The following is a 72,089-nucleotide window of genomic DNA, read 5'->3' on the forward strand; positions in this document are numbered from 1 at the left end:
GAGTTAAAATGATGGAGGCCACTGTGTTCTTGGGGACCTTCAATGCTGCAGAAATAGAGCTGTGCCTCGACACAGTCCAGTCATGGAGCTCTACGGACAAATCCTTTGACGTCATGGCTTGGTTTTTGCTCTGACATGCACTGTCAACTGTGGGACCTTACATAGACAGGCCTTTCCAAATCATGTCCAATCAATTGAATTTACCACAAGTGGACTCCAATCAAGTTGTAGAAACATCTCAAGGGTGATCAATGGAAACAAGATGCATCCGAGCTCAATTTCGAGTCTCATTGCAAAGGGTCTGAATACATACGTAAATCAGGCATTTCTGATTTGTTTTTACTTCTAAATCCTAAAAACCAGCCCTAGCCACCACGAGACAGAATAGTTTTAATGTACCTTGGCATAGATTCTACAAGAGTCTGGAACTCTATTGAAGGGATGTGACAACTTAATAACTCAGTCAATGTCTCTATACCAGTCAATATAACTCAGTCAATGTCTCTGTACAAAGCTGAGAGTCTCATCTTTAAGATGCACTTGGAACTGAGTTGATTTCCCATAGCGTTCCAAATGTATAAGTGTGACGGCACCAGCTCCCATGTTGCCTTTAACGCCCTTATCGGTGGCTATCTTAGGTTGTACCAGTACGCCAGATTAGCTCAATTGCCAATTTCTCAACCTCTGAGTATTACAGAAACACAACACTTTGATTGAATAACAGAAACATTTTCATGACAAATTTCTATGGATGAAATGTATCTAAATAACTGTTAAAAACAGCCCAAAACGTATATTTCTAATAATAACATGTAACTATGAATGTGTGAAAATGTTCTAATATATGTTATTTTGGGGGAAATAAAACCAATAACTTGTGTTACAAAATTAAAGGAAAAGTCTTACTGCTCGACAGACAGCCTCTCTTTGCAATCATTACCGATTTAGAGTAAAAAAAATAACCCCTGTGGCGCTTTTAAGACAAAGTACAGTAGGTTGGCACTTTTAGGGTTAAAATACAGGCTCCCAATCCTACACTCTCACACACAAACACGCACGCTCCCTTGCACACACACACACACACACACACACACACACACACACACACACACACACAGTCGTTTTGGTCCGATAGCTTACAGCCAGCTCTTTGCCCAGCATGGCGAGGGGATAGAGGTACATAGCTTGGTTCTGTCCTTGGATAATAGGAGACATTGCTTAGGTGTTTCAGGGCACTGGGGAGCTGTATAATGAGGTATGGAATATGGATGAGATGATGGCTGTGTTTCTGTGTGAATGTTTTGCTGTTGGCGAGGTTGTGGTAGTCTGGTAATCAAAGCCAGATGCTGAGTAGACTATCGTCCCCCCGGAGAGAGAAGTGTCTCTGTGTGGAAGTGGGTGTGTGTGTCTAAAATATAATCTAATCTCATATTTTTCCAAACCACAATGGAAGACCAGGGATGTCATGCAAGCTGGAATGAGCTCATGCCTTGTATGGTTTGATCCTATGGAATATGAGGGAATAACTCTCCCGACAAGTACCGCTTCGTATGGTTTGATTCATAAATCATATGGATTACATAGAATAACTCTCCCGACAAGTACAGCTTTTCATGCTTCGCAAAAAAACATACATCTATTGATCAATTACTTATTATTCGGACCTCATATATGCATTAAATCTATTTAGACAAGTTAAATTAATCAAGTGACCTGGATTTATTTAATCTATTGGCCCATTTAGATGTAATTTAGTTTAGAGCATTCCATTTAGATTTTTGGAAAGGGCTTTTATTTTTGTACAAATGGTTTTGTGTATCTTTCTTTGTTCACAATGGCACCAGTGTTGCCACCAGTGTTGCATAGACTGACCTGGAAATCCCCATATCATTTGGTTCAGTTTTTAAACTATACTGTAAACCCCAAGGCATTTTTAACTCAAACATGTCAAGTAAGTTGAACTCAAAGTTAGTGGAACTGAAAATGAAAATAAAACTACGTGAAAAGTCATCAAAAACATTTTTTAAGTAATTTTTTTTTAAATTATTTTTAATATCTGTGTTTTTGCATTTATATTGAGAGATTGATTGATAATTTTATGCTACACAATGATAAATAACAATTTATTTATCATATATACGTATACTAACTCAATCAAGATTTGTTTTTCACCAATTACTTGTCACGACTTCCGCCGAAGTTGGTTCCTCTCCTTGTTCGGGCGACGTTCGGCGGTCGGCGTCGCCGGTCTTCCAGCCATCATCGATCCACTTTTCATTTTCCATTTGTTTTGTCTTGTCTTCCCACACACCTGTTTTCAATACCATCATTACATGTTGTGTATTTAACCCTCTGTTACCCCCATGTCTTTGTCCGGAATGGTTTATTGTAAGTGCTTGTGCACGTTATTCTGGTGTGTGACGGGGTTTGTACCCATTGTATTGATTGTTCCTCTTTACGGTGATTTTTATTCTTAACTTCTCTAGGGTGGGGGCAGCATTTGGAATTTTGGATGAAAAGCGTGCCCAAATTAAACTGCCTTATCCTCAGGCCCAGAAGATAGGATATGCATATAATTGGTAGATTTGGATAGAAAACACTCAAAACTGTTAAAATAGTGTCTGCGAGTATAACAGAACTGATATGGCAGGCGAAAACCTGAGAAAAATCCATTCAGGAATGAGGATTTTTCTTTTTTTGTAGTTTTCTGTTCAATGCCATTACAATATCCATTGACAATATCCATTGATTTAGGATTAGTTAGTTCCTATGCCTTCCACTAAATGTCAACAGTCTTAAGACATTTTTTCAGGCTTGTATTCTGAAAAATGAGGAAGTAAGAGTAGTCTGAATGAGTGGACCCTGACGTGTCACAGAGCTTTTTCATGAGCACGACCAAGAGAGTAACTTTCTTGTTTACCTTTTATACGTTATTGTCCGGTTGAAATATTATCAATAATTTAGGCTAAAATTATTTAGCAATTTAGGCTAAAATTAATATTATTGATTATTTAGGCTAAAAACAACCTGAGGATTGAATATAAACATTGTTTGACATGTTTCTATGAACTTTACGGATACAATTTGGAATTTTTGTGTGCCTGTTGTGACTGCGTTTGAGCCTGTGGATTACTGAAGATAGGTTTTTGGATATAAAGAGAGACTTTATTGAACATTTATTGAATAAATGAATGTCTTCTGAGTGCAACCATATGAAGATCATCAAAGGTAAATTATTAATTGTATCTCTATTTCGAACTTGTGTAACTCTTCTAATTGGCTGGTTACTGTTTGTAATGATTTGTCTGCTGTGCGATGTTCTCATATAATCGTACGGTATGCTTTCGCGGTAAAGCATTTTTTAAATCTGACACTGTGGTTGGATTCACAAGAAGTTAATCTTTAAACCGCACACGTCCCACATACCCTAGAGAGGCTAAACTATGCCTTTGAAATACAGTTTTTGCTCTCCTGCGCCTGACTTCTCTGCCGCCAGTACGCAACCCTTACAGACTTCCGGACCAAACTTATGGAGTCAGCAGGAGCAGGTACCTCGGGTATAGGGGTGGAGGAGCACATCCAGGAGCATGCAGCAATGTTCCACCATCTTGTCACTGCCATGGACCGCGTTGTCCAGACAAAGGTAAACTGGGAACGAGAGGGAGTTCTACCAGCACCTCCACCAGCACAACCGGGGTCTCCACTACGCGCCCCTCCTTCTCCTGGTCCCAGTGGGATTCGTCTCTCTCTTCCCCAGGAATACGATGGGACGACTGCGAACTGCCAGGAGATCCTGTTGCAGCTAGAGATTTACCTGGCAACCGTCCACCCAGTTCCTTCGGTCCGTGAGAGGGTGTCCGCCCTCGTCTCGTGCCTCACAGGGAAAGCCCTGGAGTGGGCCAACGCCATGTGGAGAGAGGGAGATGTGATGTTGTACCAGTTTGAGGAGTACACCCGCCATTTCCGGGCAATCTTCGACCACCCAGCGGCAGGTGAATGCCTCATCCATCTGAGGCAGGGGACAAGGAGCGCCCAGGAGTTCGCCCTGGAATTTCGGACCCTGGCTGCCGGCGCAGGATGAAAACGACAAGGCACTGATCGACCATTATCGCTGCAGTCTGCACGAGAATGTCCGTCGGGAGTTGGCCTGCAGAGACACCACCCTCACATTCGACCAGCTGGTGGACCTGTCAATCCGGCTGGATAACCTGCTCGCTACCCGCGGACGTTCAGATCGGGGTATGTTGGTTCCATCCCCACGCACCCCCCCACAGGAGGAGGTTCTAGCTCGTGCACAATCTGTGGCTGCAGAGGTCACACTGCCGGTCAGTGCCGGGTTGGTTCCTCTGGGTATCAAGACAGCAGGCAGGGCTTTCTGGCGTCAACCCAGGTGAGTCGACACCATTCTCACCCAGAGCCCTCTGTTCCACATATGTTTTTGTATGTCACTTTTCCTGAGTTTTCCCCGCATTCCCAGCATAAGGCGCTTGTCAATTCAGGCACGGATGGGAATTTTATAGATAGATCGTTCACCCATAGTTTAGGGATCGCCACTGTTCCCGTGGTTGTGCCTTTCCCCGTTGACGCCTTAGATAGTCGACCATTGGGGGCACGGTTGATTAGGGAGGCCACCGCTCCTCTGGGCATGGTGACGCAGAGAGGTCACATGGAGAGAATTAGTCTCTTCGTTATTGACTCTCCTGCGTTTCCCATGGTGCTAGACCTACCCTGGTTAGCTTGTCATGACCCCACTGTTTCTTGGAAACAGAGGGCTCTCACGGGGTGGTCGCGAGAGTGCTCAGGTAGGTGTTTAGGGGTTTCCGTTGGTGCTACTAAGGTGGAAAGTCCAGACCGGGTCTCCATCACGAGCATTCCCCCTGAATATGCCGATTTGGCTCTCGCCTTCTCCAAAAAGAAGGCAACTCAATTACCACCCCATCGACGGGGTGATTGTGCGATAGATCTCCTGGTAGACGCTGCACTTCCAAGGAGTCCCCTCTCACAGGCGGAGACGGCGGATATGGAAACATTTGTCTCCAAATCCCTATGTCAGGGGTACATTCGGTCCTCCACTTCAACCGCCTACCTGAGTTTATTTTTGTGAAGAAGAAAGAGGGAGGTGTGTGCCCGTGTTTAGACTATAGAGGTCTGAACCAGATCACTGGGAGGTTGTGTTACCCGCTATCACTCATATCCACAGCGATTGAGTCAATGCACTTCTTCACCAAACTAGATCTCACGAGCGCTTACAACCTGGTGCGTATCCGGGAGGGAGGCGAGTGGGAGACGGCTTTCAGTACCACCTCAGGGCACTATGAGTACCTCATCATGCCGTATGGGTTGATGAATGCGCCATCAGTCTTCCAAGCCTTTGTAGATGAGATTTTCAGGGACCTGCACGGGTAGGGTGTAGTGGTGTATATTGATGACATTCTGACATACTCCGCTACACGCGCCGAGCATGTGTCCCTTGGTCACAATCACTATACTGAAATATGTCGATCAATAGGGAATAAAACAAATAGACTATACTAAGATATTGTATGCCTCAGGCATTATATATACATATATAGAAATTAAAGACAAACATCATAAATGAATATGCAATCATGTAAACAACTGAATTAGCAAGAGAAGCAAAAACATATTTTACTTACTGATCTGGAAAAGTCACGTTATTATCTTCTCCTTCTCTCTTGCGAGCAGGACTCCTCGTGTCACTCTCAATATCTGCATTAATCTCATTCAAATGTTTATACTTGAAGTTCGATTTAGCTTTTATACTCTTAGTAGACATGTTGTACTTCTTACAGTTGCAGAAAACGTTGTATTACTCATCAAGCTGTGCGTAATGCAAACTCTTCTTTTTCATGATTTTCAATCGACAATTAATCTTGTTGTGCGTGGGCTTAGTACAATGGCTTTTACTTATACAAAGGACCATCACATACTCATGCAAAGCCCTTTTGGCTATCTAGCTAGCTATGTTTCAAAATGATAGGTGGTTGGACCAAGTACAGTCAACAAAGTGAACACCGCCCGTCTCATTGGTGCATAATAATCTGTCCTTTGTGGGCTTAAAGAGGTGTTGTGTAGCCAATACATAATGTAGAATGATGCAGGACATTTTGGTTGCCTTCTAGAGTGTCTAAGGATTGCACAGAAACCAAACTTGACTGGGTGGAACAAGGTTTAGTGTTTATATTACATTGATTGTTTTGTTGCAAGTTGAAAGTGATGGAATTCATGAGAAATGCTGTATACAACATGGATCATGTTAGGATATAAACATTTATTTTATTAAACAAAACTATGCTACATTTTATCCGCCTCATTGTCCGCCTCCGTGGCTTCCTAACCATGGCAACCCTTCTCAATGGACAGAGGGGCAGCTCGGGACAGAGGGGCGGCAGCTCGGGACAGAGGGGCAGAGATGGCGTAGCAGTCAGACGTCTTGTCGTGTCGTGTCCCTTGTATATATCATTGTTTTTTTTAAACATATTTTTCTTTGCATATCTTTTAAAACATTTTGCTAAACCTCAACTTCTAAATACTCTCCTGCAACCCGCCTCACCCAATGTAGCGCGGATCTGCAAACCGATCATCAGCTAACCTTTAGCTCGGAAAGCTCTCGCCAGCTCGAACAACGCGACTCTAACCAGAGCATAACGGACCTATTATTTTTATCCCCGGATTCCCACCGCAAACTGAACATTTTCAGCTGGATCTTCACAACTAGCTAACTAGCTAACCGCAACCACGGATGATTACTCCTGGCTAGCGTTTCCATCCACTTAGCTTGAAGCTAGACCGGCCAGAGCTCCTGTGCTACCACCGAAGCATACTCCTGGGCTACAATATCCGGACCCACAACCGCTCTATCGATGTAACCGCATGAAGAGGCATAAACAGACTCACCCATCGCGACGTCCCCCAAAGGCTAACTTTCTAGCCCTTGCTATCTGCTTGCTTACTAATTCGGCCTGCTAACTGCTATCTTGTTTAGCCCCGGCCTACTAACTGTTAGCTTGTTAGCACAGGCCTGCTAACTGTCTGAATCGCCGCGTCCCAACCACTCACTGGACCCATATTTACTTTCAATCTCTTTTCAATTTTTAATTCGATTATACCTTCCGGTAACCTGCCTCACCCAATGTGATACGGAATCGCTATTATTTTTAATTTTTAGAACACATTCAAGAACCTCCAGAAGCTAACCAGCTAACTAGCTACAATCTATTTAGTCATTGTTAGCCACTGCTAGCGGCTTTTACCTTCTGCACAGTCAGCCAGTTTTTTTAACCTGGATAATACTCGCCAGTCTAGCTTCCCTGCCCCATCCACCGCTGCCCCCTGGACACTGATCACTTGGCTACATAGCTGATGCATGCTGGACTGTCCATTAATCACGGTACTCCATTCTGCTTGTTTATGTTTTATCTGTCGGCCCCAGCCGCACTCAGGCTCTGTGTGTAGTTAATCCGACCCTCCCTGCCTAGTCAACGCCATTTTACCTGCTGTTGTTGTGCTAGCTGATTAGCTGTTGTTGTCTCACCTACTGTTTTAGCTAACTCTCCCAATTCAACACCTGTGATTACTGTATGCCTCGCTGTATGTCTCTCTCAAATGTCAATATGCCTTGTATACTGTTGTTCAGGTTAGTTATCATTGTTTTAGTTTACAATGGAGCCCCTAGTTCCACTCTTCATACCCCTGATACCTCCTTTGTCCCACCTCCCACACATGCGGTGACCTCACCCATTACAACCAGCATGTCCAGAGATACAACCTCTCTCATCATAACCCAGTGCCTGGGCTTACCTCCGCTGTACCCGCACCCCACCATACCCCTGTCTGCGCATTATGCCCTGAATATATTCTACCACGCCCAGAAATCTGCTCCTTTTATTCTCTGTCCCCAACGCTCTAGGCGACCAGTTTTGATAGCCTTTAGCCGCAACCTCATACTACTCCTCCTCTGTTCCGCGGGTGATGTGGAGGTAAACCCAGGCCCTGCATGTCCCCAGGCACCCTCATTTGTTGACTTCTGTGATCGAAAAAGCCTCCCTAAGTTTGTTTTACTCACTGCTTTAGCACACTCTGCTAACCCTGATGTCCTTGCCGTGTCTGAATCCTGGCTCAGGAAGGCCACCAAAAATTCAGAGATTTCCATACCCAACTATAACATTTTCCGTCAAGATAGAACTGCCAAAGGGAGAGGAGTTGCAGTCTACTGCAGAGAGAGCCTGCAAAGTAATGTCATACTTTCCAGGTCCATACCCAAACAGTTCGAACTACTAATTTTAAAAGTTACTCTCTCCAGAAATAAGTCTCTCACTGTTGCTGCCTGCTACCGACACCCCTCAGCTCCCAGCTGTGCCCTGGACACCATTTGTGAATTGATCGCCCCCCATCTAGCTTCAGAGTTTGTTCTGTTCGGTGACCTAAACTGGGATATGCTTAACACTCCGGCAGTCCTACAATCTAAACTTGATGCCCTCAATCTCACACAAATCATCAAGGAACCCACCAGGTACAACCCTAAATCTGTAAACAAGGGCACCCTCATAGATGTCATCCTGACCAACTGGCCCTCCAAATACACCTCCGCTGTCTTCAACCAGGATCTCAGCGATCACTGCCTCGTTGCCTGTATCCGCTACGGAGCCGCAGTCAAACGACCACCCCTCATCACTGTCAAACGCTCCCTAAAACACTTCTGTGAGCAGGCCTTTCTAATCGACTGTTCAGGGAAGTCAGGAACCAATACACGCAGTCAGTCAGGAAAGCTAAGGCCAGCTTCTTCAGGCAGAAATTTGCATCCTGTAGCTCCAACGCCAAAAAGTTCTGGGACACTGTGAAGTCCATGGAGAACAAGAGCACCTCCTCCCAGCTGCCCACTGCACTGAGGCTAGGTAACACGGTCACCACCGATAAATCCATGATTATCGAAAACTTCAACAAGCATTTCTCAACTGCTGGCCATGCCTTCCGCCTGGCAACTCCAACCTCGGCCAACAGCTCCGCCCCCCCGCAGCTACTCGCCCAAGCCTAACCAGGTTCTCCTTTACCCAAATCCAGATAGCAGATGTTCTGAAAGAGCTGCAAAACCTGGACCCGTACAAATAAGCTGGGCTTGACAATCTGCACCCTCTATTTCTGAAACTATCCGCCGCCATTGTCGCAACCCCTATTACCAGCCTGTTCAACCTCTCTTTCATATCATCTGAGATCCCCAAGGAATGGAAAGCTGCCGCAGTCATCCCCCTCTTCAAAGGGGGAGACACCCTGGACCCAAACTGTTACACACCTATATCCATCCTGCCCTGCCTATCTAAGGTCCTCGAAAGCCAAGTCAACAAACAGGTCAATGACCATCTCGAATCCCACCGTACCTTCTCCGCTGTGCAATCTGGTTTCCGAGCCGGTCACGGGTGCACCTCAGCCACGCTCAAGGTACTAAACGATATCATAACCGCCATCGATAAAAGACAGTACTGTGCAGCCGTCTTCATCGACCTTGCCAAGGCTTTCGACTCTGTCAATCACCATATTCTTATCGGCAGACTCAGTAGCCTCGGTTTTTCTGATGACTGCCTTGCCTGGTTCACCAACTGCTTTGCAGACAGAATTCAGTGTGTCAAATCGGAGGGCATGCTGTCCGGTCCTCTGGCAGTCTGTATGGGGGTGCCACATGGTTCAATTCTCGGGCCGACTCTTTTCTCTGTATATAACAATGATGTTGCTCTTGCTGCGGGCGATTCCCTGATCCACCTCTACGCAGACGACACCATTCTATATACTTCCGTCCTTGCTATCTAACCTCCAAACGAGCTTCAATGCCATATAACACTCCTTCCGTGGCCTCCAACTGCTCTTAAACGCTAGTAAAGCCAAATGCATGCTTTTGAACCGCTCGCTGCTTGCACCCGCACGCCTGACTATCATCACCACCCTGGATGGTTCCGACCTTGAATATGTGGACATCTATAAGTACCTAGGTGTCTGGCTAGACTGTAAACTCTCCTTCCAGACTCACAGTTCCCAGGCCGTCATTGAAAATAAGAATTTGTTCTTAACTGACTTGCCTGGTTAAATAAAGGTAAAATAAAAAAATAAAAATAAAATATCAAACATATCCAACCGAAAATCAAATCTAGAGTCGGCTTTCTATTCCGCAACAAAGCCTCCTTCACTCACGCCGCCAAACTTACCCTAGTAAAACTGACTATCCTACCGATCCTCGACTTCGGCGATGTCATCTACAAAATTGCTTCCAACACTCTACTCAGCAAACTGGATCCAGTTTATCACAGTGCCATCCGTTTTGTCACTAAAGCACCTTATACCACCCACCAATGCGACCTGTATGCTCTAGTCTGGCTGGCCCTCGCTACATATTCATCGCCAGACCCACTGGCTCCAGGTCATCTACAAGTCCATGCTAGGTAAAGCTCCGCCTTATCTCAGTTCACTGGTCACGATGGCAACACCCACCCGTAGCACGCGATCCAGCAGGTGTATCTCACTGATCATCCCTAAAGCCAACACCTCATTTGGTCGCCTTTCGTTCCAGTTCTCTGCTGCCTGTGACTGGAACGAATTGCAAAAATCGCTGAAGTTGGAGACTTTTATCTCCCTCACCAACTTCAAACATCTGCTATCTGAGCAGCTAACCGATCGCTGCAGCTGTACATAGTCTATCGGTAAATTGCCCACCCATTTTTACCTACCTCATCCCCATACTGTTTTTATTTATTTACTTTTCTGCTCTTTTGCACACCAATATCTCTACCTGTACATTACCATCTGATCATTTATCACTCCAGTGTTAATCTGCAAAATTGTAATTATTCGCCTACCTCCTCATGCCTTTTGCACACAATGTATATAGACTCTTTTTTTTCTACTGTATTATTGACTTGTTAATTGTTTACTCCATGTGTAACTCTGTGTTGTCTGTTCACACTGCTATGCTTTATCTTGGCCAGGTTGCAGTTGTAAATGAGAACATGTTCTCAACTAGCCTACCTGGTTAAATAAAGGTGAAAAAAAAATAAATAAATAAAAGCTCTGGCGCCTCTGGGCTGAGGGGCTCTGGCGCCTCTGGGCTGAGGGGCTCTGGTGCCTCAGACTCCGGAAGGACAGGCGGGAGACTCCGGCAGAGCCGGACAGGCAGGACCACCTGTAGGGAGGAGACAGAGAAACAGCCTGGTGCGTGGGGCGGCCCAAGGACCCACCAGGCTGGGGAGAACTCCAGGAGGCCTGGTGTTAGGAGGAGGCACCTGAAGGACCGGGCTGTGGGGGAGCACTGGAGCTCTGGTGCACAGCCTTGGCACCACTTCCCCAGGCTAGACAACTATTCTAGCTCGGACCCTCCAGAGTGCAGGCACAGGTTGAACCGGGCTGTGGGTAAGCACGGAGATCTAGTGCTTACTACGCGCACCTCTCCCTTAGGCTCCACTCCCACATTTGCCCGGCACGAGCTGAGCGCAGGCAGAGGAAGCACTGCACCCTCCCAGCGCCCCAGAGACACAGCACACAGAGCCGGGCGCAGGATACCCTGGACCAAAACTGCGTACCGGCGACCAGACCCGCTGAGCAGGCACCATACGCCCTGGCTCGATGCCCGCACTTGCATGACACTCTCGGGGGCTGCCCTATAGCTCACCGGGCTATGGACACATACTGGCGACACCGTGCGCTTAACCGCATAACACGGTGCCTGACCAGTAACGCGCAGCTTATAATAAGCACGAGGAGTGAGCTCAGGTCTGCTACCTGGCTTAGCTCCACACCTCGTGTGCCTCCCCCCCAAAAAATTGGGGGGCTGCCTCTCGAACCTGTCGCACTGCCGTGCTGCCTCCTCATATCGCCGCCGCTCAGCTTTCGCTGCCTCCAGCTCTGCTTTGGGGCGGCGATATTCCCCAGCCTGTGCCCAGGGTCCCTCTCCGTTCAGTATCTCCTCCCATGTCCACGAGTCCTGTGATGCTGGCCGCTGTTGTTGCTGCTGCTGCTGCTGTCGTCGCGTCTTTTACCAAGCCGCTTGGTCCTTGGTTGGTGGGTGATTCTGTCACGGTCGTCCTCCTCTTCATCTGAAGAGGAGAGGCGAGATGGATCGGAGGACCAAAATGCGGCGTGACATGTGCTCATCATGAATTTTAATAAAGAAAACACTGAACACTGAAACACTATCCAAAAACAATAAACGAAATAACAACCGTGAAGCTAATGCGAACTGTGCTGAAACAAGCAATCAACATAGACAATCACCCACAAACAAACAGTGCAACCCAGGCTACCTAAGTATGATTCTCAATCAGAGACAACTAATGACACCTGCCTCTGATTGAGAACCATACTAGGCCGAAACATAGAAATCCCCAAATCATAGAAAATCAAACATAGACTGCCCACCCAACTCACGCCCTGATCATACTAAATAAAAACAAAACAAAGGAAATAATGGTCAGAACGTGACATTATGGCTTCATACCCCCTGCTATATTGTGGATAAAGAGTTACCTGTCTAACAGAACACAGAGGGTGTTTAATGGAAGCCTCTCCAACATAATCCAGGTGGATTCAGGAATTCCCCAGGACAGCTGTCTTGGCCACTTACTTTTTTCCATCTTTACTAATGACATGACACTGGCTTTGAGTAAAGCCAATGTGTCAAATCAAATCAATTCAAATTGTATTAGTCACATGCGCCGAATACAACAGGACCTTACAGTGAAATGTTTACTTCGAGCCCCCAACCGATGGTGTAGTTAAAATACAGATAAGAATAAGAGATAAAAGTAAGAAGTAATTAAAGAGCTGCAGTAAAAATAACAATATATACAGGGGGGTGCCGGTACAAAGTCAATGTGCGGGGGCACCGGTTAGTTGAGGTAGTATGTACATGTAGGTAGGTAATTAAAGTGACTGGATAGATGACAACAGAGAGTGGCAGTGGTGTGGAGAAGGGGGGGGGGGGGCAATGCGAATAGTCTGGGTATCCATTTGACTAGATGTTCAGGAGTCTTGTGGCTTGGGGGTAGAAGCTGTTTAGAAGCCTCTTGGACCTAGACTTGGCGCTCCGGTACCACTTGCCATGTGTTATTAGGGAGAACAGTCTGTGACTTGGATGGCTGGAGTCTTTGACAATTTTTAGGGCCTTCCTCTGACACCGCCTGGTATAGAGGTACTGGATGGCAGGAAGCTTAGCCCCAGTGATGTACTGGGCCATTCTCACTACCCTCTGTAGTGCCTTGCGGTCAGAGGCCGAGCAGTTGCCATACCAGATAGTGATGCATCCATGCTCTCAATGGTGCAGCTGTTGAACCTTTTTAGGATCTGAGAACCCATGCAAAATATTTTCAGTCTCTTGAGGGGGAATAGGTTTTGTTATGCCCGCTTCACGACTGTCATGGTGTGCTTGGAGCATGTTAGTTTATTGGTGATGTGAACACCAAGGAACTTGAAGCTCTCAACCTGCTCCACTGCAACCCCCGACGATGAGAATGGGGGCATAATCGGGCATCTTTTTCCTGTAGTCCACAATCATCTCCTTTGTCTTAATCACGTTGAGGGAGAGGTTGTTGTCCTGGCACCACACGGCCAGGTCTCTGACTTCTTCCCTATAGGCTGTCTCGTTGTTGTCAATGATCAGGCCTACCACTGTTACTTCGGAAAATGTAAAATTGGTGTTGGAGTTGTGCCTGGCCGTGCAGTCATGAGTGAACAGGGAGTACAGGAGGGAGCTGAGCACGCACCCCTGAGGGGCCCCTGTGTTGAGGATCAGCGTGGCAGATGTGTTGTTACCTACCCTTATCACCTGGGGGCACCCTGTCAGGAAGTCCAGGAACAAGTTGAAGAGGGAGGGGTTTAGTCCCAGGATCCTTAGCTTATTGATGAGCTTTGAGTGCACTATGTTGTTGAACGCAGAGCTGTAGTCAATGAATAGCATTCTCACATAGGTGTTCCTTTTGTCCAGGTGGGAAAGGGCAGTGTAGAGTGCAATAGAGACTGCATCATCTGTGGATCTGTTGGGGCTGTATGCAAATTGTAGTGGGTTGAGGGTTTCTGGGATGATAGCGTTAATGTGAACCATGACCAGCATTTCAAAGCACTTCATTGCTACAGACATGAGTGCTACAGTTCAGTTGACATTTAGGCAGGTTACCTTAGTGTTCTTGCGCACAGGCACAATGGTGGTCTGCTTAAAACATGTTGGTATTACAGACATGGACAGGGAGAGGTTGAAAATGTCAGTGAAGACACTTGCTAGTTGGTCAGCGCTTGCTCGCAGTACATGTCCTGGTAATGCATCTGGCCTTGAGGCCTTGTGAATGTTGACCTGTCTAAAGGTCTTACTCACATCAGCTGCGGAGAGCGTGATCACACAGTCTCATGGTACAGCTGGTGCTCTCATGCCTGTTTCAGTGTTATTTGCCTCAAAGCGAGCATAGAAGTAGTTTAAATCGTCCAGTAGGCTCGTGTCACTGGGCAGCTCTTGGCTGTGGAATGACATTTATTGGATATTTCAAAAAAATTTAACACATCAAAAACTTGAAAAATTTGGCGTGCTAAATTATTCAGCCCCTTTACTTTCAGTGCAGCAAACTCTCTCCAGAAGTTCAGTGAGGATCTCTGAATGATCCAATGTTGACCTAAATGACTAATGATGATAAATACAATCCACCTGTGTGTAATCAAGTCTCCGTATAAATGCACTGTGACCTCTCAGAGGTCCGTTAAAAGCACAGAGAGCATCATGAAGAACAAGAAACACACCAGGCAGGTCCGAGATACTGTTGTGAAGAAGTTTAAAGCCGGATTTGGATACAAAAAGATTTCCCAAGCTTTAAACATCCCAAGGAGCACTGTGCAAGCGATAATATTGAAATGGAAGGAGTATCAGACCACTGCAAATCTACCAAGACCTGGCCGTCCCTCTAAACTTTCAGCTCATAAGGAGAAGACTGATCAGAGATGCAGCCAAGAGGCCCATGATCACTCTGGATGAACTGCAGAGATCTACAGCTGAGGTGGGAGACTCTGCCCATACGACAACAATCAGTCGTATATTGCACAAATCTGGCCTTTATGGAAGAGTGGCAAGAAGAAAGCCATTTCTTAAAGATATCCATAAAAGGTGTTGTTTAAAGTTTACCACAAGCCACCTGGGAGACACACCAAACATGTGGAAGAAGGTGCTCTGGTCAGATGAAACCAAAATTGAACTTTTTGGCAACAATGCAAAACGTTATGTTTGGCGTAAAAGCAACACAGCTCATCACCCTGAACACACCATCTCCACTGTCAAACATGGTGGTGGCAGCATCATGGTTTGGGCCTGCTTTTCTTCAGCAGGGACAGGGAAGATGTTTAAAATTGATGGGAAGATGGATTAAGCCAAATACAGGACCATTCTGGAAGAAAACCTGATGGAGTCTGCAAAAGACCTGAGACTGGGACGGAGATTTGTCTTCCAACAAGACAATGATCCAAAACATAAAGCAAAATCTACAATGGGAATGGTTCAAAAATAAACATATCCAGGTGTTAGAATGGCCAAGTCAAAGTCCAGACCTGAATCCAATCGAGAATCTGTGGAAAGAACTGAAAACTGCTGTTCACAAATGCTCTCCATCCAACCTCACTGAGTTCGAGCTGTTTTGCAAGGAGGAATGGGAAAAAATGTCAGTCTCTCGATGTGCAAAACTGATAGAGACATACCCCAAGCGACTTACAGCTGTAATCGCAGCAAAAGGTGGCGCTACAAAGTATTAACTTAAGGGGGCTGAATCATTTTGCACGCCCAATTTTTCAGTTTTTGATTTGTAAAAAAAGTTTGAAATATCCAATAAATGTCGTTCCACTTCATGATTGTGTCCCACTTGTTGTTGATTCTTCACAAAAAAAATATGGTTTTATATCTTTATGTTTGAAGCCTGAAATGTGGCGAAAGGTCGCAAAGTTCAAGGGGGCCGAATACTTTCGCAAGGCACTGTATTTGGGACAAATCATTCAATAAACCCTAAACTAAATCTTGTAATGAATAATGTGGAAATTGAGCAAGTTAAGGTGAATAAACAGCTTGGAATAAGCCTGGATTGTAAACGGTCATGGTCAAAACATGTTGATACAACAGTAGCTAAGATGGGGAGAAGTCCATAATAAAGCGCTGCTCTACCTTCTTAACAGCGCTATCAACAAGGCAGGTCCTACAGGCCCTAGTTTTGTCACACCTGGACTACTGTTCAGTCATGTTGTCAGGTGCCACAAAGAGAGACCTCAATTACAATAGGCTCAGAACAGGGCAGCACAGCTGGCCCTTAAAAGTACACGGAGAGATAACATTAACAACATGCACGTAAATATCTCATGGCTCAAAGTGAAGGAGAGATTGGTTTCATCACTACAAGTGTTGACATACTGAATGCACCGAGGTGTCTGTTTAAACTACTAGCAGACAGCTCGGACACCCATGCTACACTATTCCACATCAGGTAACCCATGTATACCATACACCCACACATACCCCACAAGATATGCCACCAGAGGTCTCTTCACAGTCCCCAAGTCCAGAACAGACTATGGGAGGCGCACAGTACTACATAGAGCCATGACTACATGGAACTCTATTCCACATCAGGAAACTGATGCAAGCAGTAGAATCAGATTTTAAAAAACAGCTTATGGAACAGTGGAGACTGTGAAGCAACACAAACATAGGCTCAGACACATTCATGCATACACACATGATAACATACGCACTATACACACACGTACACATGGATTTTGTGTTGTAGATATGTGGTAGTGGAGCAGGGCACACACTTAGTGTGTTGTGAAATCTGTTATAAATGTATTGCAACGATTTTCTAATTGTGTAACTGCCTTAATTTTGACAGACCCCAGGAATAGTAGCTGATGCCAAGGGGATCCATAATAAATACAACATGATTACTTTTCAGGTAAGACCCAGATGTAGACAACATCAAATTAACAACAGTTTATTAAAAGGCTAGGCATCCCGTCAGCGGGACAACTTCCGGTGAAACTGGAGGGTGCGCAATTTAAATAAATAATCATACATTTTTGGGATATTAAACATTTATGAACATACAAGTGTCTTATATCGATTAAAATATTAAATTTTTGTTAATCTAACTGCACTGTCCGATTTACAGTAGGCTTTACAGTGAAAGCATGCCATGCGGTTGTTTGAGGACGGCGCCCCACATCAAAATATTTTTCCTCCAGCACAGGTTTCATAAATTCACAAATAGCGATTAAATATTCACTTACTTTTTCAAAATCATCCTCTGATTTGTCATCCAACGGGTCCCAGCTATAACATGTAGTGTAGTTTTGTTAGATAAAATCCTTCTTTTTATCCCAAAAAGTCTGTTGAGTTGGCGCCATCGATTTGAGTAATCCACTCTTTTAACAAATCTTCCCCTAAACTTTGTTTCAACAAGTCAAAATATGTTTCTATTTAATCCTCAGATACCCTAAAATGTCATTAAACTATAATATTTCATACGGAAAGAAGTATGTTCAATAGAAAAACGATATTAGCAGGTGCGTGTCCTCTTCCTCGCTCTCGCATACACAAATTTCCAAGTCTGTGTCCCTGTGGTAAAAATCATTATTCTTACTCGTTTTGGAATAAACAAGCCTGAAACCTTGAATTTTGAGTGCTGACACCCAGTGGAAGCCATACGGATTGCATGCTGAGAGCTAGATTTCAGAATGCCCATATACTTTCCATTGTAAGAGCATGGGCTCTCAAAAAAAAGAATTCAGGTTGGTTTTTCTTTGGATTTCTTCCTACCATATCTATTGTGTTATAGTCTCCTACATTATTTTAACATCTATACAAACTGCAAAGTGTCGTCTGTCCAATGGTACAAATTACATGCATATTCTGGCTTCAGGGCCTGAGCAACAGGTAGTTTACTTTGGGCACGTCAGTCAGGCGGAAATTGAAAAAAAGGACCCTAGCCTTATTAATAAAATAGGGGCGAGCGAAGGACAGGTCAAGGGCAGGCAGGGATCAGTAATCCAGATAGGAGGGACAAAGGTTCAGGACTGCAGGCGGGCTCAGGATCAGGGTAGGCAAGAGGTCAGTATTATAAGTGGGGCAAAGGTACAGGACGGCAGGCAGGTTCAGGGTCAGGGCAGGCAGAAAAGGTCAAAACCGTGAAAACTAGAAAGCAGGAACAATCAAGAGACAGGAATAGAGGGAAAAATGCTGGTAGGCTTGACGAAACAAAACGGACTGGCAACAGACAACACAGGTATAAATACACAGGGGATAATGGGGAAGATAGCCAACACCTTGAGGGGGGTGGAGACAATTACAGAGACACGTGAAACAGATAATTTTGTGACAGTACCCCCCCTCTAGGGGGCGCTACCTGGCGTCCTACCTGGGCGCATACCTGGTTGACCGGGGTGCCAGCATTGGAGATCCGCCATGAGGCCTGGGTCCAGGATGTCCCTGGCAAGGACCCAGTACCTCTCCTCTGGGACATAGGACATAACCCTCCCAGTCAACCTGCCCCGAGGTCGAACCTTCAAGAGAAGATAACAGGAGACAAAGTTTAACTCTGAACACATGAACGGTAGGATGTATACGAAGGGTACGGGGCAACAGAAGATGAACAGCAGAGGGGCTAATCATCTTGGAGATCGGGAAAGGGCCGATAAACCAGGGGGAGAGTTTACAGGATTGCACCCGGAGAGGAAGATCCCAGGTGGATAGCCATACCTTCTGCCCGAGACGATAAGGGGCAGCCGGCATCCGATGGCAATCCACTTGTCATTGATACCTGGAGGTGGTCTTTAGGAGGGCCAACCGGGCTCTCCTCCAGTGGCAGACAAACATCTGGGCAGTAGCCAACGTTTTCTTCATGCTCGGGGAAGAGCTGGGGCTGATACCCATGGGAACACTAAAATGGCGATATGCCCGTGGTAGTGCAGGGAAGTGTGTTGCGGGCGTATTCCACCCACACAAGCTGCTGGCTCCAGGTGGTGGATTTTACGGAGACCAAGCAGCGCAGAGTAGTCTCGAGGTCCTGGTTGGCTGACTTCGATTGGCCATTGGACTGGGGGTGGAACCCAGAGAACAGGCCAACCGGCGACCAAATGAGGGTGCAGTACGCCTTCCAAAACTGGGATGAGAACTGAGTAAGATGTGCTCCGGATCTGGAAGACGTGCTGCACCAGGAGCTGGGGAGTCTCCTTGACCGAGTGTAGTTTGGGGAGAGGAATGAAGTGGGTGACTTTGGAAAACCGGTCGACCACAGTCAGGATGGCAGTGTTTCCCTCAAAAGGGACCCATGATGAAATCCGGGGATATGTGGGAAAAGGGACAGGCAGTGGTTGAAGAAGACCAGCCGAAGCTAGCAACGAGTCATGTTCTGAACCAGGTTCCGTCCATTCCAGCCAGTGCCTCCATTCCTCCAATGGCATCTTCAACGCTAGAAGCTCTCAATTCTACACATCTACAACCAAAGTTGTGCCCCTGCTCTAAATAGACATCAAGGAATACAACAAATAACATTTAAGACACTCATACACTTATCCACACACACCCTTATGCACTCACACATACATACACTGCTGACAAATGCATACATTCCACATATAACCTCGTTGTATCTCACCTATTTAATGTTGTTACATGTATACAATGATCTCACTGTACGTCTTCTTTTTAATGTTTTGTTTACTTATCAAAATGCTTTTTTAGATCATGACATTATTATTAATAATAGATCATTTAATTTATTGTATTTCTATTCATAAAGAAATATACAGTACCAGTCAAAAGTTTGGACACACCTTCTCATTCAAGCGTTTTTCTTTCCTACATTGTAGAATAATAGTGAAGACATCAAATTCTATGAAATAGCACACATGGAATCATGTAGTAACCAAAAAAGGGTTAAACAAATCAAAACATATTTTATATTTGATATTCTTCAAAGTAGCCACCCTTTGCCTTGATGACAGCTTTGCACACTCTTGGCATTCTCTCAACCAGTTTCATGAGTTGGTCACATGGAATGCATTTCTATTAACAGGTGTGGCATGTTAAAAGTTAATTTGTGGAATTTCTTTACTTCCTAATTTGCTTGAGCCAATCAGTTGTGTTGTGACAAGGTAGTGATGGTATACAGAAAATCGCCCTATTTAGTAAAATATCAAGTCCATATTATGACGAGAACCGCTCAAATTAGCAAAGAGAAACAACAGTCCATTATTACTTTAAGACATAAATGTCAGTCAATGCGAAAAGTGCAGTCGCATAAACCATCAAGCGTTGTGATGAAACTGGCTCTCATGAGGACCGCCACATGAAATGAAGACCCAGAGTTACCTCTGAGGATAAGTTCATTAGAGTTACTGTAACTGCACCTCAGATTGCAGCCCAATGCTTCACAGAGTTCAAATAGCAGACACATCTCAACATCAGCTGTTCAGAGGAGACTGTGTGAATCAGGCCTTCATGGTCGAATTGCTGCAAAGAAACCACTACTGAAGGACAACAATGACAAGAAGAGACTTTCTTGGGCCAAGAAACACGAGCAATGGACATTAGACCGGTGGAAATCTGTCCTTTGGTCTGATGAGGTAAATTTTTATATTTTTGGTTCCAACCGCTGTGTCTTTGTGAGATGCAAAATAGGTGAACGGATGATCTTTGCATGTGTGGTTCCCACCGTGAAGGACGGAGGAGGAGGTGCGATGGAGTTGGGTTGCTTTGCTGGTAACACTGTCAATGATTAATTTAGATTTCAAGGCGCACTTAACCAGCATGGCTACCACAGCATTCTGCAGCGATACACCATCCCATCTGGTTTGCGCTTAGTGGGACTATCATTTGATTTGAACAGGATAATAACCCAACACACCTCCAGGCTGTAAGGGCCGTTTGACCAAGAAGGAGAGAGATGGAGTGCTCCATCAGATACCCTAGCCTCCACAATAAAAAATAAATGTATAAAAGTAACCTTTATTTAACTAGGCAGTCACCCGACCTAAACCCAATTGAGATGGTTTGGGATAGGTTGGACCGCAGAGTGAATGAAAAGCAGCCAACAAGTGCTCAGCATATGTTGGAACTCCTACAAGACAGTTGGAAAAGCATTCCTAATGAAGCTGGTTGAGAGAATGCCAAGAGTGTGTAAAGCTGTCATCAAGGCAAGTGTCACACCCTGATCTGTTACACCTGTCCTTGTGCTTGTCTCCACCCCCCTCCAGGTGTCGCCCATCTCCCCCACTTATCTCCTGGGTATTTATACCTGTTTTTTCTGTCTGTTGCCAGTTCATCTTGTTTGTTCAAGTCTACCAGCGGTTTGTCTCAGCTGCTGCTTTTCCCCAGTCTCTCTTTTTCTCATCCTCTTGGTTTTGACCCTTGCCTGTACTTACTCCGAGCCTGCCTGCTGTCCTGTACCTTGGCTCCACTACTGCCTGCCTTGACCTGTCGTTTGCCTGCCCATGTTGTTGCAATAAACATTGTTACTTCAACACAGTCTGCACTTGGGTCTTACCTGAAACCTGATACAAAGATTGGCTACTTTGAAGAATCTCAAATATAAAATATATTTGGATTTGTTTAACGCTTTTTTGGTTATTACATGATTCCATATCTGTTATTTCATAGTTTCGATGTCTTCACTATTGTTCACAATGTAGAAAAATGGAAAAGGAAAAACCCTTGATTAAGTAGGTGTGTCCAAAATTTGGACTGGTACATGGTATATATATATATATATATATATATATATATATATATATATATATATATATATATACAGTGCCTTGCGAAAGTATTCGGCCCCCTTGAACTTTGCGACCTTTTGCCACATTTCAGGCTTCAAACATAAAGATATAAAACTGTATTTTTTTGTGAAGAATCAACAGCAAGTGGGACACAATCATGAAGTGGAACGACATTTATTGAATATTTCAAACTTTTTTAACAAATCAAAAACTGAAAAATTGGGCGTGCTAAATTATTCAGCCCCTTTACTTTCAGTGCAGCAAACTCTCTCCAGAAGTTCAGTGAGGATCTCTGAATGATCCAATGTTGACCTAAATGACTAATGATGATAAATACAATCCACCTGTGTGTAATCAAGTCTCTGTATAAATGCAACTACACTGTGATAGTCTCAGAGGTCCGTTAAAGGCGCAGAGAGCATCATGAAGAACAAGGAACACACCAGGCAGGTCCAAGATACTGTTGTGAAGAAGTTTAAAGCTGGATTTGGATACAAAAAGATTTCCCAAGCTTTAAACATCCCAAGGAGCACTGTGCAAGCGATAATATTGAAATGGAAGGAGTATCAGACCACTGCAAATCTACCAAGACCTGGCCGTCCCTCTAAACTTTCAGCTCATACAAGGAGAAGACTGATCAGAGATGCAGCCAAGAGGCCCATGATCACTCTGGATGAACGGCAGAGCTCTACAGCTGAGGTGGGAGACTCTGTCCATAGGACAACAGTCAGTCGTATATTGCACAAATCTGGCCTTTGTGGAAGAGTGGCAAGAAGAAAGCCATTTCTTAAAGATATCCATAAAAAGTGTCATTTAAAGTTTGCCACAAGCCACCTGGGAGACACACCAAACATGTGGAAGAAGGTGCTCTGGTCAGATGAAACCAAAATTTAACTTTTTGGCAACAATGCAAAACGTTATGTTTGGCGTAAAAGCAACACAGCTGAACACACCATCCCCACTGTCAAACATGGTGGTGGCAGCATCATGGTTGGGCCTGCTTTTCTTCAGCAGGGACAGGGAAGATGGTTAAAATTGATGGGAAGATGGATGGAGCCAAATACAGGACCATTCTGGAAGAAAACCTGATGGAGTCTGCAAAAGACCTGAGACTGGGACGGAGATTTGTCTTCCAACAAGACAATGATCCAAAACATAAAGCAAAATCTACAATGGAATGGTTCAAAAATAAACATATCCAGGTGTTAGAATGGCCAAGTCAAAGTCCAGACCTGAATCCAATCGAGAATCTGTGGAAAGAACTGAAAACTGCTGTTCACAAATGCTCTCCATCCAACCTCACTGAGCTCGAGCTGTTTTGCAAGGAAGAATGGGGAAAAATTTCAGTCTCTCGATGTGCAAAACTGATAGAGACATACCTCAAGCGACTTACAGCTGTAATCGCAGCAAAAGGTGGCGCTACAAAGTATTAACTTAAGGGGGCTGAATAATTTTGCACGCCCAATTGTTCAGTTTTTGATTTGTTAAAAAAGTTTAAAATATCCAATAAATGTCGTTCCACTTCATGATTGTGTCCCACTTGTTGTTGATTCTTCACAAAAAAATACAGTTTTATATCTTTATGTTTGAAGCCTGAAATGTGGCGAAAGGTCGCAAAGTTCAAGGGGGCCGAATACTTTCGCAAGGCACTGTATATAGATATTCCCCTTTCTCTAATCACCAATTGTATTATTCATTTTTTACTGTTATTGTTGATGTCATATAGCTTTAGCAACAGTGGCCTTGCCATTTATGCTAATAAAGCTTATCTGAATTTGAGAGAAAGTATGGGGTTGTTCCCCTGTGTCTGGGCTGGGTAGCATTTCAGGGCAGGGCTAAGGATAGGGGTAGGGCCTGGGGAGGGACAGTGGATATACAAATGGCTACTGCCTGTCAGCCTGCCCCCTCATAGTCAGTAGTAGAGCAGGCTGCTCCACACACACACCCTCATATACACACAGAGCACAGAAGACGGAAGAAGCTGAGTCAGAAACGTCCCCCCTTTCACACACACACTTGCATGTGTATATAGATATGTGGCATTCCTAGACACCATCTCTATCTCTCTCTCTCCTTTACTTTACCTTTGGTTGTGCTCTCTCCCTCCCTCTTTCCCTCTTCCCTTCTCCTTCTCTAGTTTTCCTTCTGCTCTGCCTGTCACTGGCAGTTGTCTGAGAGAGTGTGTGTTGAAGAAAACAGAAGAGAAGAGGTGCAGGACGGGTCAGGATGCTGTGGATTCTGCAGATGTATGCGTCTACAGTTTTCCCTCAGGGCTGACTGAAGACCAGACAAAAACACTCGAGGCACCAGGATCCTAACACACAGCTTGTCTGTTTTTTATGCATCTCCTTTGGTTCTCAATCGGTCCATCAGTTGTTCATCTTTGTCCTCCTTTTTTGGTGCTTTTCCACGGGTTATTTTGGAAGCCACCCAGAAGAGAAAATGAGGTCCAGGTTGCCTCAAGTCGCTTTGCAGCCCTTTATTCTAGGACTGTTGCTGTCACTGGTGGACGCCAAAGGAACCTTCTATGGAACAGGCCATGGGAACCCGCTCTATGGAGGAGGCCATGGCAACAGATACAACCTGTACAAGTCTGGAGTCAACTCACACTACACCCCGGGCAAACCCTTGGGCCGACACAAGTAAGTGCACCTCCTGAAACTGTCTCTAGCCTCACCTGTACAAGGAATACTTTGTAATGACTTGGATTCATACAGCACCTCGCCAAGTGCTCAAAGTGATTTACATGGCAATAGGGATATCCATTGATTTCCATCTTATGCAAAGCCATTTACAATACTACAGGGGAACCCACCTCCAACTGTGTTTTCACTTGAGCAACACATTACGAATGGATAATAATAGTATGGTTAACATATCGCTCCAATAACACTGTCTGAATTGACTCTCTCTCACACACTGTCAGCCTTTCTCTACGGTTCACATTTAAAACCATCTGTGACTGAGGATTAACATTATGGAGAAACAATGACATGCTGCATTATGGAGACAAAGATAAGGTTATAAGGTTTATTGTACAGTGGAGGGCTGAGCTGATGACCGGGGTATTGATCTTCTGAGCTCTGTGTGTGCCCGTGTGTGTGTATGCGTGCATGCCTTTTTGTGTGTGTATGTGTATATAGAGGGGGGGCTCAATTAAAGGCAGAACTAGGAATGCTAAACTAGTACCAGGGCTTGTTGCTTTCTGATTCTGTTTTAGTCGTGTAGTAATTATCAATTCAATCAAACCCTTATTTTTTGTGATCAAATGGTTTTTATTGTTAACGTTTAGACAAGTACACGTGAACAACCCCCTCCCCCACAGGACTTCCTAACCCATAGTTAGATTCCTGGGTCACAATAGCAGTCTTACAGAGATACGCTGATGTAAGAACCATTGTGTCTTTCACTTGCTCCATGCGTATATGCTACAGATATGTCCATGTTTATAATGTCCATGAGTTACAGCAGCCACAGCTGTCTGTTTAAAGAATGAGGAGCCTGCCAACACGAGGTCTCGTTTTTCTGGCCCTTGAATGTTTTGGTACACCTACTGGAGAGCTCCTCTTTATCTACACCCATTCAGCATCGTTCAGACCCTCATAAGCCTTAGCCCCAAACCAGCACTTTAAGGATTCACGTCAAGACTAAAAGTGGTAAAAGTAGTAGCTTACAATAAGGAATAACTCCAGGTAAAAATACCCAATCCTTGGCCTATATCCTAATCTGACAATGGTGCACGTCATGTTGTTTATCACATTACTGTCTCTGGTAAGCACACACTATCAAAAAATAGCTATGTTGATTTGACTCATGCACAGGATACAGAAGGTGTACACGGTACATGTCAAAGATATAAAGTGTCCAAATAAAAATATTGTATAAATATTTTATAATTATTAGATGACACATGCCCAACACGCTTGTCTAAATTGATAAGTCATGTGAAGGAAATGCTATAACCACCCCTAGACATGTACACATGTTCATGAAATAAAATAGATGGCCGTAATCACTCGCAGACACACCTGGCTAACTTGATGTGTCATGTAATCATCTGGTGAAGTGGAGTTTTTTGTTTAGGCATGTAGTTAAACGATGAGCCGGCTTAATCCCAACTCATACTACTACCAATACAAACATTGTCATAGATTTAGTATTAATCTGCAGGTAGCTACAGAGCTAACTAGGTTCAACGTTAGCAAGCTAACATTAAGCTATAACTGTAAAATATACACAGGGAGTCAGGAAGCAGGTGCAGAAGGTGAGTTTAATAATAATAAACATGAAGATCAAAACAAGATTGAAAACATGAGATGCTAAATTCAGGGAAGAAATGTTGTTGAGAAAAAAAGAAAAAAAAGTTGTAGTTTTTTTTGCCCTCATCAATCTACACACAACACCCCATAACGACAAAGCAAAAGCAGGTTTTTAGACATTTTTGCCAATGTATTACAAATAAAAAACTGAAATACTAAATTTACTTAAGTATTCAGATCCTTTACTCAGTACTTTGTTGAAGCACCTTTGGCAGCGATTACAGCCTTGAGTCTTCTTGGGTATGATGCTGCAAATTTGGCACACCTGTATTTGGGGAGTTTCTCCCATTCTTCTCTGCATATCCTCTCAAGCTCTGTCAGGTTGGATGGGTAGCGTCGCTGCACAGCTTTTTTCGAATGGGTTCAGGTCTGTCTCTGGCTGGGCCACTCAAAGACATTCAGAGACCTCTCCTGAAGCCACTCCTCATTGTCTTGGCTGTGTGCATAGGGTTGTTGGTTTGTTGAAAGGTAAACCTTCGTCGCAGTCTGAGGCCCTAAGTGCTCTGGAGCAGGTTTTCAGAATCTCTCTGTATTTTGCTCCTTTCATCTTTCCTTCAACCGTGACTGGTCTGCCAGTCCCTGCCGCTGAAAAACATCCCCAAAGCATGATACTGCCACCACCATGCTTCATCGTAGGGATGGTGCCAGGTTTCCTCCAGATGTAACGAATGGCATTGAGGCCAAAGAGTTCAATATTGGTTTCATCAGACCAGAGAATCATGTTTTGCATGGTCTGCGAGTCTTTAGCTGCCTTTTGGCAAACTCCAAGTGCGCTGTCATGGGCCTTTTACTGAGGAGTGGATTCCGTCTGTCCTCTCTACCATAATGGACAGATTGGTGTACTGCTGCAGAGATGGTTGTCCTTCTGGAAGGTTCTCACCTCTCCACAGTAAAAATATGGTGCTCTGTCAGAGTGACCATCGTCTTCGCGGCCACCTCCCTGCCCAAGGCCCTTCTCCTCTGATTGCTCAGTTTGGCCGGGTGAACAGCTCTAGGAAGACACTCTGTGGTTCAAAACTTCTTCCACTTAAGAATGATGGAGGCCACTGTGTTCTTGGGGACCTTCAATGCTGCAGAAACGTTTTGGTACCCTTCCCTAGATCTGTGCCTCGACACAAGCCTGTCTCAGAGCTCTACGGACAATTCCTTCAATTTCACGGCTTGGTTTCTGCTCTGACATGCACTGTCAACTGTGGGACCTTATATAGACAGGTGTGTGCCTTTCCAAATCATGTCCAATCAACTGAATTTACCACAGGTGGACTCCAATCAAGATGTAGAAACTACTCAAGGATGATCAATGGGAACAGGATGCAAATGAGCTCAATTTCGTGTCTCATAGCAAAGGGTCTGAATACCTATGTAAATAAGGTTATTTTTATTTACATTTGCAAAAATGCTCTGTTTTACAGAGAATGCTGCGACAAACAAAAAACATTCATTCAGCGGCAGTCCTGTGGGTCGAAAACACCTCGTTGATGAGAGGTCAAAGGAGAATGGCAAGAATCGTGCAAACTAACAGGCTTTCTGACCACCAACAGGAATATAACAGTGGTGTGCAGAACAGCATCTCGGAATGCATAACTCGTTGGTCCTTTCACGGATGGGCAATTGGAGCAGACGACCACTCTGGGTTCCACTCCTATCAGCTAAATACAAGAAGTAGCGGCTCCAGTGGGTACGCAATCACCAACACTGAACAATTTAGGATTGGAAAAACATTGCCGGTTCCTGTTACATCATGCAGAGTCAGGATTTGGCGTAAGCAACATAAGTCCATGGCCCCATCCTGTCAGGTGCCAACAGTATAGGCTGGTAGTGGTGGTGTAATGGTGTGGGGTATGTTTTCCTGTCACACGTTAGGTCCCTTCATTCCAATTGAGCAATGTTTCCATGCCCAGAAGAATTTACGCTGTTCTGGAGGCAAAGGGAGGTTTGACCAGGTACTAGATGGGTGTAACTAATAAACTGGCCACTGATTGTATTTTGGGTAGGTTAAAACCTTACTACTACCAGGCAGGATCTCCTCAATGTCAGGCTTGAGGCTTGTGACAAAATAACAACCCACCGGGCAAACTACGTAATTTCAAACGTGGATAATTGGGTTTGGCTGAGACGTTGATCGATGAGATTACAACATGGGAGACCAAAGGGTAGCTGTAGATAGATTTGATTCTCCACTAGGTGTTGCTGCCCAGCCTATTGTATTTTTTTCTAATAGTGGATATAATGCTGAAGATCTGACCAAACAATAGATACACCCCCCCTTGTCTTCAGAACAGCCTTAGTTTGTCAGGGCATGGACTCTACAAGATGTCGAAAGCGTTCCACAGGGTTGCTGGCCCATGTTGACTCCAATGCTTCCTTCAGTTGTGTCAAGTTGGCTGGATGTCCTTTGGGTGGTGGACCAAAGGACACACATGGGAAACTGCTGAGTGTTAAAAACCCATTGCAGTTCATTACACAAACCGGTGTGCGTAGCACCTACTACTACCCCGTTCAAAGGCATTTAAATCCTATTTTCTTGCATATTCACCCTCAGAATACACAATCCATGTCTCAATTTTCTCAAGGCGTAAAAATCCTTCTTTAACCTGTCTCCTCCCCTTCATCTACACTGATTGAAGTAGATTTAAGTGGTGACATTGTCACGACTTCCGCCGAAGTTGGTTCATCTCCTTGTTCGGGCGACGTTCGGTGGTAGATCCACTTTTCATTTTCCATTTATTTTGTCTTGTCTTCCCACACACCTGGTTTCAATTCCGTCATTGCACCCTCTGTTCCCCCCCATGTCCTTGTCTGGAATTGTTTATTATAAGTGCTTGTGCACGTTATTCTGGTGGCGACGGAGGGTTCTGTACCCATTGTATTTATTATTCTGTTTATGGGGATTTTTATTATTAAACTGCACCGTTGTAACACAGTTTTTGCTCTCCTGCGCCTGACTTCTTTGCCGCCTGTATGCACCCCAGAATTCCGGACCAAACTTATGGAGTCAGCAGGAGCAGGTACCCCGGGTATAGGGGTGGAGGAGCACGTCCAGGAGCACGCAGCAATGCTCCACCATCTTGTCACCGCCATGGACCACATAGTCCAGACAAAGGTAAACTGGGAGAGACAGGGAGTTCTACCAGTGCCTCCACCAGCACAACTGGAGTCTCCACTACACGCGCCTCCTTCTCCTGGTCCCAGTGGGATTTGTCTCTCCCTTCCCCAGGAATACGATGGGACGGCTGCGAACAGCCAGGAGATCCTGTTGCAGCTAGACTTGGCAACCATCCACCCAGCTCCTTCGGGCCGTGAGAGGGTGTCCGCCTTCATATCGTGCCTCACCGGGAAAGCCCTGGAGTGGGCCAACACCGTGTGGAGAGAGGGAGATGCTGTATTGGACCAGTTTGAGGAGTTCATCAGCCGTTTCTGGGCAGTCTTCGACCACCTGTGTGTGGGTAGAGCGGTGGGTGAACGCCTCTTCCATCTGAGGCAGGGGACGAGGAGCGCCCAGGAGTTTGCCCTGGAGTTTCAGACCCTGGCTGCCGGCGCGGGATGAAGCGACAGGGCCCTGATTGACCATTATCGCTGCAGTCTGCGCGATGATGTCTGTCGGGAGTTGGCCTGCAGAGACACCACCCTCACATTTGACCAGCTGGTGGACCTGTCCATCCGGGCTGGATAACCTGCTGGCTACCCGCGGACGTCCAGATCGGGGTCTGTTGATTCCATTCCCCCGCACCCCTCTCTGATACCCATGGAACTGGGAGGGGCGGTGCACAGGGAGACCGGAGGGGGTTCCAGCTCATGCACCATCTGTGGCCGCAGAGGTCACACTGCCGGTCGGTGCTGGGTTGGTTCCTCTGGGTATCAAGGCAGCAGGCAGGGCGCTCTGGCGTCACCCCAGGTGAGCCGGCACCATTCTCACCCAGAGCCCTCTGTTGCACATATGTTTTTGTATGTCACTTTTCCTGAGTTTTCCCCGCATTCCCAGCATAAGGCGCTTGTCAATTCAGGCACGGATGGGAATTTTATAGATAGATCGTTCACCCATAGTTTAGGGATCGCCACTGTTCCCGTGGTTGTGCCTTTCCCCGTTGACGCCTTAGATAGTCGACCATTGGGGGCAGGGTTGATTAGGGAGGCCACCGCTCCTCTGGGCATGGTGACGCAGAGAGGTCACAAGGAGAGAATTAGTCTCTTCCTTATTGACTCTCCTGCGTTTCCTGTGGTGCTAGGCCTACCTTGGTCGTCTTGTCATGACCCCACTGATTCTTGGCAACATAGGGCTCTCACGGGGTGGTCGTGAGAGTGCTCGGGGAGGTGTTTAGGGGTTTCCGTTGGTGCTACTACAGTGGAAAGTCCAGACCAGGTCTCCATCATGCGCATTCACCCTGAATATGCAGATTTGGCTCTCGCCTTCTCCAAAAAGAAGGCGACTCAATTACCACCCCATCAACGGGGCGATTGTGCGATAGAGCTCCTGGTAGACGCTGCACTTCCCAGGAGTCACGTGTATCCCCTCTCACAGGTGTAGATGGCGGCTATGGAAACATATGTCTCCAAATACCTGCGTCAGGGGTACATTTGGTCCTCCACTTCACCCGCCTCCTCAAGTTTCTTTTTTGTGAAGAAGAAAGAGGGAGGTCTGCACCCGTGTATTGACTATCGAGGTCTGAACCAGATCACTGTGAGGTATAGTTACCTGCTACCGCTCATAGCCACAGCGATTGAGTCAATGCACGTGGCTCGCTTCTTCACCAAACTAGATCTCACGAGCGCTTACAACCTGGTGCGTATCCGGGAGGAGTGGAAGATGGCTTTCATGTGCCCCTGGTGCGCAGAATGCTTGGTCGCCTGTTGGAGCATGACCTGTATGTCAAGGCTGAGAAATGCCTGTTCTTCCAGCAGTCCTTCTCCTTCCTAGGGTACCGCATTTCCACCATTGCAGCCATGCGTAATTGGCCGACTCCCACCACGGTAAAGGAGGTGCAGCAGTTCATAGGGTTTGCCAACTACTACCGGAGGTTTATCTGGGGTTTTGGTCAGGTAGTGATAATAGCTTTCACCTGAATTCACCTTGTCAGTCTATATCATGGAAAGAGTAGGTGTCCTTAAAATTTTGTATATTCAGTGTATTTTATAGGTTTGTCTATGTTGAAATTTGGTTACTATGATGACATAATCCTGTGGTTGAAATGTCACCCTCAAAACAGCATATTATTTTGATTACTTTTTTTAACTCCAATGTATTTTCCACGTAGATTCCACATCACAATACGTTGAACATTACGCTGAAACGACGCTGATTCAACTATTTTGTGCCCAGTGGGAAGTGTGTGTGTGTGACTTAAGTTTGTCAATGAAGTTATGACTGTGGTAAATTTGACTGAATTCCAGCCTCAGAGTAATTCAACTGTACATTAGATCTACAGTAAGGGGCCAGAATGTGGCTACATTCTTTGTGCTCTAATGCTAGTAAAGCTTTTAATGTTTTCTGGTCACCACCAAATACTTACTCAAGTGATAACATACAGTACAGTAGCTGGATCTGGGTTTTTTCTCCCTTTTCCTCATTTGATCATAAAACTTAAAAGGATTGTCATTGCAATTCAATTATTACATACAAGAAGAACATAGGAATTGATAGGAGTGATGCTGAAAGATGGGACTGTGAAGAACATTGCTGTGATGACTGTGAAGAACATTGCGATGTTCTGCATTGTAGAGAAAGAGTTCCACATGGCAGGTTGTTGTTTGGCCCTGGGGGTTTTCCGTTCTGTCATTTTCTGTTGCTTGGCTTCCCCTGAGAGCTGTAACACTCTGGACAGCAGCCCAGCTACCTGCTGCTTTCCTCTACCAGCCCCAGCAGACAGACCCTGACCCAGCCCAATTTAGTCTTTACCCACCCTCCTCCCTCCCCACCCCTCATTACCCTAATTCACCAGGGAGACAAACCCTTTCCTCTACCAGTCCCAGCAGACAGACCCTGATCCAGCCCAATTTAGTCTTTACCCTCCCCCCTCCCTCCACACCCCTCATTACCCTAATTCAGCAGGGAGACTAAACCTGACCCAGCCCAACTTAGCCTTTACCCCCTGTTTTACCCACCTCACCCTTAGTTCTCCTAATTTTAATTCCCTCAGAGAGAGGGTCTGACTTAACAGTTTTCATCCCGACCCTCACCTACACGACATACTCACCATACCATTGCTCACTATATCTCACACACCCTATCTCCCTTTCCTCAGTCACTCTCTCCCCTCAACCTCTCCTTCTCCCCATCACTCGATCTCACCCTCAACCTCCCCCTTCCTCCCTATCTCTCAACCTCCTCTTCCATCTCACCCTTAAGCTGATTATCTGGAATTTATAACACATACAAACACAACTAAGATGATAACACACTTGTACAAAGCTAGGTAACAAAATATATAGCCTAGAAATCACTACATAGAATTAACAGATCACAGCATTCTCTGTCAAGTCTTCAGCTGTGGGTCTGTTGGTGTTTTCTTCTTGTTCGTTTTTTCAGTATTGTTGCAATGGAACATGTGATTCAACAGACGTTCTGCCCCGTGCTGACTGGGAGGGAATGTGCCCACTCCTCATTGTTAGTGACAAGGAAGACAATGATCACAATGGCTACAACTAAACTGCATGTGATTTACACAAACCTCAGAGGGCTACAGGGGGAGTATTGGTGAAAGGTTGTGTTTTTCACTCCAATCCTGCTCATTTGGATGTTGTCGGAGTCAAACAGACAGGCCTGGGTGAGATCTTTAAAGATCTCACAAAATAATTTTAGACCCAAGCCACCCCCTGTACCCAGACTTTGAACTAATCCCCTCTGGGCGCAGATATAGGGCACCCCTCAGCAGGAAAAACAGAACTAGACAATAATTTGTGCCAGGTGTGATATCCCTCCTAAATAGCTCAGTCTATTGTTCCTATCGACTCAGTAAGGCCAGCAGGCTAGTCTCTTTTTATTGGTATGTGCAGTTGAAGTCGGAAGTTTGCATACCCCTCAGTCAAATACATTTGAACTCAGTTTTTCACAATTCCTGACATTTAATCCCAGTAAAAATTCCCTGTTTTAGGTCAGTTAGGATCACCACTTTATTTTAAGAATGTGAAATGTCAGAATAATAGTAGAGAGAATGATTTATTTCAGATTTTATTTCCATCATCACATTCCCAGTGGGTCAGAAGCTTACATACACTCAATTAGTATTTGGTAGCATTGCCTTTAAATTGTTTAACATGGGTCAAATGTTTCATGTAGCCTTACACAAGCTTCCCACAATAAGTTGGGTGAATTTTGGCCCATTCCTCCTGACAGAGCTGGTGTAACTGAGTCAGGTTTGTAGGCCTCCTTCCTCGCCTACGCTTTTACAGTTCTGCCCACAAATTTTCTATATGATTGAGGTCAGGTCTTTGTGATGGCCACTCCAATATCTTGACTTTGTTGTCCTTAAGCCTTTTTGCCACAACTTTGGATGTATGCTTGGGGTCATTATCCATTTGGAAGACCATTTTGCGACCAAGCTTCAACTTCTAGACGGATGCCTTCAACATATCCACATAATTTTCCTCCCTCATGGTGTCATCTATTTTGTGAAGTACACCAGTCCCTCCTGCAGCAAAGAACCCCCACAACATGATGCTGCCACCCCCGTGCTTCACGGTTGGGATGGTGTTCTTCAGCTTGCAAGGATCCTCCTTTTTCCTCCTAACATAATGATGGTCATAATGGCCAAACAGTTATATTTTTGTTTCAACAGACCAGAGGACATTTCTCCAAAAAGTACGATTTTTGTCCCCCGGTTATGTCGATATAGGACTCGTTTTACTGTGGATATAAATACTTTAGTACCCGTTTCCTCCAGCATCTTCATAAGGCCATTTGCTGTTGTTCTGGGACTGATTTGCACTTTTCCCACCATAGTACGTTCATCTCTAGGAGACAGAACGCGTCTCCTTCCTGAGTGGTAAAACAGCTGAGTGGTCCCATGTTATTTATACTTGGGTACTATTCAAATCAAATTAAAATAAAATCAAATGTATTTATATAGCCCTTCATACATCAGCTGATATCTCAAAGTGCTGTACAGAAACCCAGCCTAAAACACCAAACAGCAAGCAATACAGGTGTTGAAGCACGTTGGCTAGGAAAAACTCCATAGAAAGGCAAAAACCTAGGAAGAAACCTAGAGAGAAACCAGGCTATGTGGGGTGGCCAGTCCTCTTCTGGCTGTGCCAGGTGGAGATTATAACAGAACATGGCCAAGATGTTCAAATGTTCATAAATGACCAGCATGGTCAAATAATAATAATCACAGGCAGAACAGTTGAAACTGGAGCAGCAGCACGGCCAGGGGGACTGAGGACAGCAAGGAGTCATCATGCCTGGTAGTCCTGAGGCATGGTCCTAGGGCTCAGGTCCTCCGAGAGAGAGAATGAAAGACAGAAAGAGAGAGCATACTTAAATTCACACAGGACACCGGATAGGACAGGAGAAGTACTCCAGATATAACAAACTGACCCTAGCCCCCCCTCCCCCCCGACATAAACTACTGCAGCATAAATACTGGAGGCTGCAACAGGAGGGGTCAGGAGACACTGTGGCCCCATCCGATGACACCCCCGGACAGGGCCAAACAGGAAGGATATAACCCCACCCACTTTGCCTAAGCACAGCCCCACACCACTAGAGGGAAATCTTCAATCACCAACTTACCATCCTGAGAGAAGGCTGAGTATAGCCCACAAAGATCTCCGCCGCGGCACAACCCAAGGAGGGGTGCCAACCCAGACAGGAAGATCACATCAGTGACTCAACTCACTCAAGTGACGCACCCCTCCTAGGGACAGTATGAAAGAGCCCTAGTAAGCCAATGACTCAGCCCCTGTAATAGGGTTAGAGGCAGAGAATCCCAGTGGAAAGAGGGGAACCGGCCAGGCAGAGACAGCAAGGGTGGTTCGTTGCTCCAGAGCCTTTCCGTTCACCTTCACACTCCTGGGCCATACTACACTCAATCATAGGAACCACTGAAGAGATGAGTCTTCAGTAAAGACTTAAAGGTTGAGACCGAGTTTGCGTCTCTCACATGGGTAGGCAGACCATTCCATAAAGATTTAGCTCTATAGGAGAAAGCCCTGCCTCCAGCTGTTTGCTTAGAAATTCTAGGGACAATTAGGAGGCCTGCGTCTTGTAGCGTACGTGTAGGTATGTACGGCAGGACCAAATCAGAGAGATAGGTAGGAGCAAGCCCATGTAATGCTTTGTAGGTTAGCAGTAAAACCATGAAATCAGCCCTTGCCTTGACAGGAAGCCAGTTTAGGGAGGCTAGCACTGGAGTAATATGATCAAATTTTGGGGTTCTAGTCAGGATTCTAGCAGCCGTATTTATCACTAACTGAAGTTCATTTAGTGCTTTATCCGGGTAGCCGGAAAGTAGAGCATTGCAGTAGTCTAACCTAGAAGTGACAAAAGCATGGATGAATTTTTTCTGCAAAATTTTTGGACAGAAAGTTTCTATTTTTGCAATGTTACGTAGATAGAGAAAAGCTGTCCTTGAAACAGTCTTCTTCAAAAGAGAGATCAGGGTCCAGAGTAACGCTGAGGTCCTTCACAGTTTTATTTGAGATGACTGTACAACCATTAAGATTAATTGTCAGATTCAACAGAAGATCTCTTTGTTTCTTGTGACCTAGAACAAGCATCTCTGTTTTGTCCGAGTTTAAAAGTATAAAGTTTGCAGCCATTCACTTCCTTATGTCTGAAACACATGCTTCTAGCGAGGGCATTTTTGGGGCTTCACCATGTTTCATTGAAATGTACAGCTGTGTGTCATCCGCATAGCAGTGAAAGTTAAGATAACGTTTTCGAATGACATCCCCAAGAGGTAAAATACAGTATATAGTGAAAACAATAGGGGTCCTAAAACGGAACCTTGAGGAAAACTGAAATGTACAGTTGATTTGTCAGAGGACAAACCATTCACAAAGACAAACTGATATCTTTCCGACAGATGAGATCTAAACCAGGCCAGAACTTGTCCGTGTAGACCAATTTGGGTTTCCAATCTCTGCAAAAGAATGTGGTGATCGATGGTATCAAAAGCAGCACTAAGGTCTAGGAGCACGAGGACAGATGCAGAGCCTCGGTCTGATGCCATTAAAAGGTCCTTTACCACCTTCACAAGTGCAATCTCAGTGCTATGATGGGGTCTAAAACCAGACTGAAGCATTTCGTATACATTGTTTGTCTTCAGGAAGGCAGTGAGTTGCTGCGCAATAGCCATGTCTAAAAATTTTGAGAGGAATGGAAGATTTAATATAGGCCGATATTTTTTTTATTTTTTCTGGCTTTTTCAAGAGAGGTTTTATTACTGCCACTTTTAGTGAGTTTGGTACACATCCGGTGGATAGAGAGCCGTTTATTATGTTCAACATAGGAGGGCCAAGCACAGGAAGCAGCTCTTTCAGTAGTTTAGTTGGAATAGGGTCTAGAATGCAGCTTGAAGGTTTAGAGGCCATGATTATTTTCATCATTGTGTCAAGAGATATAGTACTAAAACACTTGAGTGTCTCTCTTGATCCTAGGTCCTGGCAGAGTTGTGCAGAGTTGTACAACTGAGCTTTGAAGGAATATGCAGATTTAAAGAGGAGTCCATAATTTGCTTTCTAATAATCATGATCTTTTCCTCAAAGAAGTTCATTAATTTATTACTGCTGAAGTGAAAGTCATCCTCTCTGGGGGAATGCTGCTTTGTAGTTAGCTTTGCGACAGTATCGAAAAGGAATTTCAGATTGCTCTTATTTTCCACAATTAAGTTGGAAAAATAGGATGATCGAGCAGCAGTAAGGGCTCTTCGATGCTGCACGGTATTGTCTTTCCAAGCTAGTCGGAAGACTTCCAGTTTGGTGTGGCGCCATTTCCGTTCCAATTTTCTGGAAGCTAGTTTCTTATGAGAAATGTTTTTAGTTTTTAGGGGTGCAACTGCATCTAGGGTATTGCGCAAGGTTAAATTGAGTTCCTCAGTTAGGTGGTTAACTGATTTTTGTCCTCTGGCGTCCTTGGGTAGACAGAGGGAGTCTGGAAGGACATCAAGGAATCTTTGTGTTGTCTGTGAATTTATAGCACGACTTTTGATGTTCGTTGGTTGGGGTCTGAGCAGATTATTTGTTGCAATTGCTAATGTAATAAAATGGTGGTCCGATAGTCCAGGATTATGAGGAAAAACATTAAGGTCCACAACATTTATTCCATGGGACAAAACTAGGTCCAGAGTATGACTGTGGCAGTGAGTAGGTCCAGAGACATGTTGGACAAAGCCCACTGAGTCGATGATGGCTCCGAAAGCCTTTTGGAGTGGGTCTCTGGACTTTTCCATGTGAATATTAGTCACCAAAAATTTGAATATTATCTGCTATGACTACAAGGTCCGATAGGAATTCAGGGAACTCAATGAGGAACGCTGTATATGGCCCAGGAGGCCTGTAAACAGTAGCTATAAAAAGTGATTGAGTAGGCTGCATAGATTTCAAGACTAGAAGCTCAAAAGAAGAAAACGTCTTTTTTTTTTGTAAATTGAAATTTGCTATCGTAAATGTTAGCAACACCTCCGCCTTTGCGGGATGCACGGGGGATATGGTCACTAGCGTAGCGAGGAGGTGAGGCCTCATTTAACATAATAAATGAATCAGGCTTAAGCCATGTTTCAGTCAGGCCAATCACATCAAGATTATGATCAGTGATTAGTTAATTAACTATAATTGCCTTTGAAGAAAGGGATCTAACATTAAGTAGCCCTATTTTGCGATGTGAGGTATGATGATCTCTTTCAATAATGACAGGAATGGAGGAGGTCTTTATCCTAGTGAGATTGCTAAGGCGAACACCGCCATGTTTAGTTTTGCCCAACCTAGGTCGAGGCACAGACACAGTCTCAATGGGGATAGCTGAGCTGACTACACTGACTGTGCTGGTGGCAGACTCCACTATGCTGGCAGGCTGGCTAACAGCCTGCTGCCTGGCCTGCACCCTATTTCATTGTGGAGCTAGATGAGTTAGATTCCCGTCTATGTTGGTAGATAAGATGAGAGCACCCCTCCAGCTAGGATGGAGTCCGTCACTCCTCAGCAGGTCAGGCTTGGTCCTGTTTGTGGGTGAGTCCCAAAAAGAGGGCCAATTATCTACACATTCTATCTTTTGGAAGGGGCAGAAAACAGTTTTCAACCAGCGATTGAGTTGTGAGACTCTGCTGTAGAGCTCATCACTCCCCCTAACTGGGAGGGGGCCAGAGACAATTGTTTGTACTATTGTTTGTTCAGATGAACGTGGTACCTTCAGGCATTTGGAAATTGCTCCCAAGGATGAACCAGACTTGTGGAGTTCTACAATTTTTTTGCTGAGGTCTTGGCTGATTTCTTTTGATTTTCCCATGATGTCAAGCAAATAGGCACTGAGATTGAAGGTAGACCTTGAAATACATCCACAGGTACACCTCAAATTGACTCAAATGAGGTCAATTAGCCTATCAGAAGCTTCTAAAGCCATGGCATCATTTTCTGTATTTTTCCAAGCTTTTTAAAGGCAGTCAATTTAATAATAATCTGTCTGTAAAGAACTGTTGGAAAAATTACTTGTCTCATCCACAAAGTAGTTGTCCTAACCAATTTGCCAAAACTATAGTTTGTTGAAAAATGTGTTTTAATGACTCTAACCTAAGTGAATGTAAACTTCTGACTTCAACTGTAACTGTTATGAAAGTGGTATTGTCAACTTGTTTTGTATTTGAATGCCACTTCTTATGGCTGCAGGGGCACTATTGAGTAGCTTGGATGAAAGGTGCCCAGAGGTGCCCAGAGTAAATGGCCTGCTCCTCAGTCTCATTTGCTAATATATTCATATTATTATTAGTATTGGATAGAAAAAACTCTGAAGTTTCTGAACTGTTTGAATGATGTCTGTGAGTATAACATAACTCATATGGCAGGCAAAAACCTGAGAAGGAATCCAAACAGTTGGTATATTTTCAATCCATTCCGTTTTTAAATCCCTGTTAGATATGAATGAATATTCACTTTCTAGGGTTTCCACTAGATGCCAACCCTCTATAGAAATTTGAATGAGGCTTCTACTGTGATGTGGGGCTGAATAAGAACAGAATGCATCAGACTACTGGCAGAGAGACAGTTCCAGGTCACGCGCAAAGCACATGATATCTTCCTGCGTTCCGTTCCTCCTCTAGACACAAAGGAATTCTCTGGTTGGAACTTTTATTGAAGATATATGTTAAAAACAGCCTAATGATTGATTCTGTAGTTAGTTTGAAATGTTTCTTTGACCTGTAATATAACTTTTTGAAGTTTTTGTCCGAAGAAACGGCGACCAGCTCCAGCGTTTGGATAGGTGTACCAAACACGCTAATAAAAGTAGCTAATTGGACATAAATAACGGACATTATCGAACAAATCAAGCATTTATTGTGGACCTGGGATTCCTGGGAGACTTTCTGACGAAGATCATCAAAGGTAAGGGAATATTTAGCATGTAATTTATGGTTTATGTTGACTACAACATGGCGGCTAATTTGACTATTGTTCTCAGCGCCATCTCAGATTATTGCATGGTTTTCTTTTTCCGTAAAGTTTTTTTTAAATCTGACACAGCGGTTGCATTAAGGAGAGGTATATCTATAATTCCATGTGTATAACTCATCCATGTGTATAACTCATCTACATTTTTGATGAGTATTTCTGTTGAATCTATGTGGCTAATCAAAAAATTTTTTATATAAATATGAACTTTATCAAACAAAAGATACGTGTATTGTGTAACATGAAGTCCTATGAGTGTCATCCGATGAAGATCATCAAAGGTTAGTGATTAATTTTATCTCTATTTGTGCTTTTTTTCTTCTCTCTCTTTGGCTGGAAAAATGTATGCTGTGTTTTTCTGAGTTGTACATCCTATTTGAAATCGGAAACTGTGGTGGGATTAACAACAAGACTACCTTTAAAACGATATAAGATACATGTATGTTTTGAGGAATTTTAATTATGAGATTTCTGATGTTTTGAATTTGGCACCCTGCACTTTCACTGGCTGTTGTCATATCGATCCCGTTAACGGGATTGCAGCCATAAGAAGTTTTAAACATGTACATGACACTGCAACAACATTTCCCCGTGGGGAAGTCGTGTCTTTGGCATCATTAAAAGTGAAGACTGTTATTTTATCAAATCAATTCTCTGTAATTATTATTACGTGATTAAACTAATCGTGTACATTTCATTATCTAGGAAGTCGGGGCACCATGGAAAATCTTCAGATTACAAAGTTATAGTTTTCCGAATATAACTCTTCAGATATTTTAATATCTGATTAATTAGTCTTCTATCAATGAATTATTCTGTACCTCACGTCATTCTCATCTGAACGTCATAAACTGTTGGTTATCTGCACGAACCCAGCCTTTACTACGAATCATCCATACACCAATTGGCTTAATCATGGATATACTAACTAACTAAATAATCACAGAAATGCATAAACAAACAAACAGTAGATATGTTCCAAACAAATGATAGGGAATATTCCCTAGTGGGCTAAACCGATATGACGGCTTGGTGGACAAAGGGAAGTGGGTGTGGACTGAGAAAGAGTGGGAAAGACAAAAGGAATCTATATTAATTGAAATGCTCGTCTTTTGCACATGAACGCTCACTTATTCGGGAATAATTGCAATCAATATATATTTATGCCCAGTGTGTCGTTGTGATCTTTTCTGTTGGAATCCGGTCCGTCTGATGGAGTCTCTCTCTCTCTCTTTCTGTGGTTAGAATGGATACTTCGTGGTTAGGATGGATACTCCAGAGTACCATTCAGAAATGTTCTCATAGAATAGATGTTTCGGCGGTTGTCTGTATTTGCATCCCAGGTTTACATAATTTCTAGCTGCAGACTAGTATCTTAGATTTTCTCTTATTCTGTATGGATCGATAGTCTTAGAGTTTAACCTTTCTGATCTCCCCATCCCGGATCCGGGATCGTGAATACAGACTCAAGCTCATTACCATAACGCAACGTTAACTATTCATGAAAATCGCAAATGAAATGAAATAAATATGCTAGCTCTCAAGCTTAGCCTTTTGTTAACAACACTGTCATCTCAGATTTTCAAAATATGCTTCTCAACCATTGCAAAACAAGCATTTGTGTAACAGTATTGATGGCTAACGTAGCATTTAGCGTAGCATTTAGCATTAGCATTCAGCTGGCAACATTTACACAAAAAAACAGAAAAGCATTCAAATAAAATCATTTACCTTTGAAGAACTTCAGATGTTTTCAATGAGGAGACTCTCAGATAGCAAATGTTCAGTTTTTCCTGAAAGATTATTTGTTTAGGACAAATCGTTCCGTTTTCTGCGTCACGTTTAGCTATGAAAAAACCCCTGTATCCAGGATTGTGTAAATCTATCAGCAAGCTCATTAGCATAACACAACGTTAACTATTCATGAAAATCGCAAATGAAATGAAATAAATATGCCATCTCTCAAGCTTAGCCTTTTGTAAACAACACTGTCATCTCAGATTTTCAAAATATGCTTCTCAACCATAGGAAAACAATCATTTGTGTAAAAGTAGCTAGCTAGCGTAGCATTTAGCGTTAGCATTTAGCGTTAGCATTAGCGTTAGCATCCAGCAAGCAACATTTCAACAAAAACATAAAAGCCTTCAAATAAAATCATTTACCTTTGAAGAACTTCAGATGTTTTCAATGAGGAGACTCTCAGTTAGATAGCATTAGCTTCGTTTTGTACATCACATTTGGCTACCAAAAAAAAACGAAAATTCAGTCCTCAAAATGCGAACTTTTTTCCAAATGAACTCCATAATATCGACTGAAAACATGGCAAACGTTGTTTAGAATCAATCCTCAAGGTGTTTTTCACATATCTCTTCGATGATATATCGTTCGTGGAAGTGTGCTTTCTCTCCTGAATCCCAGGAGAAAATGCCCGCACCTGAAGATTACGCACAAATTTAGACAAAGGACACCGGGCGGACCCCTGGAAAATGTAGTCTCTTATGGCCAATCTTCCAATGATATGCCTACAAATACGTCACAATGCTGCCGAAATCTTGGGGAAACAGCAGAAGGTCTAAGCTTATTCCTGTCGCATTCACAGCCATATAAGGAGACATTAGAAAACAGAGCTTCAGAAATTCTGCTCATTTCCTGTTTGATGTATCATCTTGGTTTCGCCTGTAGAATGAGTTCTGGGGCACTTACAGACAAAATCTTTGCAGATTCTGAAACTTCAGAGTGTTTTCTTTCCAAAACTGTCAAGAATATGCATAGTCGAGCATCTTTTCGTGACAAAATATCGCGCTTAAAACGGGAACGTTTTTTATCCAAAAATGAAATAGCGCCCCTAGAGATGCAACTGGTTAATCATTTCCAGCCGTGTAGCCAATTCTCCATGTGGTATGGTTAGGAACTAAATAACTATTCGCAATCACAGTTCACGCTGTGAGTTTGCTTAGTCTAAACTATTCGCAATCACAGCTCATGCTGAGGGTTTGCTTAATCTTGGTTCTCAAACCTGTGCCACCTCAGCTAACACTGAGGTATGCGTGGTCTGAAGGGGATTTCCTCAGGAGGGGTTTTTATTTGTAACAATAGAAAGGACGCCTGATCATGTCTGTGCTCACGGGGGCGTGCCAATGACTTAGTTAAAGGGAATACAATTCTCTCACATTAAAGGTTTAACATCACATTACATCACTTCACAAATAGTTTCATCTTTACTCATTCATTTTATATGTGAATTAGATGCAAACCCTATAATTGAGAAATGTACACATTCAGAGATATGTGCGTTTTCTGTCCTCTCTGAGGTCACCAAATGAAACACACTCGTCATACCCGTCCCTTAAGTGTCCACGAACCATTCCCACAAGTGGGCATTTTGTTTCATATTCCCATTTTGGGGATTTAGGAGTTTGCCAAGTGAAATCCTATGTTCTCTCTGTGTCTCTCTTTCTGCATGACCAGGGGAAGAGATTCTCCGCCAGGAATTTATGACCTGAGATAACAGAACCTGGATGTAGGAGAGAGTGAGAGAGGGGGAAGCCACGATCTACAACCAGAAAGGGCCACATCATGAGAGGGACAAAAAAGTCAGTCAACTTATAGTGTATTCTGCAGCTGCCATGATTCTGTTTCAATTATCATCTCTCCATAAATATAGTGACTGCAGACAGAGCACGCAGAGGGAGGGGTCCACATGAAATACATGAGTGCAGCCCCAAGATAGGTACATATGGGAACGTATGGTCCTGTGTCATTCATCTCATTGGCCCAACAAATGCATCTTTCAAACTCAGAAGCAGGAGTCAAGTCAGGTCAATGCCAGTTCAGTCTTTTTAGCTATTTGCATGTGAAAATATCTTGTAATCCTATTTTAATATTGCTTGGTAGTGTTTTGTTTTGTTGGTGGGCCTACTTATTGATGGTTAACAAATATCACAGAGTGTAGCTTAAAACTTATTTGGGACTGGGTGGCAGTATTGAGTAGCTTGGATAATAAGGTTCCCAGAGTAAACTGCCTGCTACTCAGGCCCAAAAGCTAGAATATGCATATTACTAGTATATTTGGATAGAAAACACTCTGAAGTTTCTAAAACTGTTTGAGTGATGTCTGTGAGTATAATAAAACTCATATGGCATGCAAAAACTGAGAAAAAAATCCAACCCGGAAGTGGGAAATCTGAGGTTTGTAGTTTTTCAAGTCATTGCCTATCGAATATACAGTGTCTATGGGGTCACTTCCTAAGGCTTCCACTAGATGTCAACAGTCTTTAGAACCTTGTGTCAGGCTTTTACTGTTAAGGGGAAGCGAATGAGAGCTGTTTGAGTCAGGTGTCTGGCAGAATGCCATGAGCTAAATCATGCGCATGCCAGTGAGAGGTAGCTGCGTTCCTTTTAATTTCTAAAGACAAGAGATAGAGATTTTGTTTAACAAGTAATATTTATATTTATATTTAATATAAAAGGTAGGGGTAAAGGTTATTGACACCTCTGTTTTCAATTCCTTTCAGTACCTTACCTTACAAAGACAACGGCACTGATCCTTTTTCTAAAATGTTTTGTGAGACGAAGAACACATTGAGATGAATCATTCCTCCGTACAGAATCCTTCCAGATTCTTGATATCTTTTGTCTGTGCTTATGGACTGTCCTCTTCAATTCAAACCACACAATTTCAATGGGATCCAAGTCGGGAGACTGAGATGGCCATTTCAAACTGTCAAAAAATCTCAGTGAACAAATCCATTGAAGAGGCCCAGACTAATACATTGCGGAGGCTGTGGGAATGGCACAGTCCAAGAAGAAGGGGAGTGGCTAAAATGCACATCTCTCTCCAGAATGTGCTCTCTCCCGTCAATTTGTGCACATTCATTGTTTCATAACTTTATTATGTGAATTTTTTGCATTTGAAAAATGACACGTGGAAGAAAACATGTTTAAAGAATGGGTAAATGGCTTGATAGGCACTATCAATTCCACATGACATACAGTACCAGTCAAAAGTTTGGACACATCTACTCATTCCAGGGTTTTTCTTTATTTTTACATTTTTTTTTTTACATTATAGAATATTAGTGAAGACATCAAAACTATGAAAAAACACATATGGATTCATATAGTAAGCAAAAAAGTTTTAAACAAATCAAAATATATTTTATTTTTGAGATTCTTCAAAGTAGTCACCCTTTGCCTTGAAGACAGCTTTGCACAGTTAATTTGTGGAATTTCTTTCCTACTTAATGTGTTTGATCAGTTATGTTGTGACAAGGTAAGGGTGGTATACATAAGATAGCCCTGTTTGGTAAAGTCCATATTATGGCAAGAACAGCTCAAATAAGCAAAGAGAAACGACAGTCCATCACTACTTTGAGACACGAAGGTCAGTCAATCCGGAAAATGTCAAGAACTTTGTAAGTTTCTTCAGGTGCAGTCACAAAAACCATCAAGCGCTATGATGAAACTGGCTCTCATGAGGACCACCACAGGAAAGGAAGACCCAGAGTTACCTCTGCTACAGAGTATTAGTTCATTAGAGTTAAATGCACCACAGATTGCAGCCCAAATAAATGCTTCACAGAGTTCAAGTAACAGACACATCTCAACATCAACTACTAAAGGAAACCAATGAGAAGAAGAGACTTGCATTGGGCCAAGAAACACGAGCAATGGACATTAAAAAGGGTGGAAATCTGTCCTTTGGTCTGATGAGTCCAATTTTGAGATTGTTGGTTCCAACTGCCATGTCTTTGTGAGACGAAGAGTCTGTGATTGATTATCTCTGCATGTGTGCTTCCCAAATTGAAGCATGAAGGAGGAGGTGTGATGGTGTGAGGGTGCTTTGCTGGTGACACTGTCTGTGATATATTTACAATTCAAGGCACACTTAACCAGCATGGCTACCACAGCATTCTGCTGTGATGCCATCCCATCTGGTTTGCGCTTGGAAGGACCATCATTTGTTTTTAACAGGACAATGACCCAACACACCTCCAGGCTGTGTAATGGCTATTTGACCAAGAAGCAGAGTGAAGGAGTACTACATTAGATGACCTGTCCTCCATAATCACCCGACCCAAATGAGATGGTTTGGGATGAGTTGGACAGCAGAATGAAGGAAAAAGCAGCTAACAAGTGCGAACTCCTTCAAGACTGTTGCAAAAGCATTCCTCATGAAGCTGGTTGAGAGAATGCCAAGAGTGTGCAAAACTGTCATCAAGGCAATAGGTTAATATTTTGAAGAATCTAAAATATACAGTACCAGTCAAAAGTTTTAGAACACTCATTCAAGGGTTTTTGTTTATTTTTACTATTTTCTACAATATAGAATTATTGTGAAACAGATCAGGGTGTGACAAAATTAACTTTTAAGAAGGCCTACCTGTTAAGTGAAATGCATTCCAGGTGACTACCTCATGAAGCTGGTTGAGAGAATGCCAAGAGTGTGCAAAGCTGTCATCAAGGCAAAAGGTGGCTTTTTGAAGAATCTCAAATTAAAAATATAATTTGATTTGTTTTACACTTTTTTGGTTACTATATGATCCCATATGTGTTATTTCATAGTTTTGATGTCTTCACTACTATTCTGCAATGAAGAAAATAGTACAAATAAAATAAGTACTCATTCAATAGTTTTTGTGTCCTTTTGACTGGTACTGTGTACTAGCAGTAGTACATTTACCATTCATTCCTGTCATTTCTACAAAATGAATAATCTACAACACTTGTTTGGTTAAGGTAATTTCTGTAAATGCATTCAATATATTATTGTCGTTCTCATTGTCGGAGTGGACACGTTGTTTGCAGACCGCACAGCCTATGTTACACTTATGAGAAACATGTTTTGGTTTATTTTATTCAATTTTCAGTTTTGTCAATTTATTCATTCTCTTTTGTTTGCAGCTCTCCTGTCAATGTTGATTACGCTCACCTGACTTTGCATAGAAGTAGGCCTATAGGCCCATTCGGGGATCTGATAGTATTTATGATTGTCTTAATGCACCACCACTAAGGAGCTGTGGAGCTTCTCAAATAGCAAGCAAACAAAGTATGTTTTTACATCTATTGAGAATGACAATTGTTCCTCAATGTATCTGAAAGATCATTCCAGCTCTCTCCCTTTCGATAACCAAAAGGGGAAGGGGAAAATGTCATCCTCTGATCCAGTGGAAACTTCATAAAATAGGCCTACCTGATTACTTCTTATCCCTTGCGCAAATAGCCTACAGCTATGTCTGTCCTGAGCTCACTGGCAAGGGAAACTCTGAGGGCCCAGATTATTTTCTACAATGTTGCAAGTTTGCTAGAGCAAGCTTCAGGCCAGACCAAAATTAATTTAAGATCATTGCAGACAGGCCATGCGTAGCCAATGTGATTTATAGGGCATTTATTTTTTCGGGATATTTTCGACCTGCAGGCTGAAAGGTTTTTATTTGAAGGCTTTATGTAGGCTACTTTTACATAGTTGGTAATAACAATAGAAGTTACTTTTTAGGTTTGTACATTACATGACCAAAGTATGTGGACATGTGCTCGTCGAACATCTCATTCAGAAATCATGGGCATTAATATGCTAACATAATTGCAAAAGGGTTTTCTAATGATCAATTAGCCTTTTAAAATTATAAACTTGGATTAGCTAACACAACGTTGCTGATAATGGGCCTCTGTACTCCTATGTAGATATTCGATTTAAAAAATAATCTATTTCCAGCTATAATAGACATTTACAACATCAACAATGTCTACACTGTATTGCTGATCAATTCGATCTTATTTTAAATGGACAAAAAAATAACTTTTCTTTCAAAAACAAGGACATTTCTATGTGGCCCCAAACTTTTGAACAGCAGTGTACTTTGGAATTCTTTTGAATGAGCGTAGTTATCAACTGTATCTAGTGGATCCATTCTGTCTTTCCCGCTCTTTATCTTTCCCCACCCATGTCCATTGTGTTGCAAGCCGTCACATCGGGTTTAGTCCACTAGGGACTTTTCATTACATTATGTAGTAATCAAGGTGTACGCTATTCTGTTCGTGTGTTTATGCAATTCTATGTGATTATTTCGTTAGTTGGTAAATAAATAATTAAGTCAATTTGTATATCGCTGATTCATCATTTATGCTAGGGTTCGTGCAGACATCCAAGGATTTTGTGCAATTCAGAATGAGACTGAAGGTAAATAAGAACGAATGAATTGACTGATGTAAGAGATATTTGTCTTTATAGTTTAGTTGGGAGATAGTAACTCGTTAAATAACTTTTTCCATGGTGCCCCAGATTATTACTTAAGCATAATAATTTTACATGGTATGTAATTATTTTATAAAATAACAGTCAATCACATTAATGATAGTCAAGACACAACAATGGCTACCGACGTGAGCGCTACGGCGGTAGCCATTTAGGCAGGTTACCTTCGCTTCCTTGGGCACAGGGACCACGGTGGTCTGCTTGAAACAGGTATTTCAGAAATAGGTATTACAGACTCAGTCAGGGAGAGTTTGAAAATGTCAGTGAAGACACATGCCAATTGGTACGCACATGCTTTGAGTACACATCCTGCTACTCAAAATATACAACAACGAACTATATTCAGGAAGTACACAGAAATTCCAATTCTAATTCCCGTAAAATGTCAAAGTGGATTTTGGTTTACTTTCTGAATTGACTGGAATGTAAATGGAACTGACCTCAACATTGGTTAGCACACTTGGACACAACCACACCTGGGATTTGAACTCATAACCTCTAGGATGTCATTAAGAGGAATTTCCTGCATTGCCAGCAGGTATGTGGCCATGACAGAGATCAACCACAGATGTATTGGCAAGAATACATTTCTGCATTTTGCAAGTTGCCGGGAATCAAGTCAATAATTGTGTGATTGTCACGTGAAGTTTGATGTTATCAGATGTTGAGATTTTGCATCCCCATGTTGTCACATGGATTTCACATCAATTTCACATGAGATCATGTTCTCACATGTGCTAACATGTTGTCACATGTTTAATTTTATCTTAACATATTAACTTCACATTAAATCACATAAATCGCTCAATTAGTATGTTTTATTTTCATGAGGGAAATCTCAATGACACATACATGTCTTCACATTTTATTTTGACCTAAAGTATAGTGCACTGAATGGGGGAATCAAGTGTCATTGGACATTTCATCACTAAACTTTCAGAAAGTGTGGTACAAAATGATTGAATTCCTTGGTCGTTATGCAAAGCAGCTGTGTGTGTTGGATTAGCAACTGTCTCTAATGTTGTTATAGACAGCTTTAGTACACAAAGTCCTACAGGAGACACAACGTCGGATTGAGCACTCGATGATGTTGTATTTTGTTGTTGTTCTCTTCTCTCTTTCGATCTCTAACAGAAACCACTGTGCGTATGTGGTCCAGAAGAACATTACGTGTACGATTGAGGACGGCATGGCCACCTATGTGAAGGCAGAGTACACCACCAAGTGCATCTGGGGGCAGAAGTGTCCTGTCGTCATGTAAGTCTACACTCTTCGAAAAAATATTCAATTCCAATTTAATTCAATTCCAAAGATGTTTTGTTTTTACAATTCAATTCCAATTCCATGAGTTGAAGATGTTTTAAATTAGAATGTAATGCTATGTAAATTCTTCACTTCATGAGTGAATTCAATAATTTCATTGGAATTTCAAATTCAATTGGAATTAACCCCAACCCTGATAATTACTCAATTCAGACCCACCAGCCTCTGACACTACTTATCGTAACATGAGAGAGGATACATACAGGTACATAATAGATACTGACAGTAACTAGCTTTCCATCCAGTTTGCAACATATTTTCATGCGAATATTCTATAATCTGAAACCCACCAGTGGTGTTTCCAACAAACTGGCTCATTGCAGATAAAAATATGCGAGTGATTACGTAGCGCATGCGAAATGCAAGTGTTCATGTCCTCAATAAGAATCTAATGTTCAAATAGTTTCCATCGCATTTTCACCTCTACTGAGTTTTGCCATAAAAACAGTTTTAAATTGCAAATGTGTCTACTCTGGTCTTGGTACTTTCGCTCTAGCCAACATCTCGCGGACACAGTGGTCTGCAGGTCGGCTAGTTTAGATGATGATATTATGGATAGGAGCCAGAATGTTTTTTTTTTGTAAAAACAGCAGCCAATCATTGATCATCATGTCACTAGAATAAAACCCTTAATATTTATTGGAAAGGAGCATCATCACCTTGCACTTTCACCACCCTGTAAAGTTCATCATAACTTATTTCATCTGTAGCCTAAGAAACTGCATGGTAGGCCAATCCCTAGTCGTAGTAGGAGGACCACACACCATGACTCCATATTTACTTCTGTATGATAATTATTATATCAACATTTGTGCTTAAATATTTTCTTGTAAAAATCTTTTTAAAGACACAAAAAGATCCCACAATGTCGAAAGAACAAATGATCTGTTGTACGGAAACTTCCTGTTTCCATCACAGCTGTCATGATTTGTTTTTATATGGTATGACTTGACTCGCATAGAACTGTGGATGGGAACGTGGTTTATGAGACTCACCCCACTGCTGTACACTTTCCGTATAGTTTTGACAGGCACAACAAAGTAGGTGGTGTACCATGAATTGGGACTCATGTATATGTGCTGCCCTCTGGTGGTGTCAGTTTGTATTACTAGTTAACTCCACACTGTCCCTCCAGCTGCACTTCCAGCTGTGTTTGTGGTCAGTGGCTCTGTGACTCTGCTCAGGCCTCAAAGGTTGGAAAGTGTTAATGGTCTGCTAGTTTTCATAATAATTGGATTCTTGTCAAATTTGACCATTTATTTCCATCTCAGTGGATTATAAACAAACTCACATTATGGTTATTACAGAGGCCACCTTTTCAGTATAAGTTTACAGTGAAATTGTGCTGTGTCCGTTTGTGTGCATGCATGAGTGTGTATGTGTTTGTGTGTCTATAGCTCATCTCTGTAATGAGTGTGTGAGCTGGGATGTCAGATTCTCTCTGATGTGACTGAAGCCTCTCAAAGGTCCTCTGTAGTGACATCACAGAGAGAAAGGATTTCTACTTTTAAAAAATGTAGGGAATGAGATAGAAGAGAGAGAGGAAAGAGAGAGTAGAGATCACTATTCTTCAGTAGAAGAGTAGACACCTTAAGACATAACAGTCTCAGTGAGGTCAATGACCCTTGTAACAATCCTTCATCTGAGAATGCATCATCGTCATCATCACACTAAAGTGTCTCTTTATCTCCAAATCTACTGTTCATACCCTCCCCAGTATCATTATACAAACCTTGATCCTTTGATCTACCCTCTTCTCTCCTCCCATCTCACTTTCTAAGATAGTCACTGACCTCTTGTTATCTTCTCTCTCCTCTCCATCCACTCCAGGTACCGGACCTTCTACAAGCCTAAGTATAAGGTGGGCTATAAGAGAATTACTGCGCTGGAGTGGAGGTGTTGTCCTGGCTACTCTGGGGAGAACTGCTACGATGGACCCACCTCTCTGCCCCCCTTCAAAGGGGGTGCCCCACACCGACCAGGGATCAAGGGGTACCCCCATGGCCACCCCCAACCTCCCCTTATCCAAAAACCTGTCCCTGGTGGGGCTAATCTGGAGCCAGGGAGCCCCTTCCCAAATCAGCCTGATAGCAGACCCATCCCCACTGGACAACTGCCCACCGGGAACGGCAAACCCAACTATGGTGAGTCCAGACAGTGTGTGAAATATTTGCCCATTTATATTTTCAAACTGTGATTCACTTCTCCCTCCCTTGCCCTATGTAATAATGTTTTCTCTTTCTCTCTGGGTCATAAAGTTGGTGGAGACCGTCTCGATCGTATGGAAGAGGACCTGCTTCGTCTGACCCAGGATCTGGACATTCTGAATGGGGTGATGGCCAGCCTAGAAGACCGCCTGCACCTCTCTCTCCGGGAGGATACAAAAAATATGCTGGGCTCCCTGCTCTCCACCGTCCCCCGTCTTTCAGACACCTCTGTTGGCTTTGGGGTGATCCCAGATGGGACCCCAGATGGCCTGGAGGGGGGAGAGGGACTCCCTGGGTTCGGAGACCTGGCTGGGAGGGTGACAGAGGTGAAGGATGAGCTCAAAGCCAAAGGACATGTGCTTGAGGAGATACAGGTGGGTGCTACGGTTTTGTTAATGTTATTAGACTGGTTTATGCTAGTTTATGGAAATGTAGATAAACAAGCAGATGTCTAAATCAATAATATAACTTTTGCTAATTGGTAACATTCTGAATCTCACACTGAGATTCTGAGACTGGGCTATTTCCACACAATGTCATTCACTTACAGTGTCAAATAATTTGAAGTGTTCCTAAAGCCAAACCATTGTCTTTCCTCAGGGCATGGTTCTGGGCCATGAAGGGCAGCTGAAAAAGCTGTTGGAAGCTGCGACTGGCAGGCCCATCACTGGGTCAGTCTCTCCCTCCACCCTGGAGGAGCTGCTGGATGCTAAACTAGCAGGTGTCCGCGCTGACATCCTGGACGGCTTTGAGAGGCGTCTGTCTGGCCTGGAGAACCACTGTGAGGAGAGGATAGGAGAGGTCCAGAGACAGTGCCATAATGAACACATGAACGGCCAGGAGCACATACAGCAGTCTCTGGACGGCAGAGAAACTGGACTGAGAGAGGAGCTGGGTACCCTGCAGGCCCAGATACAAGGACTGACCCTCACTGAGAGCTGCTGTGGACAGGTACCAATGAACTTTGGTGTTTCTCAATGCTACTGGCATGTTTTTATTGAGGCATCAGAAATTCATCAATACTTCAAACAGTAGCTACCACATCAAATGTTATGGGCATACACACCTTGAAAAATGCACCATGAAAATTGGGTTACAGTTATTCAATGTAAATATGAAATATGATCTGCTAAATGGCTAAAACTTGTATATTACTAAAATATTTGCAAAATGTCTTATTGCTACACTATATGCCTGACATGTGACTGTCCCAGCAGGTAAACAGCCTGTCGCAGAGGATGTTGATGCTGGAGGAGTCAGTGAAGGGCTTAAAAGAGTCCCAGCTGGAGCTTCAGGCTTCTCTCACTGACCAGACCATCCACATTGAGACCCTGATAGAGGCCCGTCTGGAAGACATAGATGCCAGGCTCAATGTCACCGAGTCTGGGGACGTAGGGGTTGGCAAGGTGCCTGGGAGTCTGGATGGCTTCAAGACCCTGTTGAAGGACAAGCTGAAGTCCCTGGAGGAGAGGGTGTTTGTGGCTTTGGAGGAGCTGAGTAACACCACCGCCCCAGCTCTGCTGGAGGGTCAGGTGATGCCCGCCCTGGAGACAGAGATTGAGTCGGTCAGGAGGAGGGTGGAAGGAGACCTGGACTGCATCCAGAGGAAACTCACAGACCTGGAGCTCCTCTGCACCTCCTCCTGCTCCCACGCCACTCCCCCTGGAGGAGGCGCACGGACAGGCCTAGTGGCGGAGTGTGAGGCGGTGGAGAAGAAGGTGTCAGGCCGTCTGGACTCCCATGCTGACCAGCTGGACCGTCTCAATACCACCCTGCAGACCCTACTGAGCCGCATTGCCCAGGAGGACGAGGAAGGCTCTGTCCAGGGAGAGATCACCCTCCTCAAGATCAAAGTCAACTCAGTCAACCGCACCCTGAAGGGCCTGAGGGACTCTGTTAGCCTGTTCAGTAAGGAAGTGGGCCATGCTAACACCACGTGGACACACAGGGAGAATCAGCTAGCCACCCAGGTCCAGGGTATCACCCAGCTAGTGGGGCGCCAGGCCTACCTCCTGGGGGCCGGGGAGCACCGACTAGCCCAGCTGAAGGAGGAGCTGGTGAGCATGAGGAGGAGACTGGCTGGGGAGCTGCAGGGCTGCCGGAGTACGGCCCTGGGGGTGCAGAGGGAGGTGGAGGAGGTAGATAGTCGAGTGGCCCAGGTGGAGGGACAGTGTGGTAGCCTGGGGGAGCTGGCGGACAACCTGGAGAGGATCAGGACAGAGCTGGAGAGACACTCAGACTTGCACCTGTCACAGGTCAAAGGAACGATGGCCAGTCACTCTACACAGCTGGCCAAACTGAAGGGAGAAATGAAAGACTGTGTCGGAAAGGGCTCAGCCAATCAGAGGGGAGACCAGTAACGCTACGGAGAAAGACGTATGTCCTCTCATCTTCTGCTCTCCTTCATCTGCTCAAATGTGAAACTTGAGAACAGATGTATTCCTGCATTTTCAGATCAGTGAAGGAGAGGAGATGAGTAGAATAGGCCATTTGAAGCTATTGAAATGCACCCTTGGTTGTATAGTTGGGCAATATTTTCCCTCAAGTTTTTCTTCAAAAGGGGCATTTAGTTTTTTTCTTATAGTTTTGTTTTCACATTTTATATTGATATTAACTGACTTTTTAACTTATTTGAAGAAAAGATGACTGCATTGTTATACTGTATTAGACATATTTGTGAAAAATGAACAACAAAAACAAAGCAAATGATATCCCACTGGGCACAGACGTCAATTCAATGTCTATTCCACATTTGTTCAACGTAATTTGATTGAAATGAAGTGGAAACAACGTTGATTCAACCAGTGTGTGCCCAGTGGGTTGGGACTAGCACACTCTACTCTCTGTGTGGACTGTCCTTTAAAAATACTGTATGTCAATATGAAAGGTGCTATACATTTGGTTAACACTAATTTTTTAGTATTTCTACTTAAAGGTCCCGAACATCATCAAAATGACTGTTGCTTCTACATTGATAAAGTTGGATCATAAAGTCACTGGTCCCCTCCCCCATGTCAAACACAAACACACCCCCATGTCAAACACACGGATTCAGGAGGCAGGCCAGATACTCCTTCCTCTATCTCTGGACAGGCATACCCAAGGCTTTACTTGCGGCTTTATGCAACGTCACATGAAGCAGGAAGTGTAAAACACCCTGTCATATCAACATATTATGTTCTGCCTTAAAACCGACATCACGTGCGCCTCACGTGCGCCTACGCCTTGATTTGGTCTTGTTAACAAACCATAAGCCAGTATCTCGCTCAAACAGAACGTATGAAGACATCAGATAGCAGTGGCTGCTTTTCATTTCGGGTGGGCAGGCTGCAGCTTTACCAATTGGGGAGAACATTCGATGAGTCGTGCCAAGAAGCTAGTCCTGAATACGGATGCCATCATTGACAGTGGATCTTGCAAGCGCTGACCGTAATGTAAGTATCAGAGTTTGATGTGTCTGACACGGTAGCCAACATTGTTGGAGATCATAGGCCTAACGTCAAATAATGCAACTGTGGCTGCTTTGACTTGTAAACAGTATATTTTCTATAACACTACAGTATATGTTTTTTATCTTTCATCCCTAAGCCCCCTACATTTAGTCTTAGAACACACAGCTGGCCCCAAGGAATGTTGTCCACAAAAGGAATTTAATATTTTGCCCTTTCATTGTGTGGTTGTTGTCTTACAGTTGATGTACAGTGCCTTGCGAAAGTATTCGGCCCCCTTGAACTTTGCGACCTTTTGCCACATTTCAGACTTCAAACATAAAGATATAAAACTGTATTTTTTTGTGAAGAATCAACAACAAGTGGGACACAATCATGAAGTAAAACGACATTTATTGGATATTTCAAACTTTTTTAACAAATCAAAAACTTAAAAATTGGGCGTGCAAAATTATTCAGCCCCCTTAAGTTAATACTTTGTAGCGCCACCTTTTGCTGCGATTACAGCTGTAAGTCGCTTGGGGTATGTCTCTATCAGTTTTGCACATCGAGAGACTGAAATTTTTTCCAATTCTTCCTTGCAAAACAACTCGAGCTCAGTGAGGTTGGATGGAGAGCATTTGTGAACAGCAGTTTTCAGTTCGCTTATCGCTTGCACAGTGCTCCTTGGGATGTTTAAAGCTTGGGAAATCTTTTTGTATCCAAATCCGGCTTTAAACTTCTTCACAACAGTATCTCGGACGTGCCTGGTGTGTTCCTTGTTCTTCATGATGCTCTCTGCACTTTTAACGGACCTCTCAGACTATCACAGTGCAGGTGCATTTATACAGAGACTTGATTACACACAGGTGGATTGTATTTATCATCATTAGTCATTTAGGTCAACATTGGATCATTCAGAGATCCTCACTGAACTTCTGGAGAGAGTTTGCTGCACTGAAAGTAAAGGGGCTGAATAATTTTGCACGCCCAATTTTTCAGTTTTTGATTTGTTAGAAAAGTTTGAAATATCCAATAAATGTCGTTCCACTTCATGATTGTGTCCCACTTGTTGTTGATTCTTCACAAAAAAATACAGTTTTATATCTTTATGTTTGAAGCCTGAAATGTGGCAAAAGGTCGCAAAGTTCAAGAGGGCCGAATACTTTCGCAAGGCACTGTATCTTGTGTCATTGGGGCTAGTCATGATGATTTTGGGGGGGGGGGGGGGGGTATAGTTACTCATTTAAAATCTGCATCAGTTGAGCAATTCACACACACTAAAATTCAAAATAAAAACATTGAAAAGTTTCACAAAAACTGCACAACAAAATATTGCATATTTCAAATAAAAAAACACCTTGTAGAATGAAAAAACAAATAGAAAACACATTGTAGAATGAGTAGATTGCTACATTAACGAATTGATAGAATCATAAAATACAATAAAATGCACTACCCATTTAACAAACATTTCCCTTTTCAAAAACATTACAGGCGACGTAGAGAGGCTCCTGGGTGTCCTCTTCAATGAGATCACCTTTGATCCAGCTCCATAGGTGAGGAAGCTGTGCAAGCTGTCCATCGCAGGACACCTGTCTGCCCAGTGTGAGCTGTTGTCTCCCTCTTCAATCTTTAGGGTGACTGAAGACAAGTGGGTGACTGAAGCCTGCTTGATTGAAGTGGGGTATATGGGTTCCTCGCCCCTCCCCATCAATCTCTGTAGTTGTATTTCCTGAATCATAAGTAATTAACTTTCACGTGATATGATATCACATTCTGTTATAAAAACTTTTTAAAAAGCATTCGGACAGGAGATGAGTGTTACAAATTACACAAATCAATGGGTCCTGCACACTGTAGGGTGGCCGGGTGCCTATATCAGGCACATGGATCTAATTATGTATGTTCTGTCAAATTATGTCTCACCATTACTTCTCACCTTTATTTCTCATGAGTGTTCTTGTTGATCTTTTTGCAATGCTGGCCTATCATAGAATATAAAATAAATGTCTGATCTTTACATACAATCCTGACCATATTGTCATTTATAATGCTAATGCAGAGGCACCAATAAATTGTCCAGTACACTTATTGTATTTTTGTACTTGTAAAAGAAAGAAAAGAACATCGAATTTCTCATGTTCTGATGCAGTTCAAAGATTAACCAGCAGGAGGCATCAAATCCCCTGATAACAGAGATGTTATGGTTTGTTCTTTAGTATTTCAGTGGTATTTCCAAAACAAAGGGACAGCCAGGGACTAATCTCCCCCATTTCACAGAAGACAATTTTTCCATGTCAGGTGGACTAGAGAGTAAACGGAGGGATAGGATTTGATTCAGTGCACGAGAGCTGCACTGTCGGCAGGTTTACTGCATCAGCACGTATCACAGACCACAGGTTCGAAGTCGCCAAAGATTAACTGTCAATCCTTGTTTTAAAGAATGGTTAGAAGTTGCCAAGATATTACAATGAGAACCAAAGATGAACTGCAAGTCCTTATTTTGGTGGAGTGAGAGAATTTCAATGTCTTTAGGTAACCTTTATTTAAGGATGCAGTCAGAGAAAGGATGGGCAGGCTACAGCTCTGACCACTATCTTCCTCTTCTCCTTCCTCCTCCTTCCTCTTTCTAGGCCTTTTCTGAACCAATGCCCCACCCCCCCAAAACTACACTATTAGAAGAAAAAAAATCCTAGTGTATAATCTAGAACCTAAAAGAGTTATTCAGCTGTTCCCATAGAATAACCCTTCGAAGAACCCTTTTGGGTTCCATGTAGAACCCTTTCCACAGAGTTCTACAAGGATCCAAAAGGATTATGCTATAGGAACAGCAATATCATGCAATATCTTCTACTGCATGACAAGGGGAAAGCATTTGTAATACCAAACTATTCAAGAATTATGATTCTAAAGGTGATGGACAAATCCTCACGTTACTCCTTATTTAAAATGAGTGAGGAACTAATCATGTGAAAGTGTTACAGTAAGTAGCTGGATGAGGTTTAGTAGTTCCATGACACCAGATAACCCTCAGCGAAACCATTCTAAACTCTTGTTCGTTAAGGTAGCATCTTTAGTGATTTAAGACCTTTTTGTTTATCTTTTCTAAAATACAAGACACAATAATATTGGACAATACAATTGGCCATTTATATGATATGCAATTTTTGTATTTAATTTCAATATATTAGCTGATGAACCATTTAAACTTGTTTGAAAACACTGAAATAAATTAAAGAGGTTTTTAAGGCTTGCCAGTTAGTCAGTGCTTACCTCTGCAACAGGTCACCCTACCAGATTATCCAATATATTTCCTGTGTAATAACATAGGTTAGCTATACCATGGCTGAGCAGCACTGGGCCCTTCATTTGGACTGGCCCAGAATGGATAAGAATGGGTCAGATCATGGCTCTGCTAGGACAGAGAGGAACCTGACAAGACAGGGGCCTTGGAGCACAGCGACTCACCTGGCAAAGCTTTGGGTTTACAACATACTAACACAAGATCAGTGAGAACAACAACCGAAACACAGGTGTCCCCAGTCCTAGAACTCCAGAGTTGCAGCACTGTAAAGACCAACCAATGTCACTGACAGGCCAGAGAATACTGCATGTTCACTTTGTTTCCCAGGTCTAAGTCACTCTCTGGTTCAAGGCAAAGGAAGAGAACTAGTGGCTACAGGCCTCAAGAGCTGGGGTGGGGTTTACCTAGATCTGACACCAGGGGGCTTCAAACCCAGGCCTTCAGGTCAGTACCACCACACGTTGTATTCCACCTCTTCCACCAGGCTTGTAAACCTTTCGACTTGTATTGGAACATTCTGGCCTACAAACTAAGCCTAAGACATTCTGAGCAGGTCTCAGTGCTTGAAAACAAACCATCTTTTCATGCAAAAACAACAGTCTCTTGTGGATGGCCCCTGGCATTGACAGGCTCCGCCATTTCAATAAAACACACTCGGAGAGGAAGACTTTAGAAACTAGCACCTCCAAATTGGCTACAATAGGTAAACACGTGCTCCAGGTTGGGTGATGTTAAAAAGAGGAAGGTTGGATGAACCAATAAGAGGGTACTTCCTGTAGCTATCTAAGTACAGATTGGTTTCCATGTAGCACGTAATTAGTGACTCTCCCAATCTGAGGTCTAGCAGATCAGCAATACAGATCAGGAAATTGAAGGTGCTTAGTGGAAGGAAGTGACATCAAGCACTTTCAGATTAGGCATCTCCTTCCACAATGTCTGCTCAGCAGATTAATAAACATCTCAAATCAACCCATAGACCCTAATCTCTATGTATTTTTGTAGATCTGACAGGATTGGAAAGGTTTAAGCAATATGGCAGACAATCCAACTAGCAAATTAAAAGGCATGGTGGAGCTGTAACCATTTTGGTTATATTTATACAATTCCTTCAGATCTAAGTGTATAGAGTTTAGGGGCTAGCAGTTGATTTCGGACATCCTTCCACACAGTCTGGACTCTTACACTAAGTTTCAGTGCTTCTAACACAGCCTGTCTCACAGCAAGTCTCCTCATCATCACAATATCAACTACAACAAAATCCATCACAGGAAGTAATCCATAAAATAGTAAATAAATAAGGTCATATTATCATGGGACCTGAAAATGAACAGTTATGTCAACTGTTGTCTTTTTCCCATCTGATACATCTGAAGAAAGTCAATGTTTCGACATGGTGATGTGTGTGAAATTAAGTAGCTGTATATAGAGGCTAAGGGAACAGAGAGACATGGTGATGTGTGTCAAATGAAGTAGCTGTATATAGAGGCTAAGGGAACAGAGAGACATGGTGATGTGTGTGAAATTAAGTAGCTGTAAATGGAGGCTAAGGGAACAGAGACATGGTGATGTGTGTGAAATGAAGTAGCTGTATATAGAGGCTAAGGGAACAGAGAGACATGGTGATGTGTGTGAAATGAAGTAGCTGTATATAGAGGCTAAGGGAACAGAGAGACATGGTGATGTGTGTCAAATGAAGTAGCTGTATATAGAGGCTAAGGGAACAGAGAGACATGGTGATGTGTGTGAAATGAAGTAGCTGTATATAGAGGCTAAGGGAACAGAGAGACATGGTGATGTGTGTGAAATTAAGTAGCTGTATATGGAGGCTAAGGGAACACAGAGACATGGTGGGTTGGAATATAGGGCTTTTAAGAGACAACAATTAGACTACATATGATGTTACTACAGTACTGTGTTACAGAACAAATCACTCAAATAAACACTGCCAAACACACAGGCACAAAAACAAATGTGCACGAGCACACACGCATCTGACAAGACAACGAAGAGCTTGAATTGCTCAAGATATTTTGTGCGGTGAACGCACTTTCAGCTTATGTTAGCGTGTGAGGTATTATGTAGCAGCTTACCACCCAAAAACAAAAGCATTCAGACTGTTCCTACACACAGACATACACACAAGGCAAAACATTTGCCACTCGCTAATGACTTAATCTGTGGCTGCAGTCCTTATTTTAACCACTATCAGCTAAACCAGTGGTTCTCAAACTTTCTATAGTCATGTACCCCTTCAAACATTCAACCTCCAGCTGTGTACCCCCTCTAGCAACAGGGTCAGCGCTAGAGGTCGACCGACTAATTGGAATGGCCGATTAATTAGGGCCGGTTTCAAGTTTTCATAACAATCGGAAATAGGTGTTTTTGGACTCCGATTTAAAAAAAATATATATATATAATTTTTTTGTACAACTTTATTTAACGAGGCAAGTCAGTTAAGAACACATTCTTATTTTCAATGACGGCCTAGGAACAGTGGGTTAACTGCCTTGTTCAGGGGCAGAACGACAGATTTTTACCTTGTCAGCTCAGGTATTCAATCTTGCAACTTTACAGTTAACTAGTCCAACGCTCTAACCACCTGCCTCACGTGAAGCCTGCTTGTTACGTGAATGCAGTAAGAAGCCAAGGTAAGTTGCTAGCTAGCATTAAACCTAATCAATCATAATCACTAGTTATAACTACACATGGTTGATGATATTACTAGTTTATCTAGCGTGTCCAGCGTTGCATCTAATCGATGCGGTGCGCATTCATGAAAATGGACTGCTCCAATGTGTACTTAACCATAAACATCAATGCCTTTCTTAAAATGAATACACAAGTATATATTTTTAAACCTGCATATTTAGCTACAAGAAAGATTAGCAGGCAATATTAACCAGGTGAAATTGTGTCACTTCTCTTGCGTTCATTGCACGCAGAGTCAGGGTATATGCAACAGTTTGGGCAGCCTGGCTCATTGCGAACTAATTTGCCAGAATTTTGCGTAATTATGGCATAACATTGAAGGTTGTGCAATGTAACAGCAATATTTAGACTTAGGGATGCCATCCATTAGATAAAATACAGAACGGTGCAGTATTTCACTGAAAGAATAAACGTTTTGTTTTCGAAATGATAGTTTCCGGATTCTACCATATTAATGACCTAAGGCTCGTATTTCTGTGTGTTATTATGTTATAATTAAGTCTATGATTTGATAGAGCAGTCTGCCTGAGCGATGCATGGCAGCAGCAGGCTCGTAAGCATTCATTCAAACAGCACTTTCTTGTGTTTTGCCAGCAGCTCTTCGCAATGCTTCAAGCATTGAGCTGTTTATGACTTGAAGCCTATCAACTCCCGAGATTAGGCTGGTGTAACCGATGTGAAATGGCTAGCTAGTTTGCGGGGTGCCAAGCTAATAGCGTTTCAAACGTCACTCGCTCCAAGACTTGGAGTAGTTGTTCCCCTTGCTCTGCATGGGAAACGCTGCTTCGAGGGTGGCTGTGGTCGATGTGTTCCTGGTTCAAGCCCAGGTAGTGGCGAGGAGAGGGATGGAAGCTATACTGTTACACTGGCAATACTAAAGTGCCTATAAGAACATCCGATAGTCAAAAGTATATGAAATACAAATCTTATAGAGAGAAATACTCATGTTAAAAGGAACCACCAGCTTTCATATGTTCTCATGTTCTGAGCAAGGAACTTAAACGTTAGCTTTCTTACATGGCACATATATTATTTAAACCAAATTGAACATGTTACATTATTTATTTGAGGCTAAATTGATTTTATTGATGCATTATATTAAGTTAAAATAAGTGTTCATTCAGTATTGTTGTAATTGTCTTTATTACAAATAAATAAATAAAGATTGGCCGATTAATCGGTATCGGCTTTTTTGATCCTCCAATAATCGGTATCGGCGTTGAAAAATTGTAATCGGTCAACCTCTAGTCAGCGCACTCTCAAATGTTTTTTTTTTGCCATCATTGTAAGCCTATCTATTAAACATAAGAATGAGTGTGAGTTGTCGTCACAAACTGGCTCGTGGGAAGTGACAAAGAGCTCTTACAGGACCAGGGCACAAATAATATTTTTTTGTTGCCTTTACCTCCCTTATCTCACCTCACTTGCTCTCATTGTATATAGACTTATTTTTCTACTGTATTATTGACTGTATGTTTGTTTTACTCCATGTGTAACTCTGTGTTGTTGAATGTGTCAAACTGCTTTGCTTTATCTTGGCCAGGTCGCAATTGTAAATGAGAACTTGTTCTCAACGTAAATAAATAAATAAACAACCCGGCGCGTGGGAAGTGACAAGCTCTTATAGGACCAGGGCACAAATAATAATCAATAATTTTGCTCTTTATTTAGCCATCTTACATGTAAAACCTTATTTGTTCATCGAAAATTGTTAATAACTTACCACAGGTTATTGAGAAGGGTGTGCTTGAAAGGATGCGCATAACTCTGCAATGTTGGGTTGTATTGGAGAGAGTCTCCGTCTTAAATCATTTTCCACACACACACCGTGCCTGTATTTAGTTTTCATGCTAGGGAGGGCCGAGAATCCACTCTCACATAGATACATGGTTGCAAAGGGCATCAGTGTCTTAACAGCGTGATTTGCCAAGGCAAGAAACTCTGAGTGCAGCACTATCCAAAAATCTGGCAGTGGCTTCTGATTAAACTCATTCAGGTGCTTCGCTATATCACATTTGACATTGTCCGTAAGCTTGAGTTCATTTTTACACAAAAAAATCCTACAATGATGGAAACACCTTCTTAATGCAGACATAAAAGAGATACAACTTCTTGGTCTTAGCCTCAGCTTGTCGCAATGTTGATAACTTTGTTAAAGCAAGGCCCCTGGCGACCATGTAATGCTTTTTACAACATATAACATACGTGCGCTGGTTGTGTCAATACTTTGCCCATTGATAACCAGCGCACGTATGTTATATGTTGTAAAAAGCATTACATGGTCGCCAGGGGCCTTAACAGGGGGCCAGGGGCTTTAACAAAGTTATCAATTTTCACTGTAGTGTCCAAAACATCTTTCAAGCTGTCAGGCATTCCCTTGGCAGCAAGAGCCTCTCGGTGGATGCTGTAGTGTACCCAAGTTGCGTTGGGAGCAACTGCTTGCACGCACGTTACCACTCCACTATGTCTCCCTGTCATGGCTTTTGCGCCGTCAGTACAGATACCAACACATTTTTATTTTATATTTTACTAGGCAAGGCAGTTAAGAACAAATTCATATTTTCAATGACGGCCTAGGAAGTGGGTTAACTGCCTTGTTCAGGTGCAGAACGACAGATTTGTACCTTGTCAGCTCGGGGATTCGATCCTGCAACCTTTCAGTTACTAGTCCAACGCGCTACCCACTAGTCTACTCTGCCGCCCCATCTTGACCACCAAAGTCCATTTGATGTCACAAAGCTGTCCAGCACTTTAAAAATATCCTCTCATGTTGTCCTTTGCAGAAGAAAATGCCTTCCTTTAATTGACCCCCACATAAACGTAACGGACATATACCAGGAGCTGTGCCATGAGTTTGTTGACTCATCCAGCTGTCACGCATATAATTCACTGGCTTGTATGCGAAGTAATAATTGTTTCAAAACATCTCCTGCCATGTCACTAATGCTTTGTGAAACAGTGTTGTTTGATGAAGATATTGTAGCATTTTTGGGGCTTTTCCCCCAGCATTGTCCCAACCTTATCCATGGCAGCCGGAAGAATTAAGTCCTCCACAATAGTGACCCTATGACTAGGGTGGCTGCAGTCTTTGCAATTTTTAGGGCCTTCTTCTGACATCGCCTGGTATAGAAGTCCTGGATGGCAGGGAGCTTGGCCCCAGTGATGTACTTGGCTGTTCGCACTACCCTCGCGGTCTGAGGCAGAGCAGTAGCTACACCAGGCAGTGATGCAACCAGTCAGGATGCTCTCGATGGTGCAGCTGTAGAACCTTTTGAGGATCTGAGGACTAGGAATAGGCTTTGCCGTGCCCTCTTCAAAACTGTCTTAGTGTGTTTGGACCATTCTAGTTTGTTGGAGATGTGGACACCAAGGAACTTAAGCTCTCCCTACAGCCCCGTCAATGAGAATGGGGGTGTGCTCGGTCCTCCTTTTCCTGAAGTCCACAATCATCTCCTTTGTCTTGATCACTTTGAGGGAGAGGTTGTTGTCCTGCCACCACACGGCGAGGTCTCTGACCTCCTCCCTATAGGCTGTCTCATCGTTGTCGGTGATCATGCCTACCACTGTTGTGTCATTGGCAAACTTAATGATGGTGTTGGAGTCGTGCCTGACCATGCAGTCATGAGTGAACAGGGAGTACAGGGGGGGACTGAGCACTCACCCCTGAAGGGCCCCTGTGTTGAGGATCAATGTGGCGGATGTGTTGTTACCTACTCTTACCACCTGGGGCTGGCCCTTCAAGGAAGTCCAGGATACAGTTGTAGAGGCAGGTGTTTTGTCCTGGGGTTCTTAGCTTAGTGATGAGCTTTGAGGGCACTGTGTTGTTGAACGCCCTCGCTGTAGCCAATGAATAGTAGTCTAACATAGAGCTTCATTTTGTCCAGGTGGGAAAGGGCAGTGTGGAGTGCAATAGAGATTGCATCATTTATGGATCTGTTGGGGCGGTATGCAAATTGGAGTGGGTCTAGGGTTTCTGGGATAATGGTGTTGATGTGAGCCATGACCAGCCTTTCAAAGCACATCATGGCTACAGATGTGAATGCTATGGGTCGGTAGTCATTTTGGCAGGTTACCTTAGTGGTCTTGGGCACAGGGACTGTGGTGGTCTGCTTGAAACATGTTGCTATTACAGACTCAGTCAGGGAGAGGTTGAAAATGTCAGTAAAGTCAACTTTCCAGTTGGTCAGCGTATTCTCCGAGTACACACCCTGATAATCCGTCTGTCCCTGCAGCCTTGTGAATGTTGACCTGTTTAAAAGGTCTTACTCACATTGGCTGCGGAGGTCGTTATAACGCAGTCGTCCGGAACAGCTGATGCTCTCATGCATGTTTCAGTGTTACTTGCCTCGAAGTGAGCATAGAAGTAATTTAGCTCGTCTGGTAGACTATTGTGGGCAGCTCGCGGCTCTGCTTCCCTTTGTAGTCTGTAATAGTTTGCAAGCCCTGCCACATCCGACGAGCATCAGAGCCGGTGTAGTACGATTCAATCTTAGTCCTGTATTGATGCTTTGCCTGTTTCGTGGTTCGTCAGAGGGCATGGTGGGATTTCTTTTAAGCTTTCAGGTTAGAGACCCGCTCCTTGAAAGCAGCAGCTCTACCCCTTATCTCAGTGCGGATGTTGCCTGTAATCCATGGCTTCTGGTTGAGGTATGTACTTACAGTCACTGTGGGGACGACGTCATCGATGCACTTATTGATAAAGCCAGTGACTGATGTGGTGTTCTCCTCAATGCCATCGGAAGAATCCCGGAACATATTCCAGTCTGTGATAGCAAAACAGTCCTGCAGTTTAGCATCTGCTTCATCTGGCCACTTTTTTATTGATCTAGTCACTGGGGCTTCCTGCTTTATTTTTGCTTGTAAGCAGGAATCAGAAGGATATAATTATGGTCAGATTTGCCAAATGGAGGGCGAGGGAGAGCTTTGTACGCCTCTCTGTGTGGAGTATAGGTGGTCCAGAGTTTTTTCCCTCTGGTTGCACATTTAACATGCTGATAGAAATTAGGTAAAACGGTTTTAAGTTTCCCTGCATTAAAGTCCCCGGCCACTAGGAGCACCGCCTCTGGATGAGCGTTTTCCTGTTTCCTTATGGTCGTTTACAGCTCATTGAATGTGGCCCTACTGCCAGCGTCGGTTTGTGGTGACAAATAGACAGCTATGAAGAATATAGATGAAAAAAATAGTGTGGGCTACAGCTTATCATGAGATACTCTACCTCAGGTGAGCAAAACCTCAAGACTTCCTTAGATTTTGTACACCAGCTGTTGTTTGCAAATATACACAGACCGCCAACCCTTGTCTTTCCAGAGGCAGTCGTTCTATCCTGCCAAAAAAGCATAAATGCCTGCCAGGTCTATGTTATTCATGTCGTCGTTCAGCCAAGACTCGGTGAAACAGTTTTTAAAGAGATGGGTGGGGCTAAAGCTTAACAGGGTGTGAACGATGCTAAATGGGTGAAGAGAAGGAAGAGATCTCCAGTAAGTGTACCAAAACATTCACAGGCCATTTTCTCAAAAGTGGGGTTTATAAGTTGATCAACTTTCAAAGCAAAATTACTTTGACATTGTTCCTCAATTGCAGGGTATTATATACCATTTCTAGCTCGGAGTCTTTAGTTTTGTCCAATGTAAAAAAAACGATTTGAAATTTTGCTACATGAGACCGAATCGAGGTGGTCGGTCACATATGGTGTTTAGTTTAGGCTGCTATGGTGTTCACTTTGAACCAGGTCCAAATTTAGCATGCCATGGGTCTAGCTGTTATCCCCGTCTAAATATAGCCCAGAATGTCCTGGTGATGCTGGGTGATGAGGGGTGCTGTGAGTCCCCTGCACATGACACAGAGGAGCCCACTGTCTCTGAGGGAAACCCACGGCATGAGGTGCAGTACGCATCACCGGCACATACACATGCTGCACGGACACACACTGCACGGGCACACACACACATGCTGCAAAGGCACACACCCATTGCATACACACACACACCCATTTGCTGCACACAAAACACTCTGCACACAGAGCAGTGATCTAGCTGCACTTCTTAGATTAGAAAATAATTAATTGGTGTAATTAATAGGATGAAAGCTCCACCTAGCACTATGGTAGAGTAATGTTCCATCCCAAATCTACCCCTAAAGGTTACATCAATTTATACGCAACTGCTGTATTGTATGCCTGTGTATTGTTATGGCAACCCAGTATCAATGCACATCAATGTGTCAATAACCAATCAGACTGCTGTATTGTATGCCTGTGTATTGTTATGGCAACCCTGTATCATCCATGCCTCAATAACCAATCAGACTGCTGTATTGTATGCCTGTGTATTGTTATGGCAACCCTGTATCATCCATGTCTCAATAACCAATCAGACTGCTTTCGGAGCCATCAGCCAGGCTTTCGGAGCCATCATCGACTCAGTGGGTTTTGTCCAACATGTCTCTGGACCCACTCACTGTCACAGTCATACTCTGGACCTAGTTTTGTCCCATGGAATAAATGTTGTGGATCTTAATGTTTTTTCTCATAATCCTGGACTATCGGACCACCATTTTATTACGTTTGCAATTGCAACAAATAATCTGCTCAGACCCCAACCAAGGAACATCAAAAGTCATGCTATAAATTCACAGACAACACAAAGATTCCTTGATGTCCTTCCAGATTCCCTCTGTCTACCCAAGGACGCCAGAGGACAAAAATCAGTTAACCACCTAACTGAGGAACTCAATTTCACCTTGCGCAATACCCTAGATGCAGTTGCACCCCTAAAAACTAAAATTATTTCTCATAAGAAACTAGCTCCCTGGTACACAGAAAATACCCGAGCTCTGAAGCAAGCTTCCAGAAAATTGGAACGGAAATGGCGCCACACCAAACTGAAGTCTTCCGACTAGCTTGGAAAGACAGTACCGTGCAGTACCAAAGAGCCCTTACTGCTGCTCGATCATCCTATTTTTCGAACTTAATTGAGGAAAATAAGAACAATCCGAAATTCCTTTTTGATACTGTCGCAAGGCTAACTAAAAAGCAGCATTCCCCAAGAGAGGATGGCTTTCACTTTAGCAGAGATAAATTCATGAACTTCTTTGAGGAAAAGATCATGATTATTAGAAAGCAAATTACGGACTCCTCTTTAAATCTGCGTATTCCTTCAAAGCTCAGTTGTCCTGAGTTTGCACAACTTTGCCAGGACCTAGGATCAAGAGAGACACTCAAGTGTTTTAGTACTACATCTCTTGACACAATGATGAAAATAATCATGGCCTTTAAACCTTCAAGCTGCATACTGGACCCTATTCCAACTAAACTACTGAAAGAGCTGCTTCCTGTGCTTGGCCCTCCTATGTTGAACATAATAAACGGCTCTCTATCCACCGGATGTGTACCAAACTCACTAAAAGTGGCAGTAATAAAGCCTCTCTTGAAAAAGCCAAACCTTGACCCAGAAAATATAAAAAAACTATCAGCCTATATCGAATCTTCCATTCCTCTCAAAAGTTTTAGAGAAGGCTATTGCGCAGCAACTCACTGCCTTCCTGAAGACAAACAATGTATACGAAATGCTTCAGTCTGGTTTTAGACCCCATCATAGCACTGAGACTGCACTTGTGAAGGTGGTAAATTACCTTTTAATGGCATCAGACCGAGGCTCTGCATCTGTCCTCGTGCTCCTAGACCTTAGTGCTGCTTTTGATACCATCGATCACCACATTCTTTTGGAGAGATTGGAAACCCAAATTGGTCTACACGGACAAGTTCTGGCCTGGTTTAGATCTTATCTGTCGGAAAGATATCAGTTTGTCTCTGTGAATGGTTTGTCCTCTGACAAATCAACTGTAGATTTCGGTGTTCCTCAAGGTTCCGTTTTAGGACCACTATTGGTTTCACTATATATTTTACCTCTTGGGTATGTCATTCGAAAACATAATGTTAACTTTCACTGCTATGCGGATGACACACAGCTGTACATTTCAATGAAACATGGTGAAGCCCCAAAATTGCCCTCGCTAGAAGCATGTGTTTCAGACATAAGGAAGTGAATGGCTGCAAACTTTCTACTTTTAAACTCGGACAAAACAGAGATGCTTGTTCTAGGTCCCAAGAAACAAAGAGATCTTCTGTTGAATCTGACAATTAATCTTAATGGTTGTACAGTCGTCTCAAATAAAACTGTGAAGGACCTCAGCGTTACTCTGGACCCTGATCTCCCTTTTGACGAACATATCAAGACTGTTTCAAGGACAGCTTTTTTCCATCTACGTAACATTGCAAAAATCAGAAACTTTCTGTCCAAAAATGATGCAGAAAAATTAATCCATGCTTTTGTCACTTCTAGGTTAGACTACTGCAATGCTCTACTTTCCGGCTACCCGGATAAAGCACTAAATAAACTTCAGTTAGTGCTAAATACGGCTGCTAGAATCCTGACTAGAACCAAAACATTTGATCATATTACTCCAGTGCTAGCCTCCCTACACTGGCTTCCTGTCAAAGCAAGGGCTGATTTCAAGGTTTTACTGCTAACCTACAAAGCATTACATGGGCTTGCTCCTATCTATCTCTCTGATTTGGTCCTGCCGTACATAACTACACGTACGCTACGGTCACAAGACGCAGGCCTCCTAATTGTCCCTAGAATTTCTAAGCAAACAGCTGGAGGCATGGCTTTCTCCTATAGAGCTCAATTTTTATGGAATGGTCTGCCTACCCATGTCAGAGACGCAAACTCGGTCTCAACCTTTAAGTCTTTACTGAAGACTCATCTCTTCAGTGGGTCATATGATTGAGTGTAGTCTGGCCCAGGAGTGGGAAGGTGAACGGAAAGGCTCTGGAGCAACGAACCGCCCTTGCTGTCTCTGCCTGGCCGGTTCCCCTCTTTCCACTGGGATTCTCTGCCTCTAACCCTATTACAGGGGCTGAGTCACTGGCTTACTGGGGCTCTCTCATACCGTCCCTGGGAGGGGTGCGTCACCTGAGTGGGTTGAGTCACTGATGTGATCATCCTGTCTGGGTTGGCGCCCCCCCTTGGGTTGTGCCGTGGCGGAGATCTTTGTAGGCTATACTCAGCCTTGTCTCAGGATGGTAAGTTGGTGGTTGAAGATATCCCTCTAGTGGTGTGGGGGCTGTGCTTTGGCAAAGTGGGTGGGTTATATCCTTCCTGTTTGGCCCTGTCCGGGGGTGTCCTCGGATGGGGCCACAGTGTCTCCTGACCCCTCCTGTCTCAGCCTCCAGTATTTATGCTGCAGTAGTTTATGTGTCGGGGGGCTAGGGTCAGTTTGTTATATCTGGAGTACTTCTCCTGTCCTATTCGGTGTGCTGTGTGAATTTAAGTGTGCTCTCTCTAATTCTCTCTTTCTCTCTTTCTTTCTTTCTCTCTCTCGGAGGACCTGAGCCCTAGGACCATGCCTCAGGACTACCTGACATGATGACTCCTTGCTGTCCCCAGTCCACCCGGCCGTGCTGCTGCTCCAGTTTCAACTGTTCTGCCTTATTATTATTGGACCATGCTGGTCATCTATGAACATTTGAACATCTTGGCCATGTTCTGTTATAATCTCCACCCGGCACAGCCAGAAGAGGACTGGCCACCCCACATAGCCTGGTTCCTCTCTAGGTTTCTTCCTAGGTTTTGGCCTTTCTAGGGAGTTTTTCCTAGCCACCGTGCTTCTACACCTGCATTGCTTGCTGTTTGGGGTTTTAGGCTGGGTTTCTGTACAGCACTTTGAGATATCAGTTGATGTACGAAGGGCTATATAAATACATTTGATTTGATTTGACTGCTGTATTGTATGCCTGTGTATTGTTATGGCAACCCTGTATCATCCATGTGTCAATAACCAATCAGACTGCTGTACTTTATTGTTCAGACCAAATCCGATCATATTATGACAAATTATTTGATGAATCAAATATATTGGTACCATGCTGACAATATATGTATATTATGTATTGGTCACTAATACGCTACTATAATTTAAAATGTAATATTATTTAAAGACAAATAGGATGCCTTATATTTAGTACTTATTTTGTCAGAGGTTAAGTCCAACAAGCTGTGGTCTGTAGGTACCTACCACCCTCTGCTGGTCACAAAGATAGATTGCATAGATTGCAGTTCCATTCAAGGTGAGCGTCGATATCACAGGTATCTACTGTCTGAAAATCGTCGAAAATGTGCAAAACTAAAAAGTAAATGTATTCCTACTTGCCATAAATTATGGAAAAATTACAATGTGTGTATACATGTGATGCATTTAATTAACTTAATTCACAATCCTCCTTTTTCTCCCACCAAAGCATTCATTTGATGGGGTAACTAGCCTACCCGTATGGTAAACTTTACACCACTCCAGCCGACGCTTGGCATTGAGCACTCGGCCATAGAAACATCTCATGAAACTCCCGATGAACAGTTCTTGTGCTGATTTTTCACGCTTCAGCACTCCACGGTCCCATTCTGTGAGCTTGTATGGCCTACCACTTCACAGCTGAGCCATTGTTGCTCCTAGACATTTCCACTTCACAATAACAGCACTTACAGTTGACCGGGGCAGCAATAAGCAGGGCAGACATTTGATGAACTGTTGGAAAGGTGGTATCCTATGACGGTGCCACGTTAAAAGTCACTGAGCTCTTCAGTAAGGCCATTCTACTGCCAATGTTACCTATGGAGATTGCATGGCTGTGTGCTCAATTTTATACACCTGTCAGCAACGGGTGTGGCTGAAATAGCCTAATCCACTCATTTGAAGGGGAGTCTACACATTGTTTATACATACACATATATACATACACACAAAAAACGTTCAAAAGTTTTGCGTCACTTAGAAATATCCTTGTTTTTTTGTCCATTAAAATAACATCAAAATGATCAGAAATACTGTAGACATTGTTAATGTTGTAAATGAAATGGCAGATTGTAGCTGGAAATGGCAGATTATTTATGGAATATCTACATAGGCGTACAGAGGCCCATTTATCAGCAACCATCACTCCTGTGTTCCAATGGCACGTTGTGTTAGCTAATCCAAGTTCATCATTTAAAAGGCTAGTTCATCATTACAAAACCCTTTTGAAATTATGTTAGCACAGTTGAAAACTGTTCTTCTGATTAAAGAAGCAATAAAACTGGCCTTCTGTAGACTAGTTGAGTA

The 72,089-nt window shown here is 43.4% G+C and overlaps 1 protein-coding gene across 3 annotated transcripts; it reads left to right on the forward strand.

Annotated features, from left to right (window-relative positions):
- Window positions 1–1,131: 1,131 nt before the first annotated feature.
- Window positions 1,132–56,946, forward strand: LOC110508396 (EMILIN-3). 3 transcript variants are annotated; one of them, XM_036966671.1, is made up of 8 exons: window positions 1,132–1,255; window positions 23,927–24,431; window positions 49,093–49,215; window positions 51,112–51,425; window positions 51,540–51,862; window positions 52,089–52,439; window positions 52,703–54,922; window positions 56,414–56,946. In XM_036966671.1, the coding sequence occupies exons 2-7, from the start codon at window positions 24,232–24,234 to the stop codon at window positions 53,846–53,848; spliced, it is 2,457 nt and encodes an 818-aa protein (XP_036822566.1). In that variant the 5' UTR covers window positions 1,132–1,255; window positions 23,927–24,231; the 3' UTR covers window positions 53,849–54,922; window positions 56,414–56,946. The 3 variants fall into 3 exon arrangements, with proteins under 3 accessions (XP_036822566.1, XP_036822567.1, XP_021444576.2); XM_036966672.1 differs by lacking the exon at window positions 1,132–1,255 and adding an exon at window positions 16,903–16,967; XM_021588901.2 differs by lacking the exon at window positions 1,132–1,255 and having other exon boundaries at window positions 23,716–24,431; window positions 52,706–54,922.
- The last annotated feature ends 15,143 nt before the right edge of the window (window positions 56,947–72,089 follow it).

This window comes from Oncorhynchus mykiss, chromosome 28 (assembly GCF_013265735.2).
Source record: "Oncorhynchus mykiss isolate Arlee chromosome 28, USDA_OmykA_1.1, whole genome shotgun sequence".
In the NCBI taxonomy this organism is placed as follows: domain Eukaryota; kingdom Metazoa; phylum Chordata; class Actinopteri; order Salmoniformes; family Salmonidae; genus Oncorhynchus; species Oncorhynchus mykiss.

What these genes read in the sequence shown, in the direction of transcription:
- LOC110508396 (XM_036966671.1), top strand. Translation starts at nt 24,232, where the DNA reads ATGAGGTCCAGGTTGCCTCAAGTCGCTTTGCAGCCCTTTATTCTAGGA. An exon ending in AAACCCTTGGGCCGACACAA is followed by an intron (nt 24,432 to 49,092) that starts GTAAGTGCACCT and finishes GATCTCTAACAG; the next exon opens with AAACCACTGTGCGTATGTGG. An exon ending in GAACGGCAAACCCAACTATG is followed by an intron (nt 51,426 to 51,539) that starts GTGAGTCCAGAC and finishes TGGGTCATAAAG; the next exon opens with TTGGTGGAGACCGTCTCGAT.